This window comes from Hakea prostrata, chromosome 5 (genome assembly GCF_041222555.1).
Source record: "Hakea prostrata isolate BN-2017 chromosome 5, UWA_Hpros_2, whole genome shotgun sequence".
NCBI lineage: Eukaryota > Viridiplantae > Streptophyta > Magnoliopsida > Proteales > Proteaceae > Hakea > Hakea prostrata.
The window spans coordinates 53,790,360-53,862,448 of NC_142604.1; the positions used below are offsets into that span (position 1 = coordinate 53,790,360).

The following is a 72,089-nucleotide window of genomic DNA, read 5'->3' on the forward strand; positions in this document are numbered from 1 at the left end:
TTAGCACCCAAGCAAGTAAGGTAGATGGTGGCGCCAAAAGCAAACTTACGTACCCATTTACAACGAGACTTACCTGCTGATGTGAATCAAAGTCTTATGTGTAGCCACAGGAACAAGGCCCCTCTACTGGTCTAGTACTGTTGTGGGATTCTATGGAAGGCATCTTAGTCTGATGATGTAGCAGACTAGCAGGAAATAAGGTCTAGAACAAATAACCTTTCATTACAAGAAAAAATGAACAAACCCAAGTAAGGTAGAATCAGTCCCCAGAAACCAGAGAGGGAAAAAAATCTCAACACTCCAAGATTATACAAATATTGCCAAAAACAGTAAAAAAAATTCTCTTTTTATTCATTTTCTTCTTTTTGTTTATAAATCATCTCTACATATAATGTGTATTCTTATTTACAGGTTAGGAAGAAAGGAGTGCAACATTTAGATTGCCCAAGTGCCAAGTTTTGTTAAACCGCCACTATTTGCATGTTACACGCGTGGTACCAAAAACCGCCACCACTAGGCTACAATGCATTTCACGGTGGTTTTTGGCACTATTAGTGGTGGATAAAACCGCCACTAATAGCAATTTTTTGTAGTGTGTCCATCGCTATATCCTGGGAGACAGGCATCCGTTGAATCCTTAAGCATACTCTGGAAGGGACGAATCTATTTTAATAAATGCATCTGACGCGCCTCGACGATTTTCCTTTATTCTTCTCCTTTCAGTTTAGATTCTGTTTACATGTCTTTTCAATTCTTCTCTTAATTCTTTATTCCCCTAATTATATCTACAATATAGCTAACAGTGGGTTCACCACGGGAAGGAAGCTCTTGAAAGGAGAAAATATATCTTCCCCATTAAAAGATCCAACTTGAACCATTTAAAAATTTGGCTTGCTATGTTTTTGTCTTTGGTAACCCACGAGATTCCTCTGTAAATTAACATTGAATGCTCACACCAAAGGCAAAATCTTGGACCTTGCTTTAGTCCTGCGCTTTAAAGGCTCAAGACTATCATGCTTTTCATATCGGCCGTCGGATCGAGATTTTGACCGAAATCTCGATCTTGGCCATTGAAAATGAATAGTCGAGATTGAGATCTCGGTTAAAATCTTGATCAGATCCCTATTCGAAGGCCGGTAGTACCATCCTGCGCCATTATGGCACAGGTCTGAAGCAAAATCGCAAAATCATATGTTGTACTTTTGTCTTTGGTAACCCACGAGATTCCTCAGTAAATTAACATTGAATGTTCACACCAAAGGCAAAATCTTACCAACCCATGAACATTATTTTTTTTACCCTAAAAGCTCATTTTATTAAATTAGGAATGGAAAAAAGAAAACAAGGAAAAAAAAATAAAAAAGTTACATTTACAGAGCAAGATCCTTGCCTTCTACATTACACCTTTGATATTCCAACAGAATATCATTCCAAAGAACTTTAAAATAAGAAAACTCCTTTCCTATCAAAAGGGCCAATGATCTAAGATTGATTTTTCATCCTGTTGTTTCCTCTCTCCAACAAGAGTTGATCAACTTTTGCTATTGCTTCAAAAGTAATTTCCCTTTGCCTACTTTTTTAGATTTCATTTTCTTTCTCTAGACCCATGTACACTGAGTGAGGTTAATTATTTCTTTCCCCTTTGCGCACCAAGTTGCACTGTTTTTTTTCTCCCACCAATCTCATAATTAGTATCAGAATGTCTTGGCCTATCTGCAACACTCAACTGAACCGTTAGATCAACCCTTAAATCACAAGATATATTATCAATGTCCAACTCACCATCCACATTTAGAGGAGCCTCTACGTAGGCCCCCTAACTGAATGTATAGGACTCTAAGTTCTCCCTATAAGACCAAATTTTGAGAATCAAGAACATTAAAGCAAGTCATAAATAAATAAATAAAACGACAGAACAAACATGAATCAAGAAACTATATAGGCAAGTAAACATTCTATGGCCAGACAAGCATAATGACAATCTTTCTCTCATAATGACAGGTTAGTACTTCAAATAGGCAAGCACAAGAGATGAAAGTGCCATTTGGTGATGAAGCTTATATTCTTTCTCAAATGGATGTTAAAACATTCAATGGCCAGACATTAAACACAAACGTACTCTCAGAATTTAATAGGACAGACAAGCAAAGCATGGAATTTTTGGAGAAGCAACACAGACGGTGAGGGTTCACTGCTGCAGCAATCCTGGCATCTGATGTTATTGCCACCACCAGTACTGCTAATATCACTGTCCCCATTGCCAGCGGCCAGCAGTTGTGGCCACTGATGCTGGCTTTAGTGTCTTCAATCATTGACCCATCTTGTGCTGCACTCCCTAGATGCTTCAGTTGAAACTTTACTCTTATTAACCAATTTGTATCACCATTATCTTTTCCTGCAATGTCTAATCTCGTGCTTGAGGAAGGAAAAGTCACTCAGGAAGTGGTTGTTCAGGCCAGATCGTTGTGATTAAAATTCCTCATGAAGAGCTCAAAGCGTCCACAATAAATTTTCTGGGTGCCTCCACTAGTGACATGTGAAGATGAATGTTGATGCGTTGACGGATGCTCTTTGGGTAATCCTGGCAAAGCAGGTGCTGGTGGGGTGTTTCGAAATGAAGCAACGTGTGTCATCTTAGTATTTTTTTGAATGTGAAAACCAACTTTGAGTCTGAAATGGAGGCAATTATTCATGGATTAATGGAATGGGCTAATCAGCTGAAGATACATAAGCTTTAGATTGAGTGGAAAGATCCCCTAGTTTATTCTTTAGCATTAGAGAGGACTACAATCTTTTTTAGCAAATATATTATAATGGGAGATTTCTCAATGCTATAGAGAAACTAATGTGATAGTGAACTTCTTCACAAATGCAGTGGCTTGACTGGGGAATTCAGCCATTAATATTCCTTGGACAACAATAATTAGGATAAAGCTGGATCTAATCCTACGTTCATATTCTAGTTGTTATCTTTGTCATTTTATGTGAGTAGGAACCAATGAGGTAGGTGTATTAGGTGCAACTGAAGTTGCATGAATGAATGTGTGGTTCCATGAAGAAAAAAAATATCTTGTCCTACTAAGTGTGTAGTGCCATATGTATCTAGCTAATACAAATGCATAATAAGACTTTGTATCATGCTTCACATATTTTTTTTCTTCAAAGATAGGATTTGCATTTGGACTCTTTTTGGTATCTAATAATAATTTTAAGCAACATACACATCATGTTTATGTGTATTTTCTTACGGCAAAAAAGAGACAAAACGCCAGCAATTCTCCCAAATTGCATATTGGCACCTCTAGGACTATGATCACTGAAGCAAGCCCCTCTAAAATGGCAAACCTGCCCCATTTATTTATTTATTATTATTATTATTATTAATTATTGAGCAACAATGCTAGTAAGACTGGGGCTTGACTTTAATGTTTCATAAACTATGCTGCGAAAGGTCGATATCGAAATCTTGGTCAAAATCTCGATCTCGACTGTTTGCTGCAAGTGCACCACGCATTAATTACGCAACACCTCAGTAAAATCCGTAAAATAGAGTCTAAAGCATGCAACCCAAAGCTGAAATGACAAACAATAAGTTTCCTTGATAAGACAAGGTTTTTTTTAGTAAGGAGAAGTGCTTCCATCTATTTGAAGATTAAATGCAGAACATACGACACATTTACACATCCCTAAGCCCCTTCAATTTGAGTTTTTGTTTTGAAATTTAAGGATTGATTTCTTGATTTTGAAGATTTCAAAAATCTAGAGATTTCAAATCTATAGATTTCAAATTTATGGAGTCATGGTTCATAAAATTAACTGTTTGGTTAACATGAATCTTCAGAATGAAATTTGTAGATTCATCTTGAAAAAACATTTATGGAGTCATTGTTCAAATATTTAACGCTTTTATAGTAGAGTTGAAATCTCTGGATTTCACCTCATACCCATAAATCTATAGATTCACATTTTTAGTGTAAAAAGGTGAATCTTTAGATTTCATGACTCTAGAGATTCACACAACCAAACAGGCATAAATCTCCCATTTGTGAATCCAAAGATTTCAAATCTCTGGATTCATATAACCAAACACAGGCCTTAGGGATCGCCTTGATTACATGAATCCAGAGATTTGAAATCTTTGGATTCATGAATGCGAGATTTATACCCGTTTGATTGTGAAAATCCCTAGATTCATGAAATCTAGAGGTTAATCTTTTTAGACTAAAAACATGAATATGTAGATTTATGGGTATGAGGTGAAATCCAAAAAATTTCATCCTTATTATAAAAATGCTAAACATTTTTGTACTCACAAAAATTACAGATAAAGAGAATATATCCACGGCTTTTTACATAGAATCACATCCAAGTACATATAAAGAGAGACCAACTTAATATGATTCGGCATATGATCGTAAAGATGTCCATTAGCCAATACAAATCCAAGTATTAAACGATATTTAAATACCTTAAAATTGTTGGAAATATGCCGTATCAAGGAGAATCGAATAAGACAAATAAAGTAGAATAATAAATATGAGAACTAATCTGTTTCAAAGCATGGACAACATCCTTATCACAAGTATAATTACGCACATCCATCTAGTGATACATGTACAAAAATTTGGCAGAGCTAAGACATACGGGTGGTAACTCGACACTTTCTTGAAGTATTTAAACACCCCAAATAATCACATGGGTTCTAAGTGCGTTTTCACCCCCAAGATCAATCAACCATTCCATCTGGAGACTGTGTGCTCCATAATTGATGGACTAAGGGATCCAAAAGCTATATATATGATATGGTTTAAAGAAAATGCTTTTTCAAACGATGTTTGTGCACAAATAACAATCCCTCCTACTTTTATATAGGAGAGTAAGAAGTTCCACCAATGGTTGTTTTCAAAAAATATATCTATTTCCTTAAGGCTTATTTGTTATTTACCAAACTAACTTTCCAAAAAGACTTCTATTGAATCTAGGTCTTTTAGGTGTTTCTTAGGAAAAGACCTAACTTTTAGCAAAATGAATTTTAAAATTTTAAAATTTCAAAATAAAAATATTAAAATTACAATAGAGTGTGCAATTGACTGATCTTTTGTTTTCTTGTTATCAGGAAAAATTGTGGTGCACTCTTTTTGTCTTACCATTACTTCTTTTTAACAAAAATGACCCATAGTAAAAGGAATCCGGATCATCACCCCCATCGGAGCACATAGTGCTCCTCGACAGTTTTTCCACTACAAAATCGGTGGACCCCACAGCTGAAAATATTAAAAAAAAAACCCATCACCCACCCCCGGGCCCCCGTATTTTGGGGTGGAAAAGCCGTCGAGGAGCACAAAGTGCTCCCTAACGGGGTTGCAGATCAGGACTCTAGTAAAAGAAGGTATCCATAAAGATAAAGAGAAACCATGACACAAAGAATAGCATTTCTCTTATCAATAAAAATAAGGTATATTTCTCAATTTACATTTTAAATTGGAAAATGGACTTCGTTTGAACGGGTAATGTATGCTTAGCCTTTCTTGAATCCCTTTCTCCTCTTTCAAAAATATGATTCATACTATAAAATCTTCACAAAAATAGATTAATATGCCGTTCATTTCTAACAAGGAAATTGACCATATATTTTCTTGTAGATATGTGATGTATGTCCCAACATCACATCAGAAATGGACTGGATAAATTTTGCACAAAAATCTAATTCTGTATTCTTTTTCTCCCGAAAGAATGGATTGCAATTGTAACAATTTTTTCTTTTGGTGATAGAAGTTTTTTCTTATAATATAATTAAATTTTAGAATTTTATATCTTCCAAAAAGAAAATCTTACAAGAGTCAATATGGTTTTCTGTTGGTGCCTTCCAAACAGAGCCTTAGTAATCATAAAGCTTTCTCCTTCTTTTTTCTTTCTTTTCTTCTTATTTTTCCTTTTATTATTATTATTTTTAAAGAGTTTAATAAACAACTCAATACCTATCCCTTCCCCTCCCAAAAAAAAAAAAAAAAAAAAAAAAAAAACAAAAAACAAAAACTGTTAATATATGTAGCAAGTTCTGTTGGTGAGACTCCCGACTCATTGGCCCTTGTGCAACCTATGGCTTTGGCATATGTATAATGTAGAATATGTAAAGCATGTGATTGTCATCTCTCCCATCGATTTTTAGGAATTGAAAAAAATATATATTTGTGCCACCCCTTAAGTTATTCAATTTGTTAATTATATCCCTATAACATTGCTGGTTTTAGTTAATATTTATTTTTCTATTTTTTATATTATCCTTACATATTTAAGGAAAGAGGATGACAAAAGAGAAGAAAAAAAAATGTTTGTTTGAGAAAGAAATAATAGATATGGAAGAATAGAAGAAAGAGAAAGGGTTGAAGACGAGAGAAAAGTGAAGGCAAGTTGAATAGGAGTAGTGTTATCCGGAAAAAAATCGTCTGTTGTGCATAGGCTTCACCATCGCAAACTCAGACGCTTATGAAGGATAACAACCTTCCACCTCCGGCTCCCTCTCGATCATCGTTGCCACTTGTGTAAGATTTATGCAATTGTTTGGAGTCGTCTTTTGCTTACTCTAAAACTAATTGCCTCGGTTAGTTGGTCTAGAAGTTGAAAATTTTCAATTTGGTTGTTTTTAACCAGGGGAATCGGCTATAGGATTTGCAGCTTTCTTCTTTTATTTTGAATTTTCCCCCTCCAGTTATCTTTATTCCTTTATGTAGATCAACTATCGTTTTGTTTAACTTTCGTTTATTAGGAATTGAATTTTAAGCTTTTTCATCTCTGTATTATACATTCACTAACATAAATGCAGAGGCATACGTTATTCTCATCTACGATCTTTTAACTTGAGCAGAAAGTGTTGCCAGAAGAAGAGGAAGAAGGAGTTGAAATGGCAAACCATGAGAAATTTTCTGGTCGATTTTCCCTTTTTTTAAGAAATGGTTGGGGTTGGCTAAAACTGGTCATAAACGTGGGTTTTTTTTTTGTAACAAAGGCGCTTTTTTATATATAGGGAAATTGGGGTTGGGATAATTACATATGCCGCCGGTAAAGATTGAACCCATAAACGTGGGTTTTTTTCATTTAAAACTCAACTTTTTAATTTGAGCCATTAATTAAGGATTTAACACGTGTCAAACTGTGGTCACTACGATTTTTTCCCCTGTCATCCCCATAATATATTTCAATTCACTTACATCAGCATGATTTTCTGTCCATAGGGGTGTCACTCGTATATTTTTCCCATGAGATTTTCAATTGATAAATTGAACAGGCCACAAAGGGGCATTTAATTTTAGGATAACTCAGGGGTTTTCGCTGAAAATTTCCTATGACCTTTTTAAGAAACAGAAAAGCTTAGGAAAGAATCTCAGAAACGGAAAAAACCGGAAAGTGACAGAACAAATCCATGACCATGCTTAGCCAGCAATGCATTGAATCTCTCTCGCTGGCTGCTAAGTTACGCTCTGTCATAAGCTGTCTCTTGTTTTGGGTTTTCTTTCTTTTATTTTTTATTGGATTTCCACTTCTTAGCTTCATTTTAAGCTTTAAGTATTGGTGGAAAGCAATGGCGGTGCTACATCACAGTTGGAACTGTCACAATCAACTACCAAAAATACAAACCCAAGCTCCAACCCATCATCTCACTCAGAGGATCGAACTAACACGGCTTCTTTGAAGTTCTTTCTTACTCTTGCTTTCTAATGATTAAAGAAAGAAGATCCACTGTCCACATCCTCAGATAGAGAGAGAGAGAGAGAGTTAGAGGAAAGCAAACCCCACCAGATTTTCTGTTCCAAATGAAGAGCTGAAAGTTCCCCGCTGTGCATTGTCTGGCAATGCTGAAGCTTCTTGGGTTTTTCTGCTTCTTTAATTTCAGTTACTAGATTTTTTGGTGCGGTTTGGTAGATCTTAGCAGGTTTGTATGCCAAATTGCACTTTTTTGCACTGAATCAGTTAAAGGCGATTTATGGAGCTCATCCTCTATGGATTTTGAATCGGTAAGATCGATTTCTATGAATTCTGTGGCTCGATTCTAGAATTTGCTACTTATTGTCTAATGTTTATTGGATTTCCTTCTGTGTTTCCTATATTCATGTGTTCCTTTCGGTTTGTGGCATCGGATTGCTTAGTTTTGGCTCCGGAGTTCTGCTTGATTTCTGTTACTTTTTTAGTGTTTAATGTGTGGTTATCGTAAATCTTCGTAAATTTTGTTCACACAATCCTAATCTATGTAAATTTACCAGTTTCTGTGTAGGTGCACGATCTGTACACCCTAGGTCTACTCCATGGATCTAACCATTTTTGTATCTTCTATGGAGTGACGCTATTATTAATACAACAGGGGACACTATGTATGTAATATGTATACAAATATTTGAACTTGTTCGTTGCATTTGCAAAAAGGGATATGGGAGTGGAAAGATTTAACTTGTACAGAGAATTGAAAGCGAATAATCCTGTTTCTGGAGTTATTTTTGTTGGTTTTTGTTATCCAGTGGAGGTGGTGGTCATGCTATGGGTGATTTCTTGATATTTGATAACCTGTGTGCAGAAAACCCTACTGGAAATTTTGCATTCATTTTGTGTGTGGCTTCAGATCATATTTCCTCAGGTGTAAAAACAAAATCAAATATAATTCATAATTGTAGGTCAACCTTCCAATTTTGCTTTATCTTCCCTCCTCTTCTCTAAAAACTGAATGTTGATTTTCATACTTGTCAATGTATTCCCTTTTTTGTGTTCCTTCCAATTATCCGTCAGGTATTGCTCAATATACACTGACATTCTTTATCTCCAATTTACCATTCTTGGCGGGGGAAGGGAGATGCACTGTTTGGGCCAGGCTGGTAAGAAGAGAGGCCTGGCTTACCAAGGCCTCAACCCTGGATCAGGACCTGAAATCCCCAGCCCTATCTATACACTATAAGGGCCAGTGTGTCACAGGTCTGGCTCAGGCCAAGGCCTCAAGCTTGGTTTACAGCCAGAAAACCTAACCTGCATGCCTTACGGCTAGGTAGCTTAGGCCAGACCTTGTTCAGTTTCAGGTTATGTCACGATGGTATCAGGCTGGCAGGAAAGTTGCATCCCTAGGTCAACTGATCTTAAAGATTGCTTGTCATTATTCCATCTTTTTGATACCATAGCTCTCACATCTGGCACATCTTCCTTATATGTATTCTATTAATTTAGAATTTACCATAGGCATAAATGTTTGTACCGTGTCTCACTAGTCATTCTTTTTCATTTCATGGTTATGAACTTGCATAGTCCTCTGATACTTGTCACATTTTTGCAGATATAATTGGAGTTTCACTTTCACAGCCTTGCACATTTGATTCCTGCTTGAATTTTGAGTTCACAACAAAGAAGATATGGCAGCTGAGCTTGTCAATTTAGCTACAAGTGATAAACTGACGGAAGTTGATTGGGGGAAGAACATTGAAATCTGTGAACTGATCGCAAGTGATAAAGGGTATAGTCTTTTTACTTCTATTGTTATTTAAAGTCCTTTTGCAGCCTAGTCATGTGTTGGATTTTCTGAATGTTAAGAGTCAGATAATTAGGCTGTGCTGAAATATCACTAGAAAAACAGTTCAGTCTAGTTGATCAAAGCATAAACAACGGAAAAGCTAATTATCCAATGGAATGCATTCATCACTCTTGGCTGAGAGTGTTGCAACTTGCAATTCATATTTGAGAGAATAGGAAAGTCTGGATTGTGGTAATCAAGCTGGCAGATCTAGTTACAGAATAGGAAAGCTTGGATGTTTTATAGAACAGGAAAGATTAGATTCTGTTGCATATTTTCTGGCAGATTTGGTTATATACTGTCTTCTTCTACTATCACTCCATCTGAGCTGGGGATCTGAAAATTCGTTGAGAGCCTTGTGAGCCTGTCACTACTCGCTTCTCGACTCTCTCAACCATCCCTACTGTGCTACCATTGGGTGCTCTTTCCCCTCTGACTTCTTCCATCTATAAGGCGGTTGCTTTTAATTCTCCTATAGAGCCTGTAGGCATCAGTCCCATATAGTGTCCTTGGAAGATTCAACCTTTATTTTGGAGAGTGGGAACTCTGATCGTGACAGTTGCAGTAGAAGTGTTCGTGCTACCAAAGGGCGACACCACTTGGATGAAGACTTAATTGTGGAGCTTAAATCTCATAGAAAGAAGAAAGGGAAAAAAAATAAAAAATAAAAATAGAGGGAAAATTAATTTCTGGTCCAGTCATTTGGCAGTGGCTGTTTGTTTTCACTTTTAATTTTACTATTTACCTTGGTTCCTTTGATTGGCCTTATCTGGGCTCAGCCCTTGGTTTAGCTTGTATTTCTTTCCTCCCCCTTTTCTTTGGTAATAAATTCTTTAGTCACCCCCGCCAAAAAAAAAAAAAAAAAAAAAAAAAAAAAGAGAGAAAAAGAATTGGTGCGCTCATGTCCAAAATGTGTGGATGTAGATACTTGCAGCATCCAGCACAAAGATACTATGGTTGCTGGTGCCGCTTCTATCTCTAATGCTTGGCACACAGTGATCTTGAAGAGAAATACAAGAAGCTTTTTTCTTCATTAATAGTATGATAAGTTGAATAACTTAGTTACATGTAAAAATAGTGATTCACTTTTGTGACAATTGCAGCATGTTTTTACATGATGTAACAATAATTTGGACCAACCAAACACAATTATCTTATTCAGCCTCTTTAAAAGAGAAACTAATGGAAGTTTTGAAGAACATTAAAAATAAGTAAACGTGAATAATTTAATCTATTCTTTAACACGTATAAAAATGCTTATTCCAGTATATATCATATTGAATTTACTGCAAAATGTTTTGACATAAGATGCTGTATGGTCCCCAAACCCAAATACTGAATTTGGAACATCTCTTTTACTGATGCCTTGATTGTACCTGTCTGACGTAGATCCATTCTTAGATTCTACGTTCAAATAAAGTTCTTAATCAAATTGAAGCATGATATTTAGTAATTGAGTAACCAATATCAGTATCATGCATTTGTTATACTCTTCATTTCTCTGATTTGCTGATACACTCTTTTCAATGAATTAATTGTTTGACCTCATTATTTGCTGACAACGGTTTGTTCCCTTCGGATATGCAGGAAGGCTAAAGATGTTATTAAAGCTATTAAGAAACGATTGGAGAATAAAAACCCTACTATTCAGCTTTTTGCTGTCTTGGTGAGTTTTTGGATGGTCGTGGTCAAGTTCCACAGTAGTCACTGATTTTTAATTGTATTTGGTTTAAAGATTTAGACACCATACAACTTGAGCTATCTGAGAATCTGTACAAATAATGAAGAAATTTTAGTTGGTTCATAGGGTCATGATTGGAAACACCGAAATAGAAAGAATAGCTCATTTTGAAATTGCAGTTTGAATTTCCCCCCCTCTTTCCTAACAATGTTTGATAAAAATAGTATTATGTCATTTAATATATGAAAATGTGGACCAAATACGGCTAGACTTAAATCCATTCTTTCCTGTAATAAAAGCAAGGACTGATGTAAACTATTGATGCTGAGAAGCAAGTCATATTTGTATCATATACTTGGGATCTCGGATGTGTTTATTCTATAGTATGCTTGATCTGATTGAGTCATTTATTTGTTATATTTTCTGCAGTTGCTGCAGTTGTTATTGGAAAATTGTGGAGAACATGTTCACAGGCAGGTTATAGATAATGAACTTCTTCCAATATTGGTAAAGATAGTGAAGAAAAAGGTATGCATAATGTTCGGACTGAAGTCATTTCCATCTTGTCCTGTCATATGGAGATGCTTTGTTATTGATCAATTCCATTTTCTGCTTTTCAGTCAGATCTTCCTGTTCGAGAGAAGATATTTCTTCTTTTAGATGCCATGCAGAGATCCTTTGGTGGTGCTTCTGGAAGCTTTCCTCAATATTATGCTGCATATTATGATTTGGTGGTGGGTATCAATATGCTGATCGTGGTCTTTAGCACCTTCTTTACTAAGATCAAAATTCCTGATTGATGATTGCTGTTTTAAGCTCATGGCCTATGCAATTGAGATCTAGTTGAAATCATGAGTTGCGATTGTTATCATGCAGAATAGCAACACATATTTGAGAATTTCCTTTGAAAGGAAAAATAGTTTCCCAAAAGGAATGTCCAGTATATTTCACTGATTCAGGAACGGGTAATGTTGTGGTACATGGGAATGGGTAATATTGTGGTACACGGCTTTCTATATGTTTTTATTCTTGTTCTCTTCTATTTCTTATCCTTTTTTTTTTCCTTTTTCTTTTCTTTCTATTATTCTTTTTTTTGGCTCTTTTTAGGTGGAGGATGATTAATTTTGAGGATAGAAAATATAGGCCTATCCCCCCCCCCCCTCACCCCCCACCCTTTTCTTTTTGCTTTATATGACACTGCTTCTTAGTTCTTTCGAGGGATGGCGAATGCAAGTTCAACTCTTCAGGCTGTGGAGCATGTCTTACATTGAACTGTAACTATTCTAAACTATGCCTTGGAACTCAGAAGGCCTAAAGGTGGGCTTATAATCTCCCTGACCAGTTGTGGCCAAAATTGGGTAGCCTTTGGGGTTCTTAGTTTGCACTTGATAGACTACCTTTTTCCTTAGTCTTATTTTTGGGTTGGTCATAGTTGAGTTTGCAACCCTTTTTAGTAGTTATCTTCGACGTCCCTTCTCTTTTGATTGTGGGCCCTACTTTTATCAGGACTTTAATATAGAGTTAAGGCTAGTCAAATGGAAATATTTGTCTTTTTTTTTTTTTTTTTTTTTTTTTTTTTTTTTTTTCTAATTGTTTTTAATTGTAGTTGGACAAGACCAGTCCTACAAGGAGTTCAAAATTTCCCTCAAGTTAATAAACAGAATGAGATCTTACCTAGTAGTCATTGAATGTATTTTTCTCCAAGCCAAACTGCAGGAACAGTTCATTTCAGGGGATTCCTGTTGTGCAAATTGAATATGTTAACAATTAATGGGTAGATGTTTCAACCATCAGTAAGTGTGTCTTCGGCAAGGTCTGAAACTTAGCTTGAAATTGAGATGCTTGGCGAGACTACACAATTTCAACCAAAAACTGGTAAGTTTTAGCAGGTTTTGAGGCTCAATTGGCCAAATTAGATCCCCAGATCTTCTTGGAAACCCCTTGGTGGGCTTTCCAAACATAATGGAACCACTAAATTGTAATAAGAAATTAAAAGCATATCCAAAGAGTAGTTTGGCTTCCTGCTCTAGGTTTGTGTTGTATGTGGTACTCAGTTATATCTTTCTCTTATATAACCAAATTCTATACAATTTGGTACTAAGATGAACATTTCAATTAAAACCCATATCGGAGGATGATTTTAAGAGACATTGTGGTGTATTCAACAGATATTAGACATGCTAAAAGTATGTGCAAAACTGGTTAAGAAATGTGTGGATTTGCATGTGCTTATGTTAGAGGTTTATAATAATCAATCTGGTCTTTGACATGGAGTAAAGGTAGACCTCTTGATGGTTCAAGGTGGCTTCATAGGCAAATGATCCTTAAGGGTAATGTTCTACATCAGGAAGTGCTCTGCTGTCTGGGATGGAAATTCAACATATTCAATTTTTATGTGCTTTTAACATGTTGTGTTGCTGCCCCATTATATGAAATTCAACAGATTTTTTGTGCAGAGAAGTTGAGTATGCTTATTAGAAATCCTATATTAATCGATGATTGCTTTGCTTCTTCCAGAATGCTGGTGTACAGTTTCCTCAAAGGCCTTCTGCTATTGCTTCAGGTCATTCTGTGCCAAAGGAAACCAGAAGGAACTTGCTGGAGGCTGGAGAAAAGTTTGTCCCTCCAAAATCTGAAAGGGTTGTTCAGCCTGAAAACCCGCAAACTGTGTCTGAATCTAGGTATGGTTTGATGGCCATTACTTTTTCTGTTCTGATGCACTTTTAATCTTCTAGCAGCCTCTATACTTCTTATGCATTTTGCACCATTCATGCATTTGTTCCCTTTACCTGTGCCAATAATATGTGGTTCAAACAAGAATTAATAAATACAAGCTTCATTGACTAGTATCAGGTTTCCCATTCTCTCTTTTCTCAGCAGAATTTTTATTTAGATCAGACCATGGTGGGAGATCTCGCTCTCGAGCGAGATCTCGCCACTCCAAAATAGAGAGATCTCGACCGAGATGGCGAGATCTCGGTCGAGATCTACCAAAAAATTGGCGTAATCTCGGTGACCCATCTCGGTGGGTTTTAGGGCCCCGGTTGGGCTGAAATTTGGTATTTAGTCTATTTAAGGCCTTTTGAACACATTGGTGGCCTTAGAATTGTGAGAAAATAACCCTAACTATGTCTTCTAAGTCAACCCTATGTATAAAACTGAAATGTAGAGATATCAAGTAATTCATGTTATCAACTATAAAGTATTAAATACATTACACATCAAACTATCAAAGAACTTAAATGGCTTCAAAATTTTACAACCATAAGAAGTTTTGGACTTTTAGTAAGTCATAAATCATAATCTATAAGTTCACAATCACAATCACAATAGTATGTGAGTAATAAGATTACAAGACTATAAGACAGCAAGAGTATCACTCAGCATTCTGCATCAACTGATTCTGAACAGTGGCCACATATGACTCCCAAGTCAACTCATCACTATAGTATGTCACATATAGGTTTAAATGTCACATTAAATTGGTTTCCATGAAAGTTAGATCAAAGCTTGTGGATCAACATATATTTACACTAAACTCACACACCCATTGTAGAATATTCTATTTGAAAAAATTCAAATTTGGGGGAAAATCTTACCTTTGTTGTAGATCTAGTTTAAATAGGCTTGAATGATGATAATTTGATGTTTTAAAGATGTTTAGAAGTTGAATCCCCTACAAATTCCAACAAAAAAATCAAGTTTCTGGCAATTTTGTATGGTTGCAGCGAGATATAGGCGAGATCTTGGCGAGATATGGTGAGATCTCGGCGAGATGTGGCGAGATCTCCCATCTCGCAGATCTCGCCTCTCATCTCGTCTCGCTATGTCAAAATAGCGAGATATCTCGCGAGATCTCCCACCATGGATCAGACATCCTTGTGATAAAATTTACTGGGGCTATTTGGAGATAGGGCCAACATGGTTAATCTCTAGATAGCTTTACCATGCATTACTTCTTGAAGACTTTGTGTATGACTTTTACTTGGTAAGAAGGAAATCACTTGTCACATTTTGTGAAGTACTGTTCTAGTAAAGTAAATGGTGCACAAGGCCCTTGACTGCCATATAGATGGGCTCTTGCATGTGTCCCAGCTCTGCCATTTACATGGGTTGGAGGATGTTAAGAACCTGCAAATCATATCCGAAAATTAACGAGATTCTATTGCTGGATAACAAGGAACAAATAGAATAAAAGACAACACTGGTTTTGATGGTGCCAGTCACCACTACACCACACAATGCTCTCAGCCGAAGGCTGCCCAAAACTGTGCAACAAATAACTGATAACATTTGCTTGCACCTTTCCCCCTTTTATATGATAACCCCACACTCTCTCTCCTACTCTCCTCCATGTGGCATCTCCCTAGAGTCCTAACAGAGGGGCTCAAAACTTATGGGCAGCTAGACTCCTGGTCCCGCTGCTACCATCAGATTTAAGCCTTAGTGGAGTTCACCAAATATAATAATAGGACTCCAAAAAACTGATGACATAGAATGTTCTCTACTGGTTGGAGTGCAGAACCTATGCTTGGACACACACAGGGATTTATGCCAAATTTGCCTCTGCATGGAGGGGATAGAGGTAGTTTGTTTGATTAAGTCTAAAATTTGATGTACTGATGCAGCTGCATTTGTTTGGCTGACCAATATGACCCAATGTCAACCCAAATTGAAAAACCTGGTCCAAAGTCCAAACTGTGATTCGGGTCCAATATGGGTTGGTAGGTTGCTTTGATTTTTCCAGTCAGCTGTTTGCATGGTTTCCTCCCCATCTTAGTCTGAATTATTGATTGGACAACTCTGTAGAAAACTGAATCAGAGGCTTAGAAGTGCATTAGTGATTTGCTAATTTACAAATTATTACATGTCACATTTTCTTTTTCATGTTATACATCTTTGTAGGCACTTTTCTTATGTGCCTGTTTCTTCCTTTTCATTCTACAGTCCCAGTGCATGGTATCAAGTCATATCTTCTGCCTCAAGTCTATCCTTTTCCTCCTTGCACTAATAACATCCTCCAATAAGTATCAGTTATTGCCTTATTGGTAATATGATTCAACTATCTTGAAGCTACTAGTCATTTATTCACCTGCTGGAGTCACTAGAAACTCCTCATTTTCCCTGAGAATCGGCTGATCTTTCTTAATGTTATTATTGTCAATGATTGTTGCTAGTTGTTAAATTTTTTGAGGGTTATTCTTGAGCGTCGTGAAATTTGGATTCCTTAATTTCTTGCTATGCTTTTAACACTTTCTTGTGCCATGTCTTCCATGTACCTAGATTTTAGTTTAATGCTTTGGTATATTGATGAGACCTTACTTGTGGCTAGCATGATGCATAATTAGTGGCAAACTTTTGAAGGACATGCAAAGTATTAGGTAACATCTTTTCACATTTTATGTAATTTCTCTTCCAGTATTATTCAGAAGGCCAGTTCTGCACTGGAGGTGTTGAGAGAAGTATTGGATGCCATTGACACTCAACATCCTGAGGTATGTTTTTTTTAAAACTCCTCAGCCTAATTTTTATTTTCGAATGAATCAATTTGATAATGATCTGGTTGAGCTGGTGTATTTGGTTAGACGATTGTAGATGTTTTTGTCCATTCTGTTGGACATTTGCCCTCCCCTGGGTTGGGAAGACACTGAGATATGGGGAAAATAAAAGTGTATACTATATGTGAAAATCTAAAATTTGAAGGGAAACAAAGTTGAACTTGAAATTTTTGGTCAAATATCTCGATGCTTTTAAATGACCAATGTAGGGGTCTGCTGTTTACAGGATACAACAACTAGAAGAAGCCTTATCCCAACTAAATGGGGTCGGCTACATGGATTTTGGTTTTCCAATCAGCTCTATTTGAGGCCATACTAGATACAATGCCAAAGCTATGCATATCATTTCTCGCCACTTCTCTTAAGGTCATCTTAGGTTCGCCTTTAGCTCATCTAATTCCTTCAATTTGGATTAAATCACTTCTTCATATAGGGGTACTAACAAGCCTCAGTTGAACGTGGCCGTGCCACGTCAAAAGATTTTCTTGTAGCTTGTCATTTATTGGTGTTACTATGAGACCAACTTTAATATGAACATTCCTTGTCTTATCCTTCCTAGCTTTACCACTCATCTATCTTAGCATCCTCTTTCCTTTTACACTGAGTTTATCTATATGATGCTTCTTAACAGTCCAACACTTCGCACCATCCATCTTTCTTTTTTGTTTGTTTGGAGATTGATTAGCCTGTATTCTTGCAGCTTCAATTCTGTTTTCCTTTTTACAACTGTCACTTTGATAAAAAAAATTGAAACTTCAGCATACAGCATTAAAGTTTGCTGGGAACAGTATTTATTTATTGTTGAAGCGACGCCTCTGTTTAATTTTTAGAGGATATATTTGCTCACTTGAAATCTGGACTATGCCATCATAATATGTAGGGAGCAAAGGATGAGTTCACTCTGGATCTTGTTGAGCAATGTTCATTCCAAAAGCAACGAGTAATGCATCTTGTGCTGACTTCCCGGTAAATCCTTTTTATCGTTGAAGTTCAATGCTGTGTGGTTGTTTCTCTTCTATTGAATTGAATAATCTTCTCGTAGGAAGTTGTAGTTGCTTCTGTTGGATGAAATTCTCTCTTTATTTGTGTGTGTATAGTTGAGCTTTCCCTTATTTCCCCATGTATGTGGGGTTACGCCTTTGCGTCTTCCCTGTTGGATGTATCTATAAATATTCAGAAATTAATCTTTCCAATAATCCAAATCCAAATTTCAATATGACGCACAAGGCTAGCCAATTGTAAAAGATCCTGAGCAAACTTATATACAGTTTAGGGTGGATCTAAGACACAATCCTTGTGGTCAAGCAGTTACTAACTTCAAGATATCAAATTGTAACTTTCATGGAATAAGGCTGGAATATCCTGAGGTTGAGAACTTCTTCTCTTCTTCTGGAAGTCCATCATTAACTCAAGAAAATGCCATGCATTTGTGGACAATAAGGTCTATTTTTCTCTTCTTCAGTAAGTGTTACTCTATAAGAGAATTGATCCACCAACTAAGATTAAGAGAACTTAAAGATATAGAAAGGCAAACTTTAGCAAATCTAGAAAAACTAGAAGCTGAAGCCCAAAAAATGAGCCTCCAAAGGCAGCAAAGAATCTGAAGAGTTCAGGAAGAAAATGTCTCTGATAGATACAAAAATAGATAACCTTGAAAAGCTAACCAAAAGATTATTTGGAATATGAGTCTTTCTTCCAGCATAGACTATATGAGAGTTAAAGAAAGATTGAAAGAATTTTATTGGGGAGACCTACCTGAAGAAAATGTAGGTATAACCAAATTCAAAGCAGTAGGGGTTCCAGATACAGTTATCATAGTTCAAAATAACATTGAACTAGAAATGCTAAAGATCATCATAGAAAGGCTTGATAGGATAGAATCCAAGATTAGTCAACCAAGTACTGTTTCAAGTGCTGAAATTGAAAATTTAAATGCATCCTTGGACATATTAAGAGTTACTGAAAATGGTAAAAAACCTAAAGGAGACTTTATTATCAAGATAAAACTTTCAGATTTGGCCCATATTTCTCAAAATGAGTATTAGACCATTCACTGGAAGGTCCAATTCTGTAACCAGATCAGGTGGATATGAATCAAGTGGTTCAAATGATTCTGAGTCTACCATAGGAAGAATCTTCAGGAGATTTAAGCCTTCTAGTAGTCAGAATCTTGCACTAGAAGAAATAATAGATATAAATCAAAATATTGAAAGCTTTAGAAATAACATATTAAGTTTATTAAAACCAGAAGAGTTGTATGCACGTAATGGTTTCCTTAAGGACACCGGCTTAGTAAGAGCTTATCAAGAACATCCTATGAAAGTCACAGGAAAAGATGTAGGTGTGATCCAGGTCTTGTCAGATGAAACCTTGGGAAAGTTAAGATTGCACAAAAAGATGAATCTATTCACCTTGGTGTTATCGTAATAGGCATTAAGGGACTAACAAGAAAAAACTTGGGCACAAAAGTTTTAGTAGCCCTGACAGATGATGGGTGGCAAAATCCCACAGAATCCATCATAGCAGTTACTGAAGTAGATATGAATAACAATATAGGATTGTTCTATATTGCCCCAGATTTTATGAAAAATATAAAAGATGCCTGTCAAATAAGAATAAAAATTATGACAAAAGGTTATGAGAGTTATGTTGGACATAACCTTTTGGTTTGTGTAGGATTTATGGGAAAAACCTCTAATAATTCTACAATTAAGTTTAATGTTCAGATAGACGATGTTATCCAAGGAATAGCATCAAAACATATAGCTTTACAAAAACCAGCCATAATTGATCCAATAAAATTGGCAGGATTAGAATGGGATGTTACACAACTCATCCACAACTCATCCACCAAAAGGATAACAAGGTAATCACTCCAACGGAGAATACCTTATACCAAGATTCACAAGGAAACACTTTACTTAGGTTCCATAATTATTTGGAAACCCAACAAAGGGTATCCACAGAGATACAAGAGATGAAGATAGTAACGACATCAGATCAGAATTTGAGTAAGATTCGATGAATAGAGAAACAAAGAACCTATGTGAGATAAGAGAAAGAGCCATAAAAAGAGGAGATGAAAGGATAAGATTAATGGCTGAAGAAGTCCTCAAAGGAAGAAGAATTATATTTGAACAAGAAAGATATAATGAAGCTGCAAAATTAGATGATGAATCTTCTGAAAAGGATGAAATACGATCGGTTCCTGAGTCTACAAGCTCTAGTATCAAAATTAGAATGGATAGGCAAGAAGTGGACATGAACCAGATTCCATCAGATTTGGAAGACATCGGAGAAGAATTAGATAAGGATAACCATATAGGGATGAACCTACAGGGTGCTCCATATGATCCCAATAGACCATATGGACCGGATAATTCAGATATGAGATTTGGAGATAGACCCAGGTTAAAGATAGAAAAATTGGATTATGATCTCGAAAAAATAGGATCAGGAGATATGATTAGGCCCTGAGGAAGAGAAATGCCTGTGGAACCTCCAATTAGATTAGGATTAGATTCCATCACAGGAACAGGAAGGTTACTAAACCTAGGACATCATGATCCTCAAAGATGGGACAGTGTCATAGATGTTTGGAAGCAGAATGTCATTAACGAATTCTTTAAAGAAACTCGTAATTGGACAGCAGAAGAGATGTATAGATATTTTGAAACCTTTTTGGGAGAATCCATGAAAGCTAATTGGGAAAGATTTAAGAGTGAATACCCACAAGTATTTACTGGACTTGTAAACCTGGGAGTAAACCCTTATAATTTTACAAGTTACATCCACATGATGTGTACGAGGACAAGATCCCAATAGTGCACAAACTAAGATTTAAGCTATGGCTTTAACTAACCTTGAACAGTTAAGCCTCCAAAGCTATAGATATATAAAGCCATTTCTTAAGTTGTATTATTACTACATAAATATAAGTGGTAATATTTTTATTAAAGAGATAATGGATAAGTTATTCAAAAAACTACCAGGACTCCTTGGAACAAAGATTAAAGATAGTTGGACTCCAGTAGATAACGAGCCAGCTAAAGATAATGTATGTATAAGAATTACACATATTATTACAAAGCTCGTGGAGGAATGTACTTTCATACAGATACAAAGTTAGTTTCAAAGTACAGACTTTGGATTACTCAAAGACATCTTCACCACTCGGCGTTTGGTGAAAGAAATCAAGATATCAAACCTAGATGAAAACCCAGATACATCCAAGCTCCTAGGAGACCACAAATAAGTTATTATGAAAAACCTAAACGAACATATTACCAAGATAAGAGAAATTGGTATTTAAGAAGATATAATAGAAGAAAACCTTTTCTAGATCCCTAAAGACATGCAGGAAGATATAATCCCAACAGGAACTATAAAACCAGACTAGCATGTTATAATTGCGGAGATACTAGACATTTGGTCAAAGAATGTCCTAAGTTAGTTAATACGAGATAGCAAGAGAGCAATGGTAGTACAAAATACCAATGAATGTTTAATTGCTTTGTAGATCAAGAGATGTCGGACCAAGAATCTATTTATAGTGTTGTATCGGTAGAAATACGATACCCGTGAAGAAGACTCTTGAACCATATCCAGACTTGATTAACCAACTTGTTAATCCCACTGAGTTACATATTTGAATGAACAAGATACAATGTGAAAAGGATAAGCATCTCTGGAAATACAAAGGTGGTAGATACCACGTAGCTTGTTCAGGTTGTAAAAAATACCCTGGATTAGATTTAAGATACCAATGCAGAAATTGCCTTGACGAAAGATGCAAATTTTGTATAGATAATTTCGTAATTCTTATTGAAGAAACTTTCATTACAAACATAACCTTATTTCTTTACAGAGCTTCTTCTCTTACAAACTTCTTCTCTCTCTCTTACTTGCTTACTTCTACATCTGGGTTATAATAGTCTTCAGAGTTATAGGTATTAGAAAAACTATAGTGTTCTTCTATATCTTCAACAAAACCTCAGAATTATAATCAGAAATTCTGATATCTTCAATAATATCTTCAATAATCTTTAAAGCAAGAATATGCTTAATCATTGTTATCAAAACAAGGATAATATAATCAATCATTTTGATGAAATAATTGACCTAATCTACTTTCAGGCTTGGGTAAAGTATATTTCCACCCAGCCTCCATATATCTTTTTACATACGGATCTAAATCAAAATGCACATTTTGGTAATTATCCATGCCTTTTTGGAAGATAAGATCTTTTACTTCTTTAGGAAGTACATGTAAGTCTGAATCTTTATTGTAAACAATGAATCTGACGAAAGACCTGTAGTAATCTTTCATAAAACTTAATTGTAAACTAAAATGACCATAAATGGCTAATCTATCTATAAGCATAAAAAAATCTGATAAACGAAATACATTGCTTAAACTGAGGGCTTGTTTCATGTCGTAATTATGCGATGCAATCCTACTTTTACACAGTCACAGAGAAAGTAACTGCTCTGATACCATAACATTTTATGTAAACCAGAAGGTTTAAAGTTCGCTGGATCGAACTATGCAAACCTATACTAAGATGCAAAATGTGCCTAATGCTCTCAGAGTATTTTAACCAATATATCTGAAATAAACAGACACAAAACATTAGGCCTACAAGGCTCCCGCATACTCACATCGAGCCAACCAAGACTTATGGCCAATGGCCAAGCTCGCTCTGGAAGTTGCACTGCAAAGCAGTGATGCTTTCTGCATTTCCTTTTGGGCCAAGGAATGCATTTCTGTTTACTCTCAACCAGATTTCAACTCTTTTTGAGACCTACATGGTTGGATGCAATACTGAAATGATATGCAACATCATGAGAGGATTTAGAATTTTCGAGGAGTAACCCAACCAAATCAATGGTCTTTGTCTCTTTAGGTCAAGAGAGGCTTGAATTAACAGACTCATCTGGCACCTCTGCAACCTTGCCGGCACAACGGGGCTTACATTTACTGCCCTTCACGGCTCTGCTGAGGCCTTTACCCTGTCCTTGACTGTCATAGCCTATTCCCCTGACTTTATCAGATAGGGTCCTTTAACTCTACTCATTCTTTAAGATTTAAACAGACTTTCAGACCGTCAGACACCTCACCGACTATTCCACGGGGTTATAAACAACCATCTGAACTTCTGAATAATTCTTAAGATTATTTAACATTAGCTTTCGTAACTGTATTTCACCAATCCTAGACAGCACTGGAGTTGGGTCTCTTCCAACCTGTACTCAACTGCGCATACATCTAGTTTCGGTTATTACTGAAACTACTCATCTGGGATTATTAATGGAATATGCATATGCTCCTACATGTATGCAGTGGTGGCCGTCACCAAGAATAGAGGCACGACTGTAGGCATGTTCCACGGTTATCCACCTCGAATATGCATGCAGATGACATGAAATACATAATTACTTTACTACTATAAGCCCATATCTTGAAAGAATAAAGAAAAGAGACTTACAGAAGAAGACTCAGTCTTCCTACGCTTGGACCTTCTCAAGATTAGTGCAATATTGAAGAAACTTTCATTACAAACATAACCTTATTTCTTTACAGAGCTTCTTCTCTTACAAACTTCTTCTCTCTCTCTTACTTGCTTACTTCTACATGTTTTTTACATAAAACCATCGTTCCTTATATAGGGAACGGAATCCAAACCTTATAGAAAACAGCTTAATAAGAGATAAAAGCAAAAGGAAATCTTATCCTGGACGAATGATTCGTCCATACAGATATCTTATCTTTTTTCTACATTGTGTGACGTCAGCAGCAGTATCTTTGCGTCAGCAACATCTTTTAGACAATAATTTTCCCAACTTCAAATCCATCTGAGGCGAGCTCAATGACTTCCCTTATGGTATGGTTAAACCTGATAGGTTCATCTTCTATTATATCCATAATATGGGCACGAGCTATTCTTTTTGACCTTGTAGACATTCTATCTTCATGGTGTTTCTCATATTTTTTGAGGAAACAACTGACCTTCTTGTGTTTCTTGAACTTTCGTCCAATTATCTGACCATATCTATTTACCCATCTTGGTAGGAACAAACCTTCAACTTCCGGGGAAATAAACATTCTTCGGGATCTTCTGGTGTATCTATCTCTTCTAGAGAATCTTCTACGAGTCATCTGATTTGGATGAATTGGGTCCACCATCTTCCGTTGCCATGAGTTCTTTAAGCTTCACCATCATCTCATCAACTGCTCTGACATGTTGTTGGATGGGTGATTCAAGAACTTCAACGATCTGTTTGTCTGAAGGGGATTTATCTTTAGAGGCTTCATTTGTCTTTTTCTCATGTTTGTTGACGAAGGAAGTAAAGATCTCAGCTTCATTCATGCCTAAGACATCTTTGGCACGAAGTAAATGGGCTGTTAAATCTTCTTTTTCACTCTCAAGCTTGCGATTTGCAAGCCTTAAGCTATTAACTTCTTCAACAAGGCGTAATGCAGACACCCTGTTTATCTCACATTTTTCAGTGAGATCTTGGATTTCCATCTTTGTGACAGAACACTCATCAAATGCCATAAGTGCTCCTTTGAAATCTTTCTGATCGACTTTCTCGATCTTTGGATCTTTGTACAAAGGCTTGTCAAAATTTTTGATACAAGTAGTGACATCTGACCATTGTGTATAAATTCCAGGAAGTTTTCCCTTAAACACAACGTAATATCTGTAACTTGATTTTGACTTGGAGTAAGCCATATTCATCATGGTAGTTTAAGCAATTCATGATCGAATCGAAATAGTCACGTTTGCTTTTATCTCATTGGATCATGGATACTCTGGTGATGAGAAATCCATAAATTATCTAAGATTGTTTTATCTTGTTCTTCAACTTCAAGCAAAGCTTTGAACTGAAATCTTTCATCTATGGTATAGAGGTATCTCTGACCATACATAATCTTTTTAGGTATGTGCTTCTTTTTCAAGTTAGCACTTCCTTTATGTGGGACTTTATCTTTGCTGCTTTGGGGATTAACGACTGAAGCAATAATCTCTTCAATAGAAGTATCTTTTGACTGGGATTCAGTCGTATCTTTGAGATCTTTGGGCTGAGAATCAGCCATATCTAATTCCTGCAAATCATTTTCCAAATAAGTTAAAATACCATTAATATGTTCAAAAGTAATATCAAAACCTTTGTTAATAATGGTATCTCTAAAAATCAACCATCTTCTTTGGGAAATCTTTTTTTTCATTTAAATTCTTATAGAATTTGACTATAGCTTCACAGTCAGTTCTAACAAGAATCTTTTTGTTTTGAAGAAAAAGTTCAAAGGCTTCTAATCCTTTGATAACAGATTCAACTTCAAAATCTATTGCAGCTAAATTTTTGTTCTTGTGTAAACCAGAAGCATATCTGCAGACTTCTTCACTTGGATTTAGCGAGTACTCATTTAGTGTGATTTTGAGTATAGCTCCCCATCCTTCTTGTAAACCATCTGTTTCAACAATGTGATAGTAATTATCTTTCGGATATCTTATGGGTTTAATAGTGGAGATCAATTGTTTAATTCTTTGAACTAACTTAATATCTTGCTGATTAAATCTTTTTTCAGTTTTCCGGGAAGTCTTGGCATAGAGGGGGCCTAAGATTTTTCCAAAATCTTTTATAAAATTTCTAGCTTGATTGACTAGACCAACAAAAGATTTAATCTGGGTTGTTCCTTCGAGAATATCTGGGAATTCCAAGATTTTTCTCGAAATATGATCTTGTAAGGATATCAGATCTTTTCCTAAGACAAGTCCTAAAAAATTAATCTGTTCCTTAGCTATTTCTAATTTCCTTTTAGAGATAACTAATCCATGTCTAGCAAATAATTCGAAGGCTGTGAGCAGATGCTCAACATGCTGTTTCTCATTTTTACTAAAGACTAGAATGTCATCTATATAGACTGCAATAAATTCTCTATAGTCTAAAAATATCTGATCCATTCTGCGCTGGAATACAGAAGGAGCATTCTTTAGTCCAAAGGGCATTACATTCCATTCATAATATCCTCTTCTTGTTGTGAAAGCAGTCCATGGAATCGAATCTTTGTGGACTTTTATCTGGTGGAATCCAGATTTAAGATCGAACTTGCTGAATATCTTTGCTCTGTCTATTAGTGAGACAAGGAAATTTCTCCTGGGGATGTTGTATGCATCATCCTCGGTATTGTCATTCAATCTTTTGTAGTTTATCACCATTCTACTTTTTCCTCTCTTCTTTTTTGACTCTTTAATTACTATAAAAGCAGCTGATCTGTGAGGGCTGTTAGAATCTTGTATCAATCCAAGTTCTTTAAGCTCCTTAAGGTGCATGTCAAATTCTTCATCATCTTTAAAATTGTACTTAGGGTTTCCTGTAACAATTCTCATATCTTGGTTCTTAATTTTTAACTCAATTATTGGCTTATCTATATGCCAGTATTCTAATGGGTTTTTATCTTGTATAATCTTTGATGTTTCTAATTTTTCTAAAATTTTCTGTATCGTGAGCTCATGGAAATTGGATTCAAATCTTCTAAAATCTAGGTAGTCTTGGTCTATCTCATAACAAGAATCAAACTCATATTCTTCCTCAAGTAATTCTTGTTCTATTCTAAATTCTAAATTTTCATCTTCCTCTATATCTGAAGCAATTTTACAAGAACCAGAGATTTTGCATTTACAGTTGGGAGGTACCTTTACCTTATTCACCACGGTTTGCTCGCAACTCTGAGGGTCTGAATAAGGCAAAGTAGGAATCATAACACTCTGCCTATTGATCTGAACATAGTGCTTGTTAATTTGGAGAGCACCATGGAAACTTAAGATAAAATTAAGTCCAATCAAGAGGTTGTCCCATGGAGTGGGTCTTGGACAGACTTGGCCCATTTGAAACCATTGGCTTTGTCCGCAATTGGTTTTGAAACTAATCAACGGGTTTTTCAACATCTTATCTGTGGTATGGGGTATGCCATCTATTCCTCTACTAATAATAGGAGGAATATCTACTAGAAATTGAGGTTCATCGAACCATTTAGGGTTCAGTGTACTTACTGTACACCTTGTATCTATTATTCTGATTAAGGAAACTATCTTAGTTCCAACTTTAACTTGGCATTCTACTTCTATTGATTTTAGATTTTCTTTTGTTTGGCAAAGAGGGATCTGTATTTCACTGGAATGTGTGCTGAAGTGCTTGGTTGATTAGTAGAACCAAAACCTCCTCTTCGTATAACCTCAGGTCCAATACCATAATTAGGGATAATTATGGCTTGGGCAATCTGTTCACCTTCAGTGACAGCTATCTCCTGATCACTATGATTCATCATACAAATCTTTATAGGGTCTGTATAATCCGCATCTAAAACTCCTCCAAGAATTTGAACTCCTTGCGAGGCATAATAAGATCTATCCTTAATTATCATGCCAAATTTATTACTTATGGTGTAATTAACAAATGTGTCAATGATAGTTATCTTATGAGGCTCAAGAATACAATCATATGGGATGCATATGTCATATCCTAAACTATACTTTGTAGCTTTTCTGGGGTGTAAGGCGACCTCAGAAAACCATCGTATATCTGGATCTGGATCTTTATCAATTTTAGCATTGATAATTGCTAATTCATCCTGTACCAATTCTAATTTTGTAGAATCTCTTTTTTCTTGTAATTCTGGAATAGTAATTCTATTTTCCCTTTCTTCAATAAGAATTACAGAATTATCTATACAAAATTTGCATCTTTCGTCAAGGCAATTTCTGCATTGGTATCTTAAATCTAATTCAGGGTATTTTTTACAACCTGAACAAGCTACGTGGTATCTACCACCTTTGTGTTTCCAGAGATGCTTATCCTTTTCACATTGTATCTTGTTCATTCAAATATGTAACTCTGTGGGATTAACAAGTTGGTTAATCAAGTCTGGATATGGTTCAATATCTTCTTCCTGGGTATCAGGTATTTCTACTGATACAACACTATAAACAGATTCTTGGTCTGACATCTCTTGATCTACAGCAATTAAACATTCATTGGTATTTTGTACTACCATTGCTCTCTTGCTATCTGTATTAACTAACTTAGGACATTTTTTGACCAAATGTCTAGTATCTCCGCAATTATAACATGCTAGTCTGGTTTTATAGTTCCTGTTGGGATTATATCTTCTTGCATGTCTTTGAGGATCTAGAAAAGGTTTTCTTCTATTAGATCTTCTTAAATACCAATTTCTCTTATCTTGGTAATATCTTCGTTTAGGTTTTTCATAATAACTTATTTGTGGTCTCCTAGGAGCTTGGATGTATCTGGGTTTTCTTCTATATATATAATAGTGAGGAAACTTAACTGAATTTTATTTCTAAAAATTCGTATTGTGTTTCTGTTGGATATGTGTGTGTGTGTGTGTATCTTTACTTTTCCATTGAATTGTTTTTGATGTGACAATTAGAGCTTAAGTTTTTTTCCCCTCCTTTTTGGAAGATAAAAAATAGTCTATTTAATGAAAGTTTTGAGTTATCTGAAGCTTAATTACCTTAGGAAATGGTCAAACATGACCAAGATCTTTCAATTCCAATTGTTGTTGATGGTAATGCCAACTTTACTGGTAGGAGACTGAGCTATGCAGGGTTCCATTTTTGAGCGTTCTAGCCAACCCTGTTTTAATTAGCAACCCTAGACTTCTTCAGGCTATACCTGGGCCTCTCAGCAAGGTTCCATAGGTTGGTAAACTAATCCTGCATTTTAGAGTTGTATCTCGAGATTAAGGCTTTTTGAATCAAGAAGCAGAAGTTCAATACTTTTTCCCCCTCCTATGTCGAGGGTCTTGCTCCCACCTTTGTCTTTGTTAAATGAAATTTGATTGCTGTTGCAAATGAAGACCGCTGTACAGTAATATATTCGAGAAGTATTGCAAAATACGCAGACAAGAGGTACTCAGTTTTCTCAATTTTCCAATGGTAAGATGGGGAATTAGTAGCAGAAACTCTAGAAAATGGGATCTTGTTTGTTGCATTATGTGAAGTTCCAACAGACATCTCTACGTTGCATTTTTCCGGGTTGTGGCACATTTTGTGCTCGAATTCAGCCCTCAAGCATGTGTGGAATCTCAATCCAAATGGGCTTATATATATGACAGAAATTTAGAAACTGTACTTGTAGATTTTCCTCGGAACATTCATGGAACTTGTGCAAATAAGGCTAGAGTTGCTTGACTAATGGAAAAATTGAGAGGAGCACTACTTGTTATTGAGAAACCGAGTACAGCTTACAGGAAGGAAAGATAATGATAAATGATAATTCTGCTCATGCTTAGAAAAAACTTTGGTTTCTTACTTGTTTCTTTTATAAGGTGGGTTTTATGCCAATAAATTTTTTACAGAAATTTCTTGTCCTATTTGTTAGCTCTGTGGACTGAAACAGTACAAGCCAAGGTCCTTTAGGCTTGATATTTTACTTGGGGTCCTTCTTGTCGAACCTTCTCTTGCTCCATTAAAAGTATCTTCTGCTAATTAAGCTAATATTTATCTGTGCATTATGCATTGTATTGAGATTCATGAATCTTCAATGCCATAAACATGCATTAACTACAAAGACTATCGCACGCATGGGGGAGAAAAAAATTCGAGTGACAACTTTTATCTCCCCAGACCCTGTTAAGCACGGGAGCATTATGCACTGGGTATGGCTTTTTTTAAGTGAAAACTCATATCTTGATTTTACTGGTTACTGGCTGTATGCTGATATCATCATCATTTTCGTTCTTCTCCATAGGGATGAAAAGGTGGTTTCTCAAGCTATTGAATTAAATGACAAGCTGGAGAAAGTACTTAAAAGACATGATTCTCTTCTGTCAGTTCAGGCTAGTTCCACTGGAACTCATTTTGTCCTGGAAGAAATGGAGGAGAGAGAGGAGCCTGAACAGCTTTTCCGAAGGTATGCTCTCGATTGAATCTGAGGCTCATTTAATTCTTCTCCTTGCCTGTGCTAATGTATACTTAGGTTATGCATAATCAATGTGGGGAATGGGCACTTTCTCTGCTCTCTAATTGGACAGTCAATAGTGACTAAGCTTTCTATTATATGATTAGACATTCATTGCCTTCACTAGATGGAACTTAAGGCCAGAATATTAGGCTGCTTGTGTTTTAGGTACAAGGTTCCATTTGTTTGGAATCAGTTGCTTTATTCTGCTCGGCCCTTTAAAGTTATATTTGGACCAACACATGTCTGCCAGTGGTAGGATAGGTTTTGAATTTGTCGACGAGTACCAATGACTCCCTCATACATGTCGAGTTTCAGGCCCAATGAGTTGACCAAGTGGTAAAGTTAGGCATGTAAAACTCATTGGCTATTGGGGAGGTGCATTCCAGTATACAAACTGACAAGCATGGTTTTTAGTATTGGCACTTGTTGTATCTTGCAATACATATTGGTATCTCAGCCTTGTGATACACCACGGGCCAAGGCATCTCTTTTTGTCTTCCTCTCTTTTTTTCCCCGAAAGATATCTGTTGGTATTGCATTTTATCAGCCAATCCGGCTCAATACAGTTAAGATACTCAGAACAGAACTGATTTACTGGTCAAAAAAATTTGATCATTGGTGCGCATCATGTTGGAGGGTACAACTGAATACAATGCAATACATTCAGATATGCACAGTAAAAGACACATTTGACTTCAGCATCGTGATTCTGGGAACTATAAGCATAGTTGTTGCGGTGTCTAGGCGGCTCAAGGTAGTCGAGGGAGGGAAAAAGTGAAGTGACCCCAAATTGATGTTGCCTAGACAACCAAGGTGACACTTGGCACCAACAAAGTGCCTTTGATGCCAAGATACTGCCTTGAATCTATGCATAAGGACCAACAGTACCTGGACGAAAAGCAATACAAATGAACAATTTTATAACCTTTTACAAATTACATGCTCGGAAGCTTTGATCACTTACTGAAAAACAAATCAATGCTAGAAAACAAGCTGCACTTTTGCTGAGTCAAAACTTAGATATCTTACATTCAATTTAGTCTATTTTGGTTACATGTTTTCCTATATTTTAGTGTATATGCATGATGCATATTATATGTATACTTATTTATATTTCTGTTTAGTCCAAAGTGTATTGACTATTTCCATACATTGTAGCATGGAAACACTTCTCCTATACAATATGTTTTGCAAAATCTTCCATTGATAGGGTATGTGGTACATACTTTAAACCTTGCTACAAGCATCCTGTGGGAGGGTATATTATTAAATTTGTGGCAATCCAGACCCATCCTATGACATCAAAACCGTAAGAAGTTGCGCATCATCCTTCTACATAGACATCTGGCCAAACCGGATGAACTGTCTACAGACTTTATGGTGCATTTACACTGTCCTTGGAACCTCTGACCTCCTATAGCTTTTCTTTACTGGAAACAGAAAAATGTTACTGTTAGGAGCTAAGGAGGACGCGTTGTGTTACTGTCACCATGCCTTGTTCACAAATTGACCAGACGTGATGTTTCCATTACAATAGCTTGTCCTGAGCGACAATGTAGATGACCAGCCCAACCCTTCACACCCCCGCCCAGTGCCCCCACCCCCAAAACATCAGACACCCCCTCCCGTCTTGCAAGTGCAGCCCTGGGCACAGATGGCCAAGCTTGTATCCTGTGTGGGTGAGCATTTGATGAGGTTTAATCCTTTAAGCTGTGGTGGCCATCAATAACTTTCTGCATTGCTAGGGAAGGTATTGCATATATATAAGAATCCCATGCAATGATGTTGGAATCTATTAGCATATTTTATTGTAGTAGGATAAATTAAATAGTATTCAACACTCTGTTTCCTCTTTCGGTAGATGTGAACTAAATAATTCTAGTTAAAACCTTGTTGCATCCAAGGATTGTGGAAATCCTGCATCAGTACCGATTCATCATTTCATGTTCATACCAAGTAAGGAGTAATGAACATTATTCTTGAATAGAGCAAAGCTTCTTTTTCCTCTGGAGTATTTATGATATCAGTAGTACCCTCCCTCTGTAACTTTTGTCCCCATATTGAAGCACTTTAACCATGCAATTCACAGAGTACGAAAAGGGAAAGCATGTGCAAAGCCTCAAGAGGAAGATCACTTTGAGGAATACCCGAGTTTATTTGGACCAATTGGTGCAGAAAAATCCCACAGTCCACTTACACGACCATTACGGTTGGAACCACAAGAATCCAATACGTCACCACCTGTTGTCATTCCTCCTCCACCAGCCAGACATGTTGATAGGGAGAGATTCTTTCAGGAGAAAAAGGTGGGTGATTCAGCATTATCTGATCAGATGAAGGGCCTTTCATTGCATAGACGCAATGCCAGCAGTTCAAACAGTGAGAGTATTGTCTCTAGTGACTGAAGAAGGCCTTACATTGATTTCTCTTGAATTCCCATTAGGCTTGGTATTTGGAACAATCATTTGTATGCTTCTTAGTGGGGTTAGTTCCCAAAGCTCATACTCAGATTGATTCTAAGAGTGTTTCTTACACAGGTTCTTCTACCTTGCTCATTTGTGCCTTTTGTTATTGTGTTGTACAGTGAAGATTACTTGAATATAGTGTGACAGGTTTTTGCGGCCTTCGTCTTGAGTGTTACATGTTTAGCCACCGATTGTCTTTGTTATTATGTTCTTTTATGTTGAGGAGATCCTGTATATTTTACTGCTTTTGTGCACTCTTTTAGGTACCGTCCGCTTGTTGAATCTGAAGTGGGGTAAAAGTAAATATTTCTATGAAATCCCGTAGTGTGGCTTGTTTGGTTCACTAGGGTGGGAAAATTAGCAGACAAACTTCCGGTCTATTGATGTGGCATGCTAACTTTTTCACCTCAATTCTATAAGATATGTGAGATTTTGTGAAAAAGTGTGGAAAACAAGGTGAGATTTACATTTGAAACTTTTTTTCTTTCATTTCCTGTTCTCTCATCGGCCCACCCATTACATATGAGTCTTACATGTTTATTTTTTCCAACTTTTTTTAGCCACGCACCTTTGCAAACAAGCGGTGTCTTATTGAAAGTCACTTCCTTCCAGAAGGAATATACACTTGACCTATTGATACAGCTTCACATGCACACATCGACCTCTACCCCCAATTTAATGCAGAGACCATGCTCCAAAACAGAGATCCCTTCACCCAAAACTCTCTAATCCTACTAAATAAATCTTGGAACCGCAGCCTCACTAACTTCATTCCTATGCACATCCTTGGACTTCAGCACAAAGAAAGTAGTTGCCAGAGCATCTATGTAGCAATAGTTCTTGTCATATGTGTTTTGTTCGAAAAACACATTAACCAGAGCATTCTCAAAGGAATCAGTACCAGAGACAACCGTTATTCTCCCAATAAAACAAAATTCTTTGAATGTTAAAGCTACAATATAATAGCCACCAATCTTGAGTTTATCATACCAGGTACAGTTCTCATATTCACAACCATTCTCCTTTATCTTGGGTAATCCAACTTGGCGTTCCTGAATATCCATTGGCCGTCTATTCCAATCAAATTGCACCAAGCTAAAAGGATCAGTCACTCTACGGTTCCTTATATAATAGTAAAGTGAATTATCACTTGTAACCCATGGTCCTGAACTCTTGCTTCCAATAAAATCAAGCTTGATATACATGCCCTTCGAGTTAACATAAGTTCCATTCATCCTACGAAGAAACTCCAAGATGTTGTTGCTTGAGTCACCTGGATCCTGAGAAGGGACAAATTTGCCATATTGTAGATTCACCATCGTCTTCTTCATCAGTGCTTTTTTGATATCTTCGAGTTGCCTTTGTGCTTCATTCAACTCATCGTTTTTCTTTGCTAATTCAGCTTTGGTTTCATCCAGGAGGCTCTGCAATTCCGTCACCTCTTTCCACTTCACCGAAGGTAGGTTTGGGAAGCCAAAAGGACCCAGAGGTACCACTTTGTCAAGAAGAAAATAATGAAAAGCTTCAACCTTTTTATCTTCTTGTGGGACAGCAACAATCACTCTCCCTTTATTATTAACATGATAACCCATTTCAGACAAGAAGCCTTTGAAACCATCACTTTTGGGTCCATCATAGACAGCGCTTGATCTCGACTCCATTGGTAATGATTCGCAAGGTGAAGACGCAAAGCTTAGGTTGAACCAGAGGATCTCTAACTTTGCATCCACAAATAATTTATCATCCCTCGACCAACAGTTATCCATAGTTGTAGATTAGTTAATTGAAGAAATGAAAAATAGAAAGATCAATCTTGAACTATATTCAGTATACAGTAGATGGGGTTGCAGAAGTTAAACTAAAACAAATTGAAGCAGTATACCTTCAGGTCATAAGCTGTAAGATCAGCAAATGATCTTAGTAACAGAAAAATCGGCTTGCAGTCTAGATCGACAACTCCCTCAAGATTACCCTCTGATCCGATCAGTTCCAGTCTTCAAAATCATCTCTTCCCTCTGTTCTTTTCTTTTTTCAGATAAACTTCTCTTCCCCTCTCTTCTCTCTCTCTCTGGGTATTGAGATGAGGGAATGAGGACACGAAAGTCAACTTTCCGGAAACTATTAAAAAATCAAGGATGTTTTTATGCAGTACTTCCATAACCTCCACTCCCATTGGGATATTTATTCACAGCGCCGCTCCCAATGTCTTAGATTTGGCCACGTAGTTAAAATTAAATCAAACGGTTGCAAATTAAATAAAGATAAAAGGTATATATATATAAATAAAAAAATATATATATATATTAGAAGTTTTGAAATTTACAAAATCAAGTCTTTACAACAGCTGTCGCAAATAAAAATCCATGCGTCTCATCTTCAAAGGACATAGGCACCCAATAAAACCCCTCTACACGCAAATATATTAAAAACTATTCTTCCATTTAATTTAACCCTCATATCGGATACGCACACAATTATTATTATATATTATTAGAGCAAATTGCACTGGCACCCCAAAATGGGAGCCTTAAAGCACTGACACTTCATCTTATGTTTAAAAAGCATAGAGACCCCAAAATTGAATTTTCGTTGAATATATTTGTCAAATATATCACTGAAAACAGTTAAATCACTGTTTATTTTCAAAAATATCCCTATAATAAACAGTGGCAGAAAGGTTTTCAATGACAAATTGGACGAATATATCCAATGAAAATCCAATTTTGGGGTCTATGTGCTTTTTAAACATAAAGTGGGATGTCAGTGCTTTCAGGCCTCCATTTTGGGGTGCTAGGGCAATTTGCTCATATTATTAAAATTAAAACTGCAAAAAAAAACAATGAATGAGACAACATGAGTTACTGAACCATGCACTTTATTGAACCACGCACTAACAACAAATTAATTACATATTACAAACTAATATTAACTATAAATCAAGACATCTGAAATCTCACAAAGAGGTCTCACATCAGAGGCACACACAAACACAACGTCCCGCAGCAGCTGCCATGAAAAGACCCTTCGCGACTCCACCAACAAGACTGGAAGTTGAGGGCCACCGTACGTACTACAAAAAGGTCGCATCCATGAATACAACACTTGTAAGGGATCGGACTCCAAAAAGCTATACTACTAGATAAAGAGGTCAGCAACCTTACCCACTCATGATTATGAGGAAAGCTAGATTTTACATGTCTAAAAGTATGAACTATATACATGTCTTATACTTAAATTGAGGGAAAATGGTAGCAGTATTATCTGTTGATTACTGACAGTTGCTTATATCTTCTATTTTTTTTTTTTTGATCAACTTATATCTTCTATTTAGTAGTTCAGTGTTCCAATTGGCTTGGAAATTCATCAAGTACATGAGCCAAGTGTTGGTTTTGGTGATACAGCTTACGTGGTTTTCACTGCAATTTTGATTCTTATACTGTTATTTTTTGTAACCTCAAATTGATGTGATAAAATTCAGGGTGCTACTGCTGAGCTTGCAACTCAGGAAGGGAGAAGTGCAACAGCTCTGGCAGCAGCATGTAGAACATTAGTGGAGGAGCTTCCAGCCATTGTTTAAAGTGTATTTAAAGTGTGTTAGCGGTAGAATTGCAAATACATCCATTTTCCATTGGATGCCATATTGTTTAAAGTGTGTTATATTCCATTTGGTGTCCACAAAATAAAATATTTCTCTTAATTTGTTTCCTAAATGTGTTTTACCGGAGGGAAGCTCTCAGGCTTGGTATTTTGTTTCTCGGCTAATACCGGCACACTTGGATCCTCCTTATGAACAAGTATTTGGGAGATCTTATTTCTATGTTACGAATAGTTAAAATTGCCATAGATAGCTTACTGATTTTACTGTAATTGCTGCTAGTCTTCTTCTTCTTTTTTTTTTTTGGTTGGGTATGGTACTTGCTGCTGGTTGATGTTTAATCAACTTTTGCTTTGCATCCAAGGAGTAATTTTCATTTTTTTTTTGGTCAACATCATCCAAGGAGTTTCCCAATGTGATATATCAACTTGATGAAAAGAAGAATGTTGTGAAAATGCCATAAATAGCCTTGAAGATTAAAGTTAATTTGATTCTTGTGACCTTTGATTTTAGGAAGCAAGATTTCCACAGCTTCGGACATTGACTGTCGAACAGAGGGCGAAGCTGAAGAGAAGTTTTTTATACTTCGATGATCCAAGCTATGTTAATGGATGCGGAGCTTGAGCCTAGTTCCTCCTGAACCAAGTTAATGGATATGGCAAGACGGGTTAAATAGTCCTGCCAGATGTGTCCATGATTTGGTTCCTCTCTAATTGAGAGAAGGTAGGAAGGGTTACTTTTTCTTAAATTATACAATTTACTGTAGTTTTTGGTCTCCCTTTTTGTTTTTCCCTCTTTCTTTTTTTTTTTTGGTTTCTTTTTCTTGGGGGGAGGGGGGTGTCTTATGGCGTTGAGACTAGCATTAACAATTTATCACCTGGTGCTATGTTCTATTCTTTCTAGTTGCTTACATCGAGTTATTGCAGTTGCCAATTAAATGTTGTTGTGAGGATTGGCCGCTGAGAGACTGGCCTTGAATCATAAAGGAGAGCAAGGACTTCCCTGAATTGTAAGGACGCTAACAAATCGAACGAGAACATAGACGAGAGATAGATGCCTGTTGGCCTCTGTCGTGAGCTACCCATGGAGACGGCCGACAACTGTTCTAACCATCATGGGCTTTACAACTGGGTTGAATATCTCTATGTAATCGATCGCCTCTTGTTGATTACAACCCTTTTCCATGAGAAGAGCCTTATATCCTTGCATTGTGCCATCATCATTTCTCTTAATTTTATGGACTCACTTGTAACCAAGGTTCGATATGTCGACTCATGTCGTCGTGTCGGACCCTGGCGACACGGCGACATGTCGACAAAAGTCGCCCGACTTTTGGCAAGGGTTCGATGAAAAATCAAACCCCTGTTTCGAAGGGTATTTCAGGTCATTTTGACCTGAAATTTGACGTGTAACCTAATTTGAGGTCAATAAACACATTGGGAGTGTTATTTTGACCTAAAACATCACCTAATCTAAAGTTTATAATTGGCACATGTCCAGCTGTATGCGGGCAAAACTGGAAGTTTGGAAAATTCATATAAACTAATGTAAATATGCAAAGAAAACACAAATACACAATTAGTAAAGAGATGTACTAAAGTTTACAATTCATTATACAATTATGTTGAGAAAGGAGATGTATGGTTCATGCTTCACTTATTGTTACTGATGAACACAGCGATATGTTGCCGACACAATGAACCATGCTTGTAACCCACCACATGGTAATAAGGATAGAAAGTACTAGTATCCAAGTTTTATAGGACAGTAAAGCATTAAAATTATTTAGGGATAATTACTATTGTCCCCCGTACTTTGATTTTATTATTACTGTATCCCCTGTACTTTTCAAAATTACTAATACAACCTTTAACTATGTCTACAATTACTATTGCCTCCTACTGTTAAGTTCCGTTAGTTTACTGATGATGTGGCATCTTTATATTTTCTCAAAACCCCCAAAATACCCTTATACATATCTCTTTACTTATTTACCATTTTGTCAAGTTACAGTAGTACCCTTAATTCACTGTGAAGAAAAAATTAAAAAAACTATAATTCGTTTTATTCTAAAAAATAAAACACCAAACAAAGAAAGAACGATTGAATAAAACTCAAATAGAAACCGAAAGAGGAAAGAAAATCGAATTCAACTCAAATTGGATACTGAATATCACCTAAACTATTTTCAAAATAAATGAAGTTTAGTGAAAGTGGGAAACCAAATTGGATTTGGTTTTGCCCATTTCTTTAATTCAAAATAAATGAAGCTTAGTGAAAGTGGGAAACCAAATCGGATTTGGATTTTGTCAATTTCTTTATTTCAAAATAAATGAAGTTTTGTGAAGGTGGGAAACCAATCGAATTTAGATTTTGCCCATTTCATTAATTCAAAATAAATGATTTAGGGTAAAATTGATATTTAATCCGATTTTTATAAATGGGGTAGCATCGTCTTTTGATTTAATGAAGGGCAAATTAAACATTACATATTCAAACTTAACGGGTGCTTAACACCGTTATAAGGAAGGGGGCAACAATAATTTTGTAAAGAACATGATTTTATTAGTAATAAAATCAAACTAAGGGGGCAACTGTAATTATCCCAATTATTTAGCGTTGCATCACACCACTCAACAGATTTATAAGCCTCGTAGAATAGGTGGGCTCTTTTTCCATAACTAATTCAACCAAAATTAGCTGAAGGAAAGAGATATTTTGTTCAGGTCTAGAAATATGAGTCCGGATCAACTCCCCCGAAGGTTTCTGACCACACAAAGCAGTGGGGCCCACGGTAAAAACACTTTTTGAAAAAACACAAAAAAAATAATTAAATTTTACCCGTGGGCCCCACGTTTTGTGTGGTCAGGAACCCGTCGGGGAGCACTCTGTGCTACCCCGACGGGGTGAGGATCCAGATTCTAGAAATATCGACAAAAATTTTGATCTTTACCGTCCGTTTTGATCTTACTAACAGTAAGTACCCTTCATTTAATGTTTATCATTTAAGTTCATTTCCGTATCATTCTAAAATCCCAAGCACCAACCTTTATTCCGATTCAGTTTTGTTGAACCCAGTTTTTTGTTCCTTCTTTCTGGGAGCTAGCCTCGAAGCTCCGAGTTGGGGATGCTTTTCCTTTTCCGAGTGCAAGGGAGAGAGCCAATGTCTGAGACGTACAGCTCTGGTTTCCATGAATGATCTTGTGATTCTTTCTCTCCACTTCTGATTTTTCTGATATTAATATCTCTTTTTTAGATCTTGCAGCTGTTGAACTTTACCGTTTTGCCGTCGCCAAGGAAGGCAGATCTCGATTTGTAAAAGTTTCCCTTTTCTATTTTTCGTTTACTTCTCTGGTTAACAATAGCTACTATTACTATCAAGAAATATGAGTCACTACTGGTTAAGGGATGACAGACTTTTCGTGGATGGGAAGTTAGAGGTCCTCTGGTTCGATCTGGTTTTCGCATCTTCAGCTGTGGAATCATTACCAATGGAACGGAGATCAGGTATTGTTTATGATGGACCCAAAAGTGATGCTTTCAGAAATTATTTGTGTCTGAGATGGGTTTTCGCGTTAACAATAAAGGGAGAGTTATCGTTGCCACTGCACAGCAAAACAGCAACACTGCTGAAGCCTTTCATTACTTCCTTCTGGACAAGGTGGTACCATTGGGTTGTTTCGGTTTTCCAAACAAACCACTACCAAAATGGAGCGAAATCGCTGAATTGGAAACTCAATTGAGCAACATGAAGGCTGAATTGGCGACGAAGAACGAGGCACTCAATGAATCGCAAAGGCTGCACTACGTTTTTAAGTTCCCCCTTTCTCGGTCCATAAAAAGGGGGGTAAAAAGGGGTAACGATTTGGTCGAGTTCATGCGTAGGATGAATCGAACGTTTGTAAACCGAGCAGGAAAAATATCTAAGATTTGAGTTCAGTTTTACCAAGTTTTCAGGAATCCGGCTATTTATGGATGACGGATTGCGCTATTATACTAGAAATTGCCATATGGTTGATATCTTTAGGATGGTGCAATTCGATGTAACTGAACCTGCAAAAGCACTTGAAGAACGTCTAGGTTCAGTGCCAGAACCAACACCAGATCATTTTCATGTCCTAGGTAATGTTGCAAGAGTTATAGATCAAAATCTGGGTGAATCCAGTGCTCTCACTTTGAATGAATTTTGTTTCATTGGGAAGATCACTAGAGCTTCTGATGAAACTTTTCGCCAGAATGCTTTGGTCACTGTTTTCTTTGAACAGTCCGACCATGGGGATGGCTGTTATGTGGATTCTTTGGCAACAACTTTCTTTGTTCTAAGTGATAATGAACACATGTGGGAGATTCCTAGTAAGGTGGCACCCGGATTTGTTTAATGTCTTCTGATCTTCTCTTTTTGAGTAATTTGTATGACTGTTTTTGTTGTTGTTGTATTTGATAGATGTATCTTTTACCTGAAAAAGGAAAAAGTTAACTTCAGGTAGAAAATGGTAGACTCTGCTAGCTCAACTCAGGGGTTTTCCCAGATTTAATTGCAGAGTAAATCGTGTGGTCTCAAGGCGTATATTCATCTCTCCGCAAGAAAGAATATCACAAAGCCATCGGAGTCACCATGAAACAGCCTTGTTTGAACTGTTAGGGCTGGGTCAATTTTTGACAAGGAATGAGCTCATTCTTTGATCATTAGCCATAGACCTTCTCTTTTGTTTGTTTCAGATGTCAAAGTCAAAGTGAACCGCCGAAAGCTTTGTAAACAGTGGGTACCAAACTCTTGTTTGTTTGAGTTTTTCTTCAATGGTTCAAAGCATCAAGTTCCTCCCTTCACCATCTAAGCTTTTTCATAGATAAAGCAAGGGCATTCGGAGAATATTGAAATTCATATCCCAATCTTAATGATAAGAAAGGAGGATTACCTTTAAGGTCATGCAATATCAACAATTTCCAGCAGTTTGTAAATCTGAATCATATTTCTCCAACGCTTGTACATGGTTAACATGACGCACTAAGCAAAGGTTTTCAATCGAATAGAGGGCAAGTTGGATTGATTTCTTTGCAATGGAGAATGGACTCAACTATATCCTAAATCATGTGTTGATCATATCACTTTCACCCATCAGATCATGCAGCACTGTTATTGCATAGGGAACTTCAAGGTTTGCATTAGGGGTGCCAACAGGCTGGGTTGGCTTGGGCCAGCATTGAACCCTAACCCTATCCTGGAGAATGAGATCGAAACCTAAAGCCTAGCCAACCCAGTGAGGGTTTAAAAATCCCCAACACTAAATCCAACCTTGAATTAGGGTTCCACACCTAAATCTCATAAATTCAACAAAGCCCAATAAAGAAAGAGATTTATGTACAGAGTCAGAATGACTTTAAAAAAAAATAACTAGAGAGGCTTTTTGGAGGTGGGGGTGGGGGAGAGAGAGAGAGAAATGGCTTGTAATGTTGAAATCGAAAAGCCCTAAACCGAGTTCATCTAACTTGAGTGAACACTAGGGAGTTCTTTCTGTAAATTTCAAAAGATTAGGTGAGATTTTGTAAGATAAAAAATGATATTCACACTTAAATCCCTGCATTTTCATTCACAGCCGTTGGATTTGAATCCATCCACATGACATGATAGTAGCAGCGGGCTGCCACAAATAAAAATCTGTCTTAAGTGCCAATGCAGGGTTGGTTGAGTGGTAAAGATCCATACTTCTCAGTGGAGAGGTCTTGGGTTCGACCCTTGTGGACGGCATTTCATTTCTAGTATTAAAAGGCACCAGTACCAAAAAAGAAAAACTGCCTTAAGCCCAAGAGGCAAGACCCAAGGACAAAATACAGCTTTCAATTTAAAATGTGCTAAAATGATTTAAGAATAGGTTAGTGATAGTTTCCAAGCTGGTCCAATCCAAAATCGTTAGCCTAAACTAAACCCTAAGTCAAACCAATCTGTAACCAAAATTTTACTAATTATCCATTTGTAGGTTCGTTGCTTTAGTCTATTGATGCTGAATTTGCCGTAGAGGTCAAACTGTGGGTTAAATCCTTTGATTAAAATTGGCTTGAACCAGAATCCTCCTTAGTAAGCTTGATCCTCGATCTTGCGTGTAAAATCTTGGAAATCCCTTATGAGTGGGCTGATCTTGGTGATTTGCGGGCTGTCTCCGATGGTTAAGTTAAACCAAGAATGAGTGGAAGTGATGTATTGCAGAAGTTGCAGAGTGAGTTGTGTGAGGAAGAAGGTGAGTGCTAGTGAAGAAGTGATGTCATACCTCGCCAAAGTGTTGTCCTGCTGCCTTGCTCATTTATGCCCTTTGTACTTGTGAAGATTACTTGAATCTAGTGTGCAGGTTTTGTGGCCCTCGTCTTGAGTGTTACATGTCTAACCGCTGATTGTCCTTGTTATTATGTTCTTTTCTGTTGAGGTTATCTTGTATATTGTACTTTGTTGTTCCATTGACTGATATAGCATATGTTGTCATTGTTGGCAACTAAAATACAATGTGTTCTAAGAGTACATGAATTGTACTAAAGAGAAGCTCCCATAGAAGGCTTTGGGCATTTGTTATATTTTTTTAGAGGGTGATTAACACTATTACAACAGTTTTGAGTGTTTGTGAGAAGATTTAAGTGTTTTCGGTGAAGTAAAGATTACTTAGAATGGTGGATTTCACAGGTCATTGCACAAGGGTCACGTTGGATGAATTTTTGAGTAGTTATCCGGTTGTTTTCTGGGTTCGACTTAAACTGAATAAACATAGTTCATGAAGTCTTCTTTCCAACGCACTTTTTGGATTGTAATGTTGATATCAAACAAGGGAGTTATGAGGTTTCTGGTGAGAGTATGCGATATGGAAGCAAATCTGGGCATTGTAGAAGAAACATCAAATTTAGCTACTATGATGTAATCTACTTTCAGGGGTTCGAAAATAGTTTTTAAGAGTTCGGGGGTTTTTATGAAATAAGTTTTACATCTCAAGGAGGAAAGTGTAATTTTAAAAGATTGAATGATACAATCTAATGGTCATTAGAATGACTTGGATGAAGATCCAATTTTGAGGGTTGAGATTGATGCGCTTGGTTTTCAAGTGTTCAAGATGGAAAAGATTCCATCGCGTGCTTTTTGGTTGGTCAGGAGCATGATAATGTGGTGCACTGCAAAGTATAATGATCAACATGATCCTGTGTATCGCAGCTTAAAGGTAAGATTAGAAAAGATATCATTTGAAATAATCTGATGAAGGATACTTTAATCTTACATCACTTAAAGGACCTAATGGCCCAGATCTCACCCTCCTTTTTAAAGTGGATATCCAACGGCTGTGTAATTAGATTATCTTTGGGACTCATCTAGAAGATGAAATCCAACGGTTCCTGTGCTTACATCAAGCTATTGCAGCTGTCAATTAGATGTTGTTGCTAATGAGAGAACTATTCTAACCATCATGGGCTTTACAACTGAGCTGAGTATCTCTATGTATCGATCCCCTCTTGTTGATTACAACCCTTTTCCACGAGGAGAGCCTTATATTGTTGCAGTGTGCCATCAACATTTCTCTTAATTTTATAGACCCACTTGTAACCCACTACATTGTAATAAGTGTTTGCAGGTACTAGTATCTAGGTTTTATTGGACAGTAAAGCACTAAACTCATCTAGCATCGCATCACACCACTTAGCAGATTTATAAGCCTCGTGAAATAGGTGGGCTCTTTCTCCATATCTAACTCAACTAAATTAGCTGAAGGCAAGAGATATTTTGTTGAGGGTCTTGGATTATGCATTTGTTGTCTACTATTGAGATCGAATTTTTGAATTTCGATATCGACCATCCATTTCGCTTTCATCCACTTGTTAACGGTACGTACCGCATATTTAATGTGCACCATTCAAGTTCAATTCGATCTCGACCATCCATTTCGCTTTCATCCACTTGCTAACAGTAGTGCGTATTTAATGTGCACCATTCAAGTTCAATTCCATGTCATTCAAAAATCCCAAGCAACGACTTTTATTCCTGTTCAGTTTTCTTGAACTAAGTTTTTTCTTCTTTCTTTCAGGGAGCCTTGAAGCTTCAAGTTCGGGGAGTTTTTCCTTTCCTGAGTGCAAGGGGGAGAGCCAGTGACTGAGACATACAGTTTGGTTTCCATGAATGATCTTGTGATTCTGTCTATCCACTTTCTCTATATCTAACTCAACTAAATTAGCTGAAGGTAAGGGATACTTTGTTGAGGGTCTTGGATTATGCTTGTGTTATCTATAGTTGAAATCGAAATTTCAACAAAAATTTCAATCTTGACCGTCCATTTTGCTTTCATCGACTTGCAAAAAGTAGATGTTGCGTATTTAATGTGCACCATTTAAGTTCAATTCCATGTCGTTCAAAAATCCCAAGCAACGACTTTTATTCCTATTCAGTTTTCTTGAACTCAGTTTTTTCTTCTTTCTTTCGGGGGAGCTTGAAGCTTCGAGTTGGGGGTGTTTTTCCTTTTCCGAGTGCAAGGGGGAGAGCAGTGGATCGAGACATACAACCTGGTTTCCATGAATGATCTTGTGATTCTTTCTCTCCACTTCTGATTTTACTGTTATTAATATATCTTTCGTTGATCTTGCAGCTGTTGATCTTCACTGTTTTGCGGTCGCCAAGGAAGGCAGTATCTCCCTGAAGGTATCCGTCATCGATTTGTAAAAGTTTCCCGTTTCTATTTTTCATTTACTTCTCTAGGTAACAGTAGCTACTATTACCAACAAGAAATATGAGTCACTACTGGTCAAAGGATGACAAACTTTTCGTGGATGGGAAGTTAGAGGTCCTCTGGTTCGACCTGGCTTTCGCATCTTCACCTTCGCAACCACTACCACTGGAACGCAGATCTGGTGTGGTTTATGATGGACCGACAGGTGATAATTTCAAAGATTACTTGTCTAAGATGGGCTTTCACGTTAACAATAAAGGGAGAGTTATCGTTGCCACCGCACAGCTAGACAGCAACACTGCTGAAGCCTTTCATTACTTCCTTCTAGAGAAAGTGGTACCGCTGGGTCGTTTTGGTTTTCCAAACAAACCGATACCAAGATGGAGCGAAATGCAAACTCAACTGAACAACATGAAGGCTGAATTGGAGTCGAAGAACGAGGCACTCAGTGAATTGCAAAGACTGTTTCAGGATTTTAAGTTCCCCCTTTCTCGGTCCATCAAAAGGGGAAAAAATAGGGGGACCGATTTGGTCGAGTTCATGCGTAGGATGAATCGAACGTTTGTAAACCGGGCAGGAAAATATCTAAGATTTGAGTTCAGTTTTACCAAGTTTTCGGGAAGCCGGCTATTTATGGATGACGGATTGCGCTATTATACTAGAAATTACCACATGTGTGATATCTTTAGGATGGTGCAATTTGATGTAACTGAACCTGCAAAAGCACTTGAAGAACGTCAAGGTTCAGTGCCAGAACCAACACCAGATAATTTGCGTTTCCAAGGTAATGTTGCAAGACTTATAGATCAAGATCCGGGTGAATCCAGTGCTCTCACTTTGAATGAATTTTGTTTCATTGGGAAGATCACTAGAGCTTCAGATGAAACTTTTCGCCAGAATGCTTTGGTCACTGTTTTCTTTGAACAGTCCGAACACGAGGATGACTGTTTTGTGGATTCTTTGGCAACAACTTTCTTTGTTCTAACTGGTAATACATACAGCTATGAGATACCTAGTAAGGTGGCACCCGGATTTGTTTAATATATCTTCCACTGCTTATTATCTTGTATCGTCTTCTGTTCTTCTCTTTTTGATAATTTGTATGAGTTTTTTTGATTGTATTAGATAGATATATCTTTTTACCTGAAAAGGAAAATGGTAGACTCTGCTAGCTCAACTGAGGGGTTTTCCAGATTTAATTGCATAGGAAGTCGCGGGGTCTCAAGGCATATATTCATTTCTCCGCAAGGAAGAATATCACAAGGCCATCGGAGTCACGATGAAGCAACCTTCTTTGAACTGCGAGGGCTGCAGGATCAATATTTGAACTGCGGAAGGAGCTGCATGCATAATTTTTGTTCTTTATTTTTACCCAAATAAATAAAATTGGTAGTGTTTGGTGTAATTTATAGACCTATTTCTATTTAAAACAGTTGAAAATACACAAATCAAAAACAATTTTCAATTTACTTAGATATATTTTCTTATTTATAAACAATGGGTTAATATGATTAACTCATTATGCATTCAAAACAAACCCATTAGTCAAAGATAAACGCACTATTAGTCTAATCAGAAACCATTTATACTTATACTATAAAAGCCCAAAGAACATTTGATAAGTCACTACTCAAAAAAAAAAAAAAAAAAAAAAAAGGTGCAGAGGGAGAGTTGAAAGGGAAGTCATAGGACAAGATATACATATCCATGAGTAAACGACAGACCTCAGAATACAAAAGGAGAAAATTGAACTTGAGAAACAAAACTAATGTAAGGAAATAGGGTATGAAAAAGTATTGCAATCAATAATTTAATTTTTCAGGTATACAATTAAATGGAATTATTGGTCATTCTAGTAACTCTGTATATCATTAGATAAGTAACATCATCATGAAATTAAGAATTCAACTTTCTAAACCTAATAAAAATTCTTGATACATCAAACATGAAACAGATCAATCAAATTTTCAACAGAGTTTAAGAACTCTATCAAAGCTAAAGCGGTATGGGCCATCAAGGCTTTATTGATGTCATCAACATCCATGAAGCTGCATGTAGAGCAACCTTATCAGACTCGCTCTGGGGTCATTTTCCTCTACGCGTTTGTCTTTCGCTTTCGTCCATAAATGAATTCTAGTATTCCAATGCATTTGCATTAGCAAGTAAAATTAAGACAATTTAGAGATAGAAGTACAAATTCAGAAACTCCATTGAACCATTGGATCTTTAATCCATGAAGAATCACTTCTCACGACTGGACTGTGAAACAAAAACGTCACCTTGATTGAATGGAAAGACACCTGAAAGGAATGTTGGAATCGATCTGAAATTCAATAACAGACTTAGGGTTCCTGAATTCCAAAATGCAAAAGCCAATATTCACTATTTCTCTTGAAAAACAATACTCACTCCTTCTCATGTTTCCTCTGGTCAATGATTTAGAACATACAGGTTCATCCTGACCAAGTGTAAGAAAGCTACAACTGTACATAAAACCAGCTATTAACAGTTCCTGCCGGCCTCTATCCACCTCAAATTAAACAGAAAGAAACAAATATATTTCAAGTAACGGCTGCTCTGTATACCTGAGTCTTATGGGTTATGAGTTCCATGGCCTCCTCCTCAAGAACCCAATCATCTACCCCAGCACGGCTGATAATTGATACACATATTGAAACAAGCCTTTAGATAATTGTATTTAAAATTTCGTGATGTTATTTCTTCATTTGGTTTTATAGAGAACATCATTGATCAATGTATATACCAAAATGTTAGTGGGAGTAAAATTTGTTTCCTTGTGCTATATGTAGATGATATTTTACTTGCAACCAATGATAAGGGGTTTCTACATGAGGTGAAACAATTCTTCTTTAAGAATTTTGACATGAAGGATATGGGTGAGGCTTCTTATGTCATTGGCATCAGATCCACAGAGACAGACCTCAAGGGATTTTAGGTCTATCTCAAGAAATCTATATCAATAAAATCTTAGAGAGATTTTGGATGAGGAATTGTTCACCAAGTGTAGCACCTATTGTAAAGGGTGACGAGTTCACTTTAAACCAATGCTCGAAAAATAATCTAGAAAGGGAACAAATAAACAACATTCAATATGCCTCAAGCAATTGGAAACTTGATGCATGCTCAAGTTTGCACTAGAGTTGATATTGCTTTCGATGTGGGAATGTTGGGAAGATATCAGAGTACCCCTAGTATAAACCACTAGAAAGCTACAAAGAAGATGATGAGGTATTTTCAAGGTACTAAGAATTACATGCAAAGTATAGACGGATTGACAATCTGGAGGTAGTCGATTCTTGTGATTCGGATTTCGCCGATTGTGTTGATTCTCGTAAATCGATATCGGGATATATTTTGATGCTCACTTTGGTGGAGCCATATCATGGAGGAGTGCCAAGCAGACTTTGACAGCTACTTCCACTATGGAGGCTGAGTTCGTTTATTGTTTTGTGATTACCTCGCATGGTGTATAGCTGAAGAGTTTCATTACGGGCTTAGAATTGTAGATTCTATCTTTAGGCCACTAAAGATATTTTGTGACAACACAACTGCTGTTTTCTTGGCTAAGAATAATAAGAGTAGCGATCGAAGCAAGTACATCGACATTAAGTATCTAGCCATAAGGGAACATGTTAAGGAAAACAAAGTGGTTATTGAACACATCAGTACTAAACTAATGATTGCTAATCGATCCCTAAACTAAAGGCATGACATCAAAGAATTTTAAGGATCATGTAGTTAAAATGTGACTTGGTTCTATTACGTGATTTCGTTGAATGATCTTTGATGAAACTTTTATTTATTATGATGTTATTCTCAGTTTAGGTATACACATTCATTATTTGAGAATAACACATTTATTGTTAGACCTTAAATAAACATAAGATTTATTCATTAAGTCATATGAGTAGAATCGAAAGAAAATGTATTATAATACATGGAAGACAGTACTCATTCTAGGAGGACTTGTCGCCATGATTCATGTGTGTTTTTGATCCACTGAATAGAAATGTGGATATAGTATGATAATCCACATTATGAAACATTGGGATCAAGTGGGAGAATGTCGTATTTCACACGTTATGATCCCAATATTGTGATAATATTGTAGTTTAGAAAATGAATCATAATTAGTATGAATCATAAATCCTTTTTATCGTTGAAGTTCAATGTTGTGTGGTTGTTTCTCTTCTATTGAATTGAATAATCTTCTCGTAGGAAGTTGTAGTTGCTTCTGTTGGATGAAATTCTCTCTTTATTTGTGTGTGTATAGTTGAGCTTTCCCTTATTTCCCCATGTATGTGGGGTTACGCCTTTGCGTCTTCCCTGTTGGATGTATCTATAAATATTCAGAAATTAATCTTTCCAATAATCCAAATCCAAATTTCAATATGACGCACAAGGCTAGCCAATTGTAAAAGATCCTGAGCAAACTTATATACAGTTTAGGGTGGATCTAAGACACAATCCTTGTGGTCAAGCAGTTACTAACTTCAAGATATCAAATTGTAACTTTCATGGAATAAGGCTGGAATATCCTGAGGTTGAGAACTTCTTCTCTTCTTCTGGAAGTCCATCATTAACTCAAGAAAATGCCATGCATTTGTGGACAATAAGGTCTATTTTTCTCTTCTTCAGTAAGTGTTACTCTATAAGAGAATTGATCCACCAACTAAGATTAAGAGAACCTAAAGATATAGAAAGGCAAACTTTAGCAAATCTAGAAAAACTAGAAGCTGAAGCCCAAAAAATGAGCCTCCAAAGGCAGCAAGAATCTGAAGAGTTCAGGAAGAAAATGTCTCTGATAGATACAAAAATAGATAACCTTGAAAAGCTAACCAAAAGATTATTTGGAATATGAGTCTTTCTTCCAGCATAGACTATATGAGAGTTAAAGAAAGATTGAAAGAATTTTATTGGGGAGACCTACCTGAAGAAAATGTAGGTATAACCAAATTCAAAGCAGTAGGGGTTCCAGATACAGTTATCATAGTTCAAAATAACATTGAACTAGAAATGCTAAAGATCATCATAGAAAGGCTTGATAGGATAGAATCCAAGATTAGTCAACCAGGTACTGTTTCAAGTGCTGAAATTGAAAATTTAAATGCATCCTTGGACATATTAAGAGTTACTGAAAATGGTAAAAAACCTAAAGGAGACTTTATTAAGTATTCTCAAGATAAAACTTTCAGATTTGGCCCATATTTCTCAAAATGAGTATTAGACCATTCACTGGAAGGTCCAATTCTGTAACTAGATCAGGTGCATATGAATCAAGTGGTTCAAACAATTCTGAGTCTACCATAGGAAGAATCTTCAGGAGATTTAAGCCTTCTAGTAGTCAGAATCTTGCACTAGAAGAAATAATAGATATAGATCAAAATATTGAAAGCTTTAGAAATAACATATTAAGTTTATTAAAACCAGAAGAGTTGTATGCACGTAATGGTTTCCTTAAGGACACCGGCTTAGTAAGAGCTTATCAAGAACATCCTATGAAAGTCACAGGAAAAGATGTAGGTGTGATCCAGGTCTTGTCAGATGAAACCTTGGGAAAGTTAAGATTGCACAAAAAGATGAATCTATTCACCTTGGCGTTATCGTAATAGGCATTAAGGGACTAACAAGAAAAAACTTGGGCACAAAAGTTTTAGTAGCCCTGACAGATGATGGGTGGCAAAATCCCACAGAATCCATCATAGCAGTTACTGAAGTAGATATGAATAACAATATAGGATTGTTCTATATTGCCCCAGATTTTATGAAAAATATAAAAGATGCCTGTCAAATAAGAATAAAAATTATGACAAAAGGTTATGAGAGTTATGTTGGACATAACCTTTTGGTTTGTGTAGGATTTATGGGAAAAACCTCTAATAATTCTACAATTAAGTTTAATGTTCAGATAGACGATGTTATCCAAGGAATAGCATCAAAACATATAGCTTTACAAAAACCAGCCATAATTGATCCAATAAAATTGGCAGGATTAGAATGGGATGTTACACAACTCATCCACAACTCATCCACCAAAAGGATAACAAGGTAATCACTCCAACGGAGAATACCTTATACCAAGATTCACAAGGAAACACTTTACTTAGGTTCCATAATTATTTGGAAACCCAACAAAGGGTATCCACAGATACAAGAGATGAAGATAGTAATGACATCGGATCGGAATTTGAGTAAGATTGGATGAATAGAGAAACAAAGAACCTATGTGAGATTAGAGAAAGAGCCATAAAAAGAGGAGATGAAAGGATAAGATTAATGGCTGAAGAAGTCCTCAAAGGAAGAAGAATTATATTTGAACAAGAAAGATATAATGAAGCTGCAAAATTAGATGATGAATCTTCTGAAAAGGATGAAATACGATCGGTTCCTGAGTCTACAAGCTCTAGTATCAAAATTAGAATTGATAGGCAAGAAGTGGACATGAACCAGATTCCATCAGATTGGGAAGACATCGGAGAAGAATTAGATAAGGATAACCATATAGGGATGAACCTACAGGGTGCTCCATATGATCCCAATAGACCATATGGACCAGATAATTCAGATATGAGATTTGGAGATAGACCCAGGTTAAAGATAGAAAAATTGGATTATGATCTCGAAAAAATAGGATTAGGAGATATGATTAGGCCCTGAGGAAGAGAAATGCCTGTGGAACCTCCAATTAGATTAGGATTAGATTCCATCACAGGAACAGGAAGGTTACTAAGCCTAGGACATCATGATCCTGAAAGATGGGACAGTGTCATAGATGTTTGGAAGCAGAATGTCATTAACGAATTCTTTAAAGAAACTCGTAATTGGACAGCAGAAGAGATGTATAGATATTTTGAAACCTTTTTGGGAGAATCCATGAAAGCTAATTGGGAAAGATTTAAGAGTGAATACCCACAAGTATTTACTGGACTTGTAAACCTAGGAGTAAACCCTTATAATTTTACAAGTTACATCCACATGATGTGTACAGGACAAGATCCCAATAGTGCACAAACTAAGATTTAAGCTATGGCTTTAACTAACCTTGAACAGTTAAGCCTCCAAAGCTATAGATATATAAAGCCATTTCTTAAGTTGTATTATTACTACATGAATATAAGTGGTAATATTTTTATTAAAGAGATAATGGATAAGTTATTCAAAAAACTACCAGGACCCCTTGGAACAAAGATTAAAGATAGTTGGACTCCAGTAGATAACGAGCCAGCTAAAGATAATGTATGTATAAGAATTACACATATTATTACAAAGCTCGTGGAGGAATGTACTTTCATACAGATACAAAGTTAGTTTCAAAGTACAGACTTTGGATTCTGTAAAGACATCTTCACCACTCAGGCGTTTGGTGAAAGAAATCAAGATATCAAACCTAGAAGAAAACCCAGATACATCCAAGCTCCTAGGAGACCACAAATAAGTTATTATGAAAAACCTAAACGAATATATTACCAAGATAAGAGAAATTGGTATTTAAGAAGATATAATAGAAGAAAACCTTTTCTAGATCCCTAAAGACATGCAGGAAGATATAATCCCAACAGGAACTATAAAACCAGACTAGCATGTTATAATTGCGGAGATACTAGACATTTGGTCAAAGAATGTCCTAAGTTAGTTAATACAGATAGCAAGAGAGCAATGGTAGTACAAAATACCAATGAATGTTTAATTGCTGTAGATCAAGAGATGTCAGACCAAGAATCTATTTATAGTGTTGTATCAGTAGAAATACCTGATACCCAGGAAGAAGATACTGAACCATATCCAGACTTGATTAACCAACTTGTTAATCCCACAGAGTTACATATTTGAATGAACAAGATACAATGTGAAAAGGATAAGCATCTCTGGAAACACAAAGGTAGTAGATACCACGTAGCTTGTTCAGGTTGTAAAAAATACCCTGGATTAGATTTAAGATACCAATGCAGAAATTGCCTTGACGAAAGATGCAAATTTTGTATAGATAATTCTGTAATTCTTATTGAAGAAACTTTCATTACAAACATAACCTTATTTCTTTACAGAGCTTCTTCTCTTACAAACTTCTTCTCTCTCTCTTACTTGCTTACTTCTACATCTGGGTTATAATAGTCTTCAGAGTTATAGGTATTAGAAAAACTATAGTTCTACCAAAAAAAAAAAAAAAGAAAAACTATAGTGTTCTTCTATATCTTCAACAAAACCTCAGAATTATAATCAGAAATTCTGATATCTTCAATAATATCTTCAATAATCTTTAAAGCAAGAATATGCTTAATCATTGTTATCAAAACAAGGATAATATAATCAATCATTTTGATGAAATAATTGACCTAATCTACTTTAAGGCTTGGGTAAAGTATATTTCCACCCAGCCTCCATATGTCTTTTTACATACGGATCTAAATCAAAATGCACATTTTGGTAATTATCCATGCCTTTTTGGAAGATAAGATCTTTTACTTCTATAGGAAGTACATGTAAGTCTGAATCTTTATTTTAAACAATGAATCTGACGAAAGACCTGTAGTAATCTTTCATAAAACTTAATTGTAAACTGAAATGACCATAAATGGCTAATCTATCTATAAGCATAAAAAACATCTGATAAACGAAATACATTGCTTAAACTGAGGGCTTGTTTCATGTCGTAATTATGCGATGCAATCCTACTTTTACACAGTCATAGAGAAAGTAACTGCTCTGATACCATAACATTTTATGTAAACCAGAAGGTTTAAAGTTCGCTGGATCGAACTATGCAAACCTATACTAAGATGCAAAATGTGCCTAATGCTCTCAGAGTATTTTAACCAATATATCTGAAATAAACAGACACAAAACATAAGGCCTACAAGGCTCCCGCATACTCACATCGAGCCAACCAAGACTTATGGCCAAGCCCGCTCTGGAAGAACAGACTCATCTGGCACCTCTGCAACCTTGCTGGCACAACGGGGCTTACATTTCTCGCCCTTCACGGCTCTGCTGAGGCCTTTACCCAGTCCTTGACTGTCATAGCCTATTCCCCTGACTTTATCAGATAGGGTCATTTAACTCTACTCATTTTTTAAGATTTAAACAGACTTTCAGACCGTCAGGCACCTCACCGACTATTCCACGGGGTTATAAACAACCATCTGAACTTCTGAATAATTCTTAAGATTATTTAACATCAGCTTTAAATGTGAGTATTTCACCAATCCTAGACAAAGACCTTTGGAGTTGGGTCTCTTCCAACTTTGTACTCAATCACAGCATACATCTAGTTTCGGTTATTACTGAAACTACTCATCTAGGATTATTAATGGAATATGCATATGCTCCTACATGTATGCGGTGGTGGCCGTCACCAAGAACAGAGGCACGACTGTAGGCATGTTCCACGGTTATCCACCTCGAATATGCATGCAGATGACATGAAATACATAATTACTTTACTACTACAAGCCCATATCTTAAAAGAATAAAGAAAAGAGACTTACAGAAGAAGACTCAGTCTTCCTACGCTTGGACCTTCTCAAGATTAGTGCAATATTGAAGAAACTTTCATTACAAACATAACCTTATTTCTTACAGAGCTTCTTCTCTTACAAACTTCTTCTCTCTCTCTTACTTGCTTACTTCTACATGTTTTTTACATAAAACCATCGTTCCTTATATAGGGAACGGAATCCAAACCTTATAGAAAACAGCTTAATAAGAGATAAAAGCAAAAGGAAATCTTATCCTGGACGAATGATTCGTCCATACAGATATCTTATCTTTTTTCTACATTGTGTGACGTCAGCAGAATGGACTCAACTATATCTTAAATCATGTGTTGATCATATCACTTTCACCCATCAGATCATGCAGCACTGTTATTGCATAGGGAACTTCAAGGTTTGCATTAGGGGTGTCCAACAGCTGGGTTGGGTTGGGCCAGCATTGAACCCTAACCCTACCCTGGAGAATGAGATCGAAACCCAAAGCCTAGCCAATCAAGGTTTAAAAATCCCCAACACTGAATCCAACCTTGAATTAGGGTTCCACAACTAAATCTCAGAAATTTAACAAAGTCGAACAAAGAAAGAGATTTATGTACAGAGTCAAAATGACTTTCTAATAAAAAATAACTAGAGAGTTGTCTCAGGGGGTGGGGGAGAGATAGAGAAATAGCTTGTAATGTTGAAATAGGAAAGCCCTAAACCAAGTTCATCTAACTTGAGTGAACACTAGGGAGTTCTTTCTGTAATTTCAAAGATAAGGTGAGATTTTGTAAAATTAAAAAATTATACTCACACTTGAATCCCACATTTTCATTCACAGCCGTTGGATTTGAATCCGCCCACATAGCATGATAGTAGCGGCTAGCTGCTGGCAGAAGCATCTGCCACAAATAAAAATCTGCGTTAAGCCTAATAGGCAAGACCCAAGGACAAAATACAGCTTTCAATTTGAAATGTGCTAATATGATTCGAGAATAGGTTAGTGATAGTTTTCAAGCTGGTCCAATCTGAAACCGTTAGCCCAAACTAAACCCTTATCAAATCAATCTGTAACCAAAATTTTACTAATTATCCATTTTAGGTTTGTTGCTTTAGTCTATTGATGCTGAATTTGCCGTAGAGATCAAACTGTGGGTTAAATCCTTTGATTAAAATTGGCTTGAACCAGAGTCCTCCTTAGTAAGCTTGATCCTCGATCTTGTGTGTAAAATCTTGGAAATCCCTTATGAGTGGGCTGATCTTGGTGATTTGCGGGCTGCCTCCGATGGTTAAGTTAAACCAAGAATGAGTGGAAGTGATGTATTGCAGAAGTTGTAGAGTGAGAGGTGTGAGGAAGAAGGTGAGTACATGACTTGTACTGAAGAGAAGCTCCCATAGAAGGCTTTGGGCATTTGTTATATTTTTTAGAGGGTGATTAACACTATTACAATAGTTTTGAGTGTTTGTGAGAAGATTTAAGTGTTTTCGGTGAAGTAAAGATTACTTAGAATGGTGGATTTCACAGGTCATTGCACAAGGGTCACGTTGGATGAATTTTTGAGTAGTTATCCGGTTGTTTTCTGGGTTCGACTTAAACTGAATAAACATAGTTCATGAAGTCTTCTTTCCAACGCACTTTTTGGATTGTAATTTTGATATCAAACAAGGGAGTTATGAGGTTTCTGGTGAGAGTATGCGATATGGAAGCAAATCTGGGCATTGTAGAAGAAATATCAAATTTAGCTACTATGATGTAATCTACTTTCAGGGGTTCGAAAATAGTTTTTAAGAGTTCGGGGGTTTTTATGAAATAAGTTTTACATCTCAAGGAGGAAAGTGTAATTTTAAAAGATTGAATGATACAATCTAATGGTCATTAGAATGACTTGGATGAAGATCCAATTTTGAGGGTTGAGATTGATGCGCTTGGTTTTCAAGTGTTCAAGATGGAAAAGATTCCATCGCGTGCTTTTTGGTTGGTCAGGAGCATGATAATGTGGTGCACTACAAAGTATAATGATCAACATGATCCTGTGTATTGCAGCTTAAAGGTAAGATTAGAAAAGATATCATTTGAAATAATATGGTGAAGGGTACTTTAATCTTACATCACTTAAAGGATCTAATGGCCCAGATCTCACCCTCCTTTTTAAAGTGGATCTAACGGCTGTGTAATTAGATTCTCTTTGGGACTCATCTAGAAGATGAAATCCAACGGTTTCTGTGCTTACATCAAGATATTGCAGCTGCCAATTAGATGTTGTTGCTAATGAGAGAACTATTCTAACCATCATGGGCTTTACAACTGAGTTGAGTATCTCTATGTAATCGATCCCCTCTTGTTGATTACAACCCTTTTCCACGAGGAGAGCCTTATATTGTTGCAGTGTGCCATCAACATTTCTCTTAATTTTATAGACCCACTTGTAACCCACTACATTGTAATAAGTGTTTGCAGGTACTAGTATCTAGGTTTTATTGGACAGTAAAGCACTAAACTCATCTAGCATCGCATCACACCACTTAGCAGATTTATAAGCCTCGTGAAATAGGTGGGCTCTTTCTCCATATCTAACTCAACTAAATTAGCTGAAGGCAAGAGATATTTTGTTGAGGGTCTTGGATTATGCATTTGTTGTCTACTATTGAGATCGAATTTTTGAATTTCGATCTCGACCATCCGTTTCGCTTTCATCCACTTGTTAACGGTACGTACCGCATATTTAATGTGCACCATTCAAGTTCAATTCGATCTCGACCATCCATTTCGCTTTCATCCACTTGCTAACAGTAGTGCGTATTTAATGTGCACCATTCAAGTTCAATTCCATGTCATTCAAAAATCCCGAGCAACGACTTTTATTCCTGTTCGGTTTTCTTGAACTCGGTTTTTTCTTCTTTCTTTCAGGGGAGCCTTGAAGCTTCTAAGTTCGGGAGTTTTTCCTTTCCTGAGTGCAAGGGGGAGAGCCAGTGACTCGAGACATACGAGTTTGGTTTCCATGAATGATCTTGTGATTCTGTCTATCCACTTTCTCTATATCTAACTCAACTAAATTAGCTGAAGGTAAGGGATACTTTGTTGAGGGTCTTGGATTATGCTTGTGTTATCTATAGTTGAAATCGAAATTTCAACAAAAATTTCAATCTTGATCGTCCATTTTGCTTTCATCGACTTGCAAAAAGTAGGTGTTGCGTATTTAATGTGCACCATTTAAGTTCAATTCCATGTCGTTCAAAAATCCCAAGCAACGACTTTTATTCCTATTCATTTTTCTTGAACTCAGTTTTTTCTTCTTTCTTTCGGGGAGCTTGAAGCTTCGAGTTGGGGGTGTTTTTCCTTTTCCGAGTGCAAGGGGAGAGCGGTGATTCGAGACGTACAATCTGGTTTCCATGAATGATCTTGTGATTCTTTCTCTCCACTTCTGATTTTATCTGTTATTAATATATCTTTCGTTGATCTTGCAGTTGTTGATCTTCACAATTGTTTTGCGGTCGCCAAGGAAGGCAGTATCTCCCTGAAGGTATCCGTCATCGATTTGTAAAAGTTTCCCGTTTCTATTTTTCATTTACTTCTCTGGGTAACAGTAGCTACTATTACCAACAAGAAATATGAGTCACTACTGGTCAAAGGATGACAAACTTTTCGTGGATGGGAAGTTAGAGGTCCTCTGGTTCGACCTGGCTTTCGCATCTTCACCTTCGCAACCACTACCACTGGAACGCAGATCTGGTGTGGTTTATGATGGACCGACAGGTGATAATTTCAAAGATTACTTGTCTAAGATGGGCTTTCACGTTAACAATAAAGGGAGAGTTATCGTTGCCACCGCACAGCTAGACAGCAACACTGCTTGAAGCCTTTCATTACTTCCTTCTAGAGAAAGTGGTACCACTGGGTCGTTTTGGTTTTCCAAACAAACCGATACCAAGATGGAGCGAAATGCAAACTCAACTGAACAACATGAAGGCTGAATTGGCGTCGAAGAACGAGGCACTCAGTGAATTGCAAAGGCTGTTTCAGGATTTTAAGTTCCCCCTTTCTCGGTCCATCAAAAGGGGAAGAAATAGGGGGACCGATTTGGTCGAGTTCATGCGTAGGATGAATCGAACGTTTGTAAACCGGGCGGGAAAATATCTAAGATTTGAGTTCAGTTTTACCAAGTTTTCGGAAGCCGGCTATTTATGGATGACGGATTGCGCTATTATACTAGAAATTACCACATGTGTGATATCTTTAGGATGGTGCAATTTGATGTAACTGAACCTGCAAAAGCACTTGAAGAACGTCAAGGTTCAGTGCCAGAACCAACACCAGATCATTTGCGTTTCCAAGGTAATGTTGCAAGACTTATAGATCAAGATCTGGGTGAATCCAGTGCTCTCACTTTGAATGAATTTTGTTTCATTGGGAAGATCACTAGAGCTTCTGATGAAACTTTTCGCCAGAATGCTTTGGTCACTGTTTTCTTTGAACAGTCCGAACACGAGGATGACTGTTTTGTGGATTCTTTGGCAACAACTTTCTTTGTTCTAACTGGTAATACATGCAGCTATGAGATACCTAGTAAGGCGGCACCCGGATTTGTTTAATATATCTTCCACTGCTTATTATCTTGTATCGTCTTCTGTTCTTCTCTTTTTGATAATTTGTATGAGTTTTTTTGATTGTATTAGATAGATATATCTTTTACCTGAAAAGGAAAATGGTAGACTCTGCTGGATCGTGCTTGGAAGCAGTGCCTATGTGGCACTTGCTCAAAGAGTGAAGGGCTAAGATTTAAAGTTGAATATTACATTAAATTTCCACTGTCCATTATAAACATGTGCACTAAACATGAATTTAAGTGAGAATAAACCGTTTTTGTTTTAAATGAACCGACCCATCTCTGGTTGAACTCGAACCAAACCAACATCAGAAAAAAAAAATTCATTTAAGAGGCAAGATTCAAAAAAACCAAAAAGCCCGTTTCGACCAAACCAAACCCCAAATCATATTTTTCCTAAAAGCAGCAGCAGAAACACACGACACAAAACAAAAAGTATTGCACTCTTTTTAGAAGGGAAAAATGTATCTCAGGAACCATATCTACAATCACCCCATTCACACATGCTAGATGTTGCAAGTAAACTGCTTTTGGCACATTGTTCAACTGACCATAAGTTAGGAGTGAAAGATTTGCTTCTCTGATATTGTTTATAGCACTTTGATTCCTTAAGATTGCTTTGACATCTGAAACAATCCCTTGCAACCCACAAGCCAAGCAGAGCTTTAAAGCCTCCTCCAGTGAATTCCTTCTCATATCAGTATAAATTTCAGATCCTCCATCAGTCAAGAAGAAGACAGGGTAGATGCTCTGCAACTCTCTATTCAACCTTGCTGCATCAGGTTGGAAAGTTGAGAAGATAACAGGTCTTTCTTTGACATATTCAAAAACCACTTTTAAGATTCCTTGAATAGCATGGATGAGTTCTTCATCTTGATAAACAATCTCATCATCAAATTTCAACTTAATATTGAAACCCAGTGAAGGATTCACATTCTGAAATGCCTCTTGCAATGTACATAATGCATCATCTTGTTGAACCTTCCAGCTCAAAATCCTCTGATCTTCAGCCCTTCTTAACAATCTTATTCCAACCTGAATTTTCAATAATGTCAGTATAGAATCAGATATCATTATCAGTTTCTTAGATGGTTCTTGAGAAAACCCAGAAAGCATAATCGAATTAAAAGGCAAGATCAATTACATTTGAAGACTCTGGTTGAGGTCCACAACAGACGAATTCAGCTAAAGTTAGCTCCGTAAGTCTTCTCTCTGAAATCTCACCATTTTCTTGTTCTGGAATGATGAAGTTGTCATGGAAGATGACTGGGTAATCATCTTTGGTCACCTGAACATCGAATTCAATGAAATCAACTGCAAATTTTCCAGCATTGTTGAAAGATAGAATTGAATTCTCTTTGATTTGATTCAACCTTAAATCTGATGACTCTAACACGTTCATTCCGCTCCCTCTGTGTCCAATGACATTGTGACGGACTTGATTTGCCTCCCTTCCTCTCCCTTCGGTGGAGCATTACAAACCCAAACCTCTCCCTCCCTCTCCCGTCTTCCCCAACAGCTCCTGGAAGAAAGAATCACTGTAACTGGTTCTCATCTTTTGTTGAGAGCAGCAACAAATCCATCACTGAAGCTATTACAGTAGTCAAGGAAGTAAGCGGTGACGTCGTAGCCTTGGTCCCAACGTTTTCTTTCACCAGGTTTCACCCAGTGGGAAGGTATATACCCTGCCTTCAACCTCACATAATCTGCAAATCCTTCGATTAATCAGCGGTTGGCCTGTCCGTCGTCAAAACGACTTCTTTGAATTTTTAAATCCTGTCTCTTGTATTGGTTTGGTTCGAGTTCAACCAGAGATGGGTCGGTTCATTTAAAACAACAACGGCTTATTCTCACTTAAATTGGCGTTTAGTGCACATGTTTATAATGGACAGTGAAAATTTAATGTAATATTCAACTTTAAATCTTAGCCCTTCACTGCTTGGAGCAGTGCCACGTAGGCACTGCTTCCAAGCAAAATCCGACTCTGCTAGCTCAACTGAGGGGTTTTCCAGATTTAATTGCATAGGAAGTCGCAGGGTCTCAAGGCATATATTCATTTCTCCGCAAGGAAGAATATCACAAGGCCATCGGAGTCATGATGAAGCAACCTTCTTTGAACTGCGAGGGCTGCAGGATCAATATTTGAACTGCGCAAGGAGCTGCATGCATAATTTTTGTTCTTTATTTTTACCCAAATAAATAAAATTGGTAGTGTTTGGTGTAATTTATAGACCTATTTCTATTTAAAACAGTTGAAAATACACAAATCAAAAACAATTTTCAATTTACTTAGATATATTTTCTTATTTATAAACAATGGGTTAATATGATTAACTCATTATGCATTCAAAACAAACCCATTAGTCAAAGATAAACGCACTATTAGTCTAATCAGAAACCATTTATACTTATACTATAAAAGCCCAAAGAACATTTGATAAGTCACTACTCAAAAAAAAAAAAAAAAAAAAAAAAAAGGTGCAGAGGGAGAGTTGAAAGGGAAGTCATAGGACAAGATATACATATCCATGAGTAAACGACAGACCTCAGAATACAAAAGGAGAAAATTGAACTTGAGAAACAAAACTAATGTAAGGAAATAGGGTATGAAAAAGTATTGCAATCAATAATTTAATTTTTCAGGTATACAATTAAATGGAATTATTGGTCATTCTAGTAACTCTGTATATCATTAGATAAGTAACATCATCATGAAATTAAGAATTCAACTTTCTAAACCTAATAAAAATTCTTGATACATCAAACATGAAACAGATCAATCAAATTTTCAACAGAGTTTAAGAACTCTATCAAAGCTAAAGCGGTATGGGCCATCAAGGCTTTATTGATGTCATCAACATCCATGAAGCTGCATGTAGAGCAACCTTATCAGACTCGCTCTGGGGTCATTTTCCTCTACGCGTTTGTCTTTCGCTTTTGTCCATAAATGAATTCTAGTATTCCAATGCATTTGCATTAGCAAGTAAAATTAAGGCAATTTAGAGATAGAAGTACAAATTCAGAAACTCCATTGAACCATTGGATCTTTAATCCATGAAGAATCACTTCTCACAACTGGATTGTGAAACAAAAACGTCACCTTGGTTGAATGGAAAGAAACCTGAAAGGAATGTTGGAATCGATCTGAAATTCAATAACAGACTTAGGTTCCTGAATTCCAAAATGCAAAAGCCAATATTCACCATTTCTCTTGGAAAACAATACTCACTACTTCTCATGTTTCCTCAGGTAAATGATTTAGAACATACAGGTTCATCCTGACCAAGTGTAAGAAAGCTACAATTGTACATAAAACCAGCTATTAACAGTTCCTGCCGGCCTCTATCCACCTCAAATTAAACAGAAAGAAACAAATATATTTCAAGTAACGGCTGCTCTGTATACCTGAGGCTTATGGGTTATGAGTTCCATGGCCTCCTCCTCAAGAACCCAATCATCTACCCCAGCACGGCTGATGCCGGAACCACATTATTATCAACAAATTACTTACTCTTCAAAAAAAAAAAAAAAAAAAAAAAAACTTGATGAAGACAATATAGGTCAAGAAACAAACAAATATATATGAAATATGATATATCATGTTTTGGTTGAGCCGATAATAATAAGAATAAAAAAAAAAATTTGGTTATAATATCATATTATTAGTAGTGTATTTACAAGAATTTGATTATAATATCAAAGATGAGAATGATCCTGAAACGTTTTTACTAGCCAAGAGTTTAAATGAATGTTATTTGTGGTACAATGTCATGAAGGAAGAGATGAAGTCAATGGCATTTAATGAGTCTGGGATTTGGTAGAGTTGCCCCACAAGATAAAGGCTAAAAAGGTATTCATTGGACAACGTTGAGAGACATAATGTCAAACTCGTTGCCAAAGGATTTACTTAAGGGTAATTTTCATCTGGACCCCCTGAGGTTTGGTCTATGTCATTTTTAGACCAAAAAAACTGAAACTTTGCATCTGCCTCCCTTGTAGTATAGAAAAAGTCAATTTAAGGACAAATTATCACTTTTATGACAAATTTGCCCTTATTTTTTTTTAATTTAAACAAAACATGAAAAAAAAATGAAAAAAAAAATGAAAAAAAAAAATTCAAATTCAAATTCAAATCTTTGAACCAGAAAAATGCATTTTTAGCATTCGAAATCAAAAGAGTTGTTTAAGATCGAAACATCATTCCATTCAAAATCAAAAGAGTTGTTTAAGATCGAAACATCATGCCCTTAAACCTCGCGTTGAAGCTCTGCCACTTGAAGTTTTCTTAACCCTTCGAGCCATGGAATCACATCTTTCTTATCGGAAGTTTCAAATTTGTCTTCTCCGACACAGTCTTATCTTCGAGCCATGGAATCACATCTTTCTTATCGTCAGACGTTTCAGATTTGTCTTCTTATCGTCTTTCGCCATGAACCGGTGTTTAAGGTCATGATATTTCTGTTTATAGTTCTGTGGCTTCAGAAGACAAAGAGAAGTGTTTCGGTTCTGTATTTCCATAGCCACAGAGTCCCAGCTATTGGTTCCATGACGGTTAATGGCACATGCCAACAACAGCTTCTCCCAAATCCCCAATGATTGCTTCACAACATCTTCGACTTTAGCCATGGTTTCTCATATCTGACACTCCATCAACCTTTTTGCAATTCGTAGATAATTTTTTTTTTTTCAAAACTAGGGTTTTTTCCCTTTTTATTTCTCTTCGGATTTCTCGTCACTTAATGAAAATTTACTTTTTTCAAATTCTTGAATCTTGTTTCCACTTACCTGAGTTTTCCAAAGTAGCCCTGTGAAGCAAGAGAGTTTAAGCTAGGGATTCAAAGTTAAATGAGTTGAATGAAAAACATTCAAGTGTTTGATGTTCTTAGAGCGGTTGTGGTTGTGGTGTTTCGCTACAGTTCTGAAGAACGGGATTTTGAGAATCACAAATGAATATTAACTTTTTTTTTTTTTTCATTTTTATTTCCTATGTTTTTTGTTTAAATTAAAAAAAGGGTAAATTTGTCATGAAAGTGATAATTTGTCCTTAAATTGACTTTTTCTATAGTACAGGGGAGGTAGATGCAAAGTTTCAGTTTTTTTGGACTAAAAATGACATAGACCAAACCTCAGGGGGCGCGGGAGAAAAATCCCTCTTAAAAAAAAAAGGGGGGGTATAAAACAAAAACATTATCTTTTGTGGTAAAAAAAAAAGATTTTTTTTTTTTTTTGGGGGGGGGGGGGGGGTGGGGGGTGGGGGGGGGGGGGAAGAAGGGGGGGAGATGGGTGGGGTGGGGGGGGGGGGGAGGGGGGGGGGGAAAAAAAAAAAACTAAAGGTTGTAAATTTGGGAGGGGGGGGGGGGGGGGTAGCGAAATGAAAAAGATATACAAATTGAAACAAGCCTTTAGACAATTATTGTATTTAAAATTTCAAGATGTTATTTCTTCATTTGGTTTTATAGAGAATATCATTGATCAATGTATATACCAAAATGTCAGTGAGAGTAAAATTTGTTTCCTTGTGCTATATGTAGATGATATTTTACTTGCAACCACTGATAAAGGGTTTTTACATGTGGTGAAACAATTCTTCTCTAAGAATTTTGACATGAAGGATATGGGTGAGGCTTCTTATGTCATTGGCATAAGATCCACAGAGATAGACCTCAAGGGATTTTAGGTCTATCTCAAGAAATCTATATCAATAAAATCTTAGAGAGATTTCGGATGAGGAATTGTTCACCAAGTGTAGCACCTATTGTAAAGGGTGACAAGTTCACTTTAAACCGATGCTCAAAAAATAATCTAGAAAGGGAACAAATAAACAACATTCAATATGCCTAAGCAATTGGAAACTTGATGCATGCTCAAGTTTGCACTAGACTTGATATTGCTTTCGTTGTGGGAATGTTGGGAAGATATTAGAGTACCCCTAGTATAAACCACTGGAAAGCTACAAAGAAAGTGATGAGGTATTTTCAAGGTACTAAGAATTACATGCTTAGTATAGACAGATTGACAATCTAGAGGTAGTCGGTTACTGTGATTCGGATTTCGCCAGTTGTGTTGATTCTTGGAAATCGATATCAGGATATAATTTGATGCTCACTGGTGGAGCCATATCATGGAGGAGTGCCAAACAGACTTTGACAGCTACTTCCACTATGGAGGCTGAGTTCGTTTATTGTTTTGAGACTACCTCACATGGTGTATAGTTGAAGAGTTTCATTTCTGGGCTTAGAATTGTAGATTCTATCTCTAGGCCACTAAAGATATTTTGTGACAACTCAACTACTATTTTCTTAGCTAAGAATAATAAGAGTAGTAGTCGAAGCAAGTACATCGACATTAAGTAATTAACCATAAGGGAACATGTTAAGGAAAACAAAGTGGTCATTGAACACATCAGTACTGAACTAATGATTGCTAATCCCTAAACTAAAGGCATGCCATCAAAGAATTTTAAGGATCATGTAGTTAAAATGAGATTTGTTTCCATTATGTGATTTTGTTGTATGAATGATCTTTGATGAAACTTTTATTTATTATGATGTTATTCTCAGTTTAGGTGTACACACTCATTATTTGAGAATAACACAATTATTATTAGACCTTGAATAAACATTGGGTTTATTCATTAAGTCATATTAGCAGATTGGGAGGAAAATGCATTGTAATACATGGAATACAATACTCATTCTAAGAGGATTTGTCGCCATGATTCATGTGTTTTTGATCCATTGAATAGAAATGTGGATATAGTATGATAATCCACATTGTGAAATATTGGGATCAAGTGGGAGAATGTCGTATTTCACACGTTATGATCGCAATATTGGGATAATATTGTAGTTTAGAAAATGAATCATAATTAGGTGTCATAAGACCATTAGTATGGGTTATTGTGAAATGTTACTTCTCATAAATGACTATAAACCCAAATTTTCAATAAGTGCTCAATTGTATTGGCAATTAATGTTTTTTTATGGAAAAACGAATTGTGAGCTAATATATATATCTATAAAGGGTCCTTGAACCTAGCAAACACATTAAGTCAGACACCATCATTCTGGGGTTGTTAGGGTTTAGAAAAATCCTTTACATCGTTTTGTTTTATTTTGCAAAGATCTCTAGTGGGATCAATGGAAGGAGGTATATGAAAAAAATATTTAGTTCCAAATTTGTGTTATCACATGGATTTAGATTTTTTCATACTTATTATTTGCTTAATCTCTCACATGTTGAAGGCATTACACCCCTCAGGTGACCAAATCCAGTGTTGAGCAATAGCTATTTTAATAGAAAAGTTCCATTTGATTCCCCAACAATGAAGAAAGGTTCTACTGCTAGCGTTATCTTCCACGGTGGAATGGTTATCCGAGAATCTATATTGCACCAACCTAGTGATTCAAAGGCATGTGTTGGTAGCAGATTGTTCCTTGCTGCTGAACAATCTTCTGTTACGGTCTTGCCTTAAGAAGTACAAGGTTCTGGGGAGAGAAACATTTCACATCATTTATCAATGTATTATCACTGAAGTGCTCGGTGACCCATGAAGTCTCCTCTGACCAGTTAACCCGTTGGGCTAATTCTAGTGATAGACTGATGCAAATGCAACAAATTGAAGATTAAAAAAAAAAAAAAAAACATGAGAAATTCAATAATGGAGTTCAGTTCCAAGAAGATATGTCTCCGGAGCTTAGAGAGCTTAATCCACTATGAATTGGGCATGAAGCATTACAAGAATACCTGCCAAAGAATCATTGAGTCTAAATCTCACACCTAAGACCTCAAAGCGAACAAAACGACCTAGAGTCATCAGGGCAGCAACCAAATCGCAAGACCTGAGGAGAAGAATGAAAACTAATCGTGGGAGCCAAAACCCAGAAAAAATTACAAATTACAAATTACAAATGAAATGAACCGAAGGTTATCAATATGTACTCTGGTCCAACCCAAGAAGAATTGGCACCAGTATTCATTGAAGGTTAACCTGACATACAAGCCAAGTGAACAGTGGGGTTCGACGCATCAAACATTGGTCTCATTTTTTCTCACGGTGTGTAATTACTCCTAAAATCCCAAATTGGTTTTAATTGATTGCTAGATAATAAAATGCCAAGTGTCACAATCCTAGCAATGTATTGTAGGGAACTGCAAGAAATTGAAATGCAAACATTGAAGGGCTGCGCAGTTAGTAATGACGGTTCGACAAACGAATTAAACATTGAAGGGCTGTGCAGTTGGTAATGACTGCTCTCTTTGTCGAACTTGTGCTCTTCTATTTCTTGATAATAAATCTCAGCAGAGGCGCACCAACCTGGGGTGGGGGATGGTGCCTCGTTTTTTTTAAAAATCTTAAAACAAGCCAATTTTGGGCTTCTTTTTAGTCCTTTAACCCTCTTCTATGTGAATTATCAGCACTTGGTCCCTCCCACCCCCATATTGGGAAGGAAAAAAAAATATTTAAGGGTAATGGCAATGGGTATAAATGTCATTATGTTTCCCGGCCTAAAAAATGTTAAATCTTGGTTTCTGCCCCTATCTGAATTTCTCTATAACAGCAAAACAGTATGCATGGAATATTTCCCAACTCTCCTTTTCATCCTCACTTTGCAATATGGAATTGAATTTTGAATTTTATTGATTGCTATTCTATTTATACAAGCAAACTAAAAGTTAGGTTGAGAAAAGGCATTCACCACATAAAATGATAATCCAAGAAACCATATTGACGTTATATGAAAGAGGAATTAAGTAACTTATAGATGATTAAATTGTCTAACGATGGTGGCGACTAATGACCACGGAATTGCGAGTATTATGACTAGCGAACAAACAAATTTTTGGAATTATGACAAATGGAAAAGTAAAAACAAGGGAAATGAGTGTTCAAAGAGGAATTGAGAATTAAGACAAATGGAAAAATAAAAACAAGCAGGGGAATGAGTGTTCTGTGAATATACTTGGGATTTTTCGCGATCATTTTGATTGTTAGTGTTTATCATTTATTTCTTAAATGCAGCATAAAATGTATTGATATGCCAATTAATAGGATATTAATTGACACAAGCTGGTTTCAAAATGGTGTAAGAGAACATGTGCATGCTTAATATATGGGGAAAAATCGTCTTTTCCATTAGACATTAATTTGGATACACATACATACAATGATTAACACACTACTTACTAAATATAGTTATCAGTCCCTAGACTAACCTACCATACAGGCATACAGCTATCCAATCATACTACTATTATAAAAGTATGAACTCAAGGGACACTGCTATATTTTGTTTCCCTCTAATACCCTTTTGTATTCAGTCAATTAGATATTTGTATTAATAATAAATAATGTCTATAATGGTAAATTAACATTTAAGTTTCTTCCTTTCTCATTAACAATTAACAATATAAAGAATATGAAGAGTTTTCCCCCGAAAATCAAGAAATGTTAGTTGAAGAAGAAGAAACTATATTAAAAACATTTTATCAAAATCACACATTTCAAAGATTAACTTATTCCAAATTCCAACCTTAACTATTTTAAGTTTTTAACATGTTCACTTATGCATAGACATTCAATTTTCATGGCCAATACATAGTGATTGATAAATACCTCGTGCATTGCACGTGACACTTTTACTAGTATTAACATAAAAGCTTGAATCTATTTCAATGGTATGTGTTTTGTGTCTTGGAAAACTAGCTCATATAGGTATTGTAGCAAAATTTCCCATATAATCGCCAAATTGCTGCCTTCAATATAGTTATATTAGAATCTTATACGCCATGAATTGACATATTTTCTCTACTTTTACTATTATGCCCTTATTATTATTATTTTGAACAATTGCTGTTTTATTGTTGAAAACTCTTGTTAGCTAATACCATGCCATCTTTTTTATTTTTAGGATGCCCAAAGTAACCCTAAATGGTATTAAGTGTTAATTTTATCTTAAGTTAAAATATATATTTTTTAATCCTTGATAAGTAATAGGTAAAAAACTTACATCTTGCAATTTTCTCCTAAATTGAAGTTGATGATAGAGCTAACGAGTCAACAAAGTGATAGTTTACATACACCGCATTTTAACAAAGGGTAAAATAGACTTTTTGCATTAATACCTAAATCAAAAGAAGGATAAGATAGTCCTTATGCATTAACAGCTAGTCATTTAATATGAATTCAAATATGGATGGAAAATGATACAAAATTACATATTCACTGCCAAGAAGGATGAATTAGTCTTGAACCTAGAGTCTTTGAGAAAAACTGGATCCTGGACTTGGAATACTTTACATGGCTTTATTCCCACGCTTGAAAAGATGATCCTCAAAAAAGTGGGGAATAGCGCAAACATGTAATTCTAGTTCGACACATGGGTCTCATGCACCACTAAACACAAAGTAGGAAAAATCATTTGGAGGTAGCTCTGAGAAATGCTATTGTGGCACAAGTAGTCGACTCCTCGAGCCAACCCACAAGGGAAGTACTCTACCTTCTATTCAAATAGCAAGACAAGCTTTATGTAGATTGAAATTTTCTATTCTTAGAAATATAATTTCAACTTGGTGAAAGTTTTTTCTGAAAATTATATGTTCACCACAAGTTTAAATTATTATTTTTTTGACATGTCAAAAAACAAATGAAGAAAAGAATATACTAAGAGAATCTGGGGCGAAGCCATTTTTTTGTAAAGGTAGCTTGTTACTATGGGGAACTAAATTACTAATAACTGCTGAGTGGGTGCAAATTCAGAACCTCCTCATAGAAGGAGGTGTTTTTAACCGCTTGACTAACCAATCATTGTCAGAAGCCGATTCTAGTTTCTCTCTGGACTTCCCTGTTTGAAAAGCAACATCCAAATTGTAAATAGAACAAGTCAAATGATTTAATTTTTATTAATTAAATATATTATCATTAATCACCTACCATGACCACTTTTGGTCGTATCTTCTGAAAAGATAAGGGTAACGTGTAATTTATTATATTGTGGGAAGTGGCAACAAAGAAAGAATTTAAGGGATGCCAAGTGAAAAACTCAATAAAAAAGGTAACGTGTAATTGAGTTTTCTTGAACTCAGTTTTTTCAGTTTTGTTCTTTCTTTGTAGGAGCCTCGAAGCTTCGAGTTGGGGGTGTTGTTCCTTTTCCGAGAGCAAGGGAGAGAGCCAGTGACTGAGACGTACAGCTAGCTCTGGTTTCCATGAATGATCTTGTGAATCTTTCTCTCCGCTTCTGATTTTGCTGTTATTAATCTCTTTCGTTGATCTTCACTGTTTTGCTGTCGCCAAGAAAGGCAGATCTCCCTGAAGGTATCTGCATCGATTTGTAAAAGTTTCCCTTTTCTATTTTTCATTTATTTCACTGGTTAACAGTAGCTACTATTACTATCAAGAAATATGAGTCACTACTGGTTAAGGGATGACAAACTTTTCGTGGATGAGAAGTTAGAGGTCCTCTGGTTCGACCTGGTTTTCGCATCTTCAGCTTCGGAATCATTACCAATGGAACGGAGATCAGGTGTTGTTTATGATGGACCCAAAAGTGATGCTTTTAGAAATTACTTGTCTGAGATGGGTTTTCGCGTTAACAATAAAGGGAGAGTTATCGTTGCCACTGCACAGCAAAACAGCAATACTGCTGAAGCCTTTCATTACTTCCTTCTAGACAAAGTGGTACCATTGGGTCCTTTCGGTTTTCCAAACAAACCGCTAACAAAATGGAGCGAAATGGAAACTCAACTGAACAACATGAAAACTGAATTAGCGACGAAGAACGAGGCACTCAGTGAATCGCAAAGGCTTCTCTACGATGTCAGAGTAGAATCACACAGGCTCCTCTTCATCGATGAAGATGCTGGGTACTCATGCAAGCCAGGAGATGTCAAGTTCCCCCTTTCTCGGTCCATAAAAAGGGGGACCGATTTCTTGGAGTTCATGCGTAGGATGAATCGAACGTTTGTAAACCGGGCAGGAAAATATCTAAGATTTGAGTTCAGTTTTACCAAGTTTTCAGGAACCCGGTTATTTATGGATAACGGATTGCGCTATTATACTAGAAATTGCCACATGTGTGATATCTTTAGGATGGTGCAATTTGATGTAACTGAACCTGTAAAAGCACTTGAAGAACGTCAAGGTTCAGTGCCAGAACCAGCAATACATCATTTTGATGCCATGGGTAATTTTGAAAGAGTTATAGATCATAATCTGGGTGAATTCACTGCTGTCACTTGGAATGAATTTTGTTTCATTGGGAAGATCACTAGAGCTTCTGATGAAACTTTTCGCCAGAATGCTTTGGTCACTGTTTTCTTTGAACAGTCCGACCACGGGGATGACTGTTATGTGGATTCTTTGGCAACAACTTTCTTTGTTCTAACTGGTAATATATACAGCTATGAGATACCTAGTAAGGTGGCACCCGGATTTGTTTAATATCTTCCACTGCTTATTATCTTGTATCGTCTTCTGATCTTCTCTTTTTGATAATTTGTATGAGTTTTTTTGTTGTTGTATTAGATAGATATATCTTTTACCTGAAAAGGAAAAAGTTAACATCAGCTGGAAAATGGTAGACTCTGCTAGCTCAACTGAGGGGTTTTCCAGATTTAATTGTGGAGGAAGTCGCAGGGTCTCAAGGCATATATTCATTTCTCCGCAAGGAAGAATATCACAAAGCCATCGGAGTCACCATGAAGCAACCTTCTTTGAACTGCGAGGGCTGGGTCAATATTTGAACTGCAAGGAGCTGCATGCTTTCTCTTTTGTTTGTTTCAGAAGTCAAGTCAAAGTAAACCCCCGAAAGCTTTGTAGATAGTGGAGTATTCTCTCAGTTTGTAGCTACCCTCCCCCTTGGTTGAGCTGGTGGTCTTTTGCTCTTTTGGGATGTGTCAGTCAGTGTAGATATAGTTATATAGTCTTCTTGGTGTTATCATGTACTAGTGTCTTATCAGGCAATGCAGTGGTACCAAACTTTTGTTTGTTTGAGTTTTTCTTCAATGGTTCAAACCATCAAGTTCCTCCCCTTCACCGTCTAGGCCCTTTCATAGATAAAGCAAGCTAAGGGCATTGGGAGGAGATTGGAATTCATATCCCAATCTTAATGATAAGAAAGGAGGATACCTTTAAGGTCATGCAATATCAACAATTTCCAGCAGTTTGTAAATCAGAATCATCTTTCTCCAGTGCTTGGACATGGTTAACATGACTGCAATAAACAGAAGGTTTTCAATCGAATTGGATCAATTTCTTTGCAATGGAGAATGGACTCAACTATATCCTAAATCACGTGTTAGATGATATTACTTTCACTCATCAGATCATGCAGCACTATTATTGCACAGGGAACTTCAAGGCTTGCATCAAAACAGTTGAAAATACACAAATCAAAAACAATTTTCAATTTACTTAGATTTATTTTCTTATTTATAAACAATGGGTTAATATGATTAACTCATTATGCATTCAAAA

General features: G+C 36.5%; 4 protein-coding genes across 6 annotated transcripts; 2 read left to right on the forward strand and 2 right to left on the reverse strand.

Annotated features, from left to right (window-relative positions):
• The first annotated feature begins 7,383 nt into the window (after nucleotides 1-7,383).
• Nucleotides 7,384-32,564, forward strand: LOC149016541 (TOM1-like protein 5). 2 transcript variants are annotated; one of them, XM_089154660.1, is made up of 10 exons: nucleotides 7,384-8,012; nucleotides 9,311-9,487; nucleotides 11,132-11,210; nucleotides 11,655-11,753; nucleotides 11,846-11,959; nucleotides 13,743-13,906; nucleotides 16,645-16,720; nucleotides 17,664-17,749; nucleotides 29,561-29,722; nucleotides 31,863-32,564. In XM_089154660.1, exons 2-10 carry the CDS (start codon nucleotides 9,387-9,389, stop codon nucleotides 32,176-32,178), a joined length of 1,197 nt encoding a protein of 398 aa, XP_089010786.1. In that variant the 5' UTR covers nucleotides 7,384-8,012; nucleotides 9,311-9,386; the 3' UTR covers nucleotides 32,179-32,564. The 2 variants fall into 2 exon arrangements, with proteins under 2 accessions (XP_089010786.1, XP_089010787.1); XM_089154661.1 differs by having other exon boundaries at nucleotides 7,384-7,930.
• A 162-nt stretch (nucleotides 32,565-32,726) lies between these two features.
• On the reverse strand, nucleotides 32,727-34,340 carry LOC149016542 (uncharacterized). The gene is made up of 2 exons (XM_089154662.1): nucleotides 34,121-34,340; nucleotides 32,727-33,984 (listed from the first exon to the last, which is right to left on the reverse strand). The coding sequence occupies exon 2, from the start codon at nucleotides 33,897-33,899 to the stop codon at nucleotides 32,973-32,975; it is 927 nt and encodes a 308-aa protein (XP_089010788.1). The 5' UTR covers nucleotides 33,900-33,984; nucleotides 34,121-34,340; the 3' UTR covers nucleotides 32,727-32,972.
• A 9,484-nt stretch (nucleotides 34,341-43,824) lies between these two features.
• On the forward strand, nucleotides 43,825-45,864 carry LOC149016543 (uncharacterized). Of its 2 annotated transcripts, XM_089156357.1 has the most exons (3): nucleotides 43,825-44,037; nucleotides 44,440-44,492; nucleotides 44,577-45,864. In XM_089156357.1, exon 3 carries the CDS (start codon nucleotides 44,581-44,583, stop codon nucleotides 45,559-45,561), a length of 981 nt encoding a protein of 326 aa, XP_089012483.1. In that variant the 5' UTR covers nucleotides 43,825-44,037; nucleotides 44,440-44,492; nucleotides 44,577-44,580; the 3' UTR covers nucleotides 45,562-45,864. The 2 variants fall into 2 exon arrangements, with proteins under 2 accessions (XP_089012483.1, XP_089012482.1); XM_089156356.1 differs by having other exon boundaries at nucleotides 44,440-45,864.
• A 12,973-nt stretch (nucleotides 45,865-58,837) lies between these two features.
• On the reverse strand, nucleotides 58,838-60,017 carry LOC149016544 (glycerophosphodiester phosphodiesterase GDPD2-like). The gene is made up of 2 exons (XM_089156852.1): nucleotides 59,760-60,017; nucleotides 58,838-59,650 (listed from the first exon to the last, which is right to left on the reverse strand). Exons 1-2 carry the CDS (start codon nucleotides 60,015-60,017, stop codon nucleotides 59,012-59,014), a joined length of 897 nt encoding a protein of 298 aa, XP_089012978.1. The 3' UTR covers nucleotides 58,838-59,011.
• Between the last annotated feature and the right edge of the window lie 12,072 nt (nucleotides 60,018-72,089).

Coding starts and splice junctions, on each gene's coding strand:
- LOC149016542 (XM_089154662.1), bottom strand. CDS start 33,899: ATGGAGTCGAGATCAAGCGCTGTCTATGATGGACCCAAAAGTGATGGT.
- LOC149016544 (XM_089156852.1), bottom strand. CDS start 60,017: ATGAACGTGTTAGAGTCATCAGATTTAAGGTTGAATCAAATCAAAGAG. Junction 59,651..59,759: donor CTCAACCAGAGTCTTCAAAT/GTAATTGATCTT, acceptor TTGAAAATTCAG/GTTGGAATAAGATTGTTAAG.
- LOC149016543 (XM_089156356.1), top strand. CDS start 44,581: ATGAGTCACTACTGGTCAAAGGATGACAAACTTTTCGTGGATGGGAAG.
- LOC149016541 (XM_089154660.1), top strand. CDS start 9,387: ATGGCAGCTGAGCTTGTCAATTTAGCTACAAGTGATAAACTGACGGAA. Junction 11,754..11,845: donor TAAAGATAGTGAAGAAAAAG/GTATGCATAATG, acceptor TCTGCTTTTCAG/TCAGATCTTCCTGTTCGAGA. Junction 17,750..29,560: donor CATCTTGTGCTGACTTCCCG/GTAAATCCTTTT, acceptor TCTTCTCCATAG/GGATGAAAAGGTGGTTTCTC.